This window comes from Rhinoderma darwinii (assembly GCF_050947455.1).
Source record: "Rhinoderma darwinii isolate aRhiDar2 chromosome 11 unlocalized genomic scaffold, aRhiDar2.hap1 SUPER_11_unloc_1, whole genome shotgun sequence".
Lineage (NCBI taxonomy): Eukaryota > Metazoa > Chordata > Amphibia > Anura > Rhinodermatidae > Rhinoderma > Rhinoderma darwinii.
In genome coordinates this window covers 174852-246940 of record NW_027461840.1, presented here as the reverse complement: position 1 = coordinate 246940, position 72089 = coordinate 174852, and the positions used below count along the sequence as shown (strand labels likewise).

General features: G+C 47.6%; 1 protein-coding gene across 3 annotated transcripts; it reads left to right on the top strand.

Moving 5' to 3' along the window:
- Nucleotides 1-23544: 23544 nt before the first annotated feature.
- TIAL1 (TIA1 cytotoxic granule associated RNA binding protein like 1) lies at nt 23545-60293 on the top strand. 3 transcript variants are annotated; one of them, XM_075847743.1, is made up of 12 exons: nt 23545-23754; nt 27774-27870; nt 38254-38403; nt 38737-38791; nt 39164-39251; nt 40470-40545; nt 40648-40756; nt 40829-40942; nt 44355-44439; nt 56634-56757; nt 59699-59838; nt 59905-60293. In XM_075847743.1, the coding sequence occupies exons 1-12, from the start codon at nt 23726-23728 to the stop codon at nt 59990-59992; spliced, it is 1155 nt and encodes a 384-aa protein (XP_075703858.1). In that variant the 5' UTR covers nt 23545-23725; the 3' UTR covers nt 59993-60293. The 3 variants fall into 3 exon arrangements, with proteins under 3 accessions (XP_075703858.1, XP_075703857.1, XP_075703856.1); XM_075847742.1 differs by having other exon boundaries at nt 23546-23754; nt 40847-40942; nt 59919-60293; XM_075847741.1 differs by having other exon boundaries at nt 23546-23754; nt 59919-60293.
- The last annotated feature ends 11796 nt before the right edge of the window (nt 60294-72089 follow it).

Below are 72089 nucleotides of genomic sequence, written 5' to 3'. Positions count from 1 at the left end.
CGCTACAGAGGAGGAGGAGGCTATAACGCTACAGAGGAGGAGGAGGCTATAACGCTACAGAGGAGGAGGAGGCTATAACGCTACAGAGGAGGAGGAGGCTATAACGCTACAGAGGAGGAGGAGGCTATAACGCTACAGAGGAGGAGGAGGCTATAACGCTACAGAGGAGGAGGAGGCTATAACGCTACAGAGGAGGAGGAGACTATAACGCTACAGAGGAGGAGGTGACTATAACGCTACAGAGGAGGAGGAGACTATAACGCTACAGAGGAGGAGGAGGCGGAGGATGAGAATATAATACAACAGAGGAGGAGGAGGATGAGAGGATAATACAACAGAGGAGGAGGAGACTATAACGCTACAGAGGAGGAGACTATAACGCTACAGAGGAGGAGACTATAACGCTACAGAGGAGGAGGAGACTATAACGCTACAGAGGAGGAGGAGACTATAACGCTACAGAGGAGGAGGAGGCGGAGGATGAGAATATAATACAACAGAGGAGGAGGAGGATGAGAGGATAATACAACAGAGGAGGAGGAGACTATAACGCTACAGAGGAGGAGACTATAACGCTACAGAGGAAGATATAATACTCCAGGCAATAATAAATGCCCCTCTCCAGGCAATAATTATTAATAACTGCCCCCCTCCGGGCTATAGTAATAATATATAACAACTGCATTTCTCCGGGCTATAAAGATATATAACTGCCCCTCTCCAGTCTATAATAATAATAATATATAACTGCCCCTCTCCAGTCTATAATAATAATAATATATAACTGCCCCTCTCCAGTCTATAATAATAATATAAAACTGCCCCTCTCCAGGCTATAATACTACATAAATAATAACTGCCCCTCTCCAGGGTATAAATAACAACTGCCCCTCTGGGTAATAATATATAATAACTGCCCCCCCAGGTAATAAGAATATATAGAAACTGCCCCCCTGCAGGCCATAGTATTAATATACAATAACTGCATTTCTCCAGGCAATAATAATAATAATAACTGCCCCCCTCCAGGTAATAATAATATTATATAACACCCGCCCCCCTCCGGATAATAATATTATATAAAACCCGCCCCCCTCCGGATAATAATATTATATAAAACCCGCCCCCCTCCGGATAATAATAATATATAACACCCGCCCCCCTCCGGGTAATAATAATATATAACACCCGCCCCCTCCGCATAATAATAATATATAACACCCCCCCCTCCGCATAATAATAATATATAACACCCGCCCCCCTCCGCATAATAATAATATATAACACCCGCCCCCTCCGCATAATAATAATATATAGCACCCGCCCCCCTCCGGGTAATAATATTATATAACACCCGCCCCCCTCCGCATAATAATAATATATAACACCCGCCCCCCTCCGGATAATAATATTATATAAAACCCGCCCCACTCCGGATAATAATATTATATAAAACCCGCCCCCCTCCGGGTAATAATATTATATAACACCCGCCCCCCTCCGGGTAATAATAATATATAACACCCGACCCCCTCCGGGTAATAATAATATATAACACCCGACCCCCTCCGGGTAATAATAATATATAACACCCGCCCCCCTCCGGGTAATAATAATATATAACACCCGCCCCCTCCGCATAATAATATATAACACCCGCCCCCTCCGCATAATAATAATATATAACACCCGCCCCCTCCGCATAATAATAATATATAACACCCGCCCCCCTCCGCATAATAATAATATATAACACCCGCCCCCCTCCGCATAATAATAATATATAACACCCGCCCCCCTCCGGGTAATAATAATATATAACACCCGACCCCCTCCGCATAATAATAATATATAACACCCGCCCCCCTCCGCATAATAATAATATATAACACCCGCCCCCCTCCGGGTAATAATATTATATAACACCCGCCCCCCTCCGCATAATAATAATATATAACACCCGCCCCCTCCGCATAATAATGATATATAACACCCGCCCCCCTCCGGGTAATAATAATATATAACACCCGCCCCCCTCCGCATAATAATATATAACACCCGCCCCCTCCGCATAATAATGATATATAACACCCGCCCCCCTCCGGGTAATAATAATATATAACACCCGCCCCCCTCCGCATAATAATATATAACACCCGCCCCCTCCGCATAATAATGATATATAACACCCGCCCCCCTCCGGGTAATAATAATATATAACACCCGCCCCCCTCCGCATAATAATATATAACACCCGCCCCCTCCGCATAATAATAATATATAACACCCGCCCCCTCCGCATAATAATAATATATAACACCCGCCCCCTCCGCATAATAATGATATATAACACCCGCCCCCCTCCGGGTAATAATAATATATAACACCCGCCCCCCTCCGCATAATAATATATAACACCCGCCCCCTCCGCATAATAATGATATATAACACCCGCCCCCCTCCGGGTAATAATAATATATAACACCCGCCCCTCGAGCTATAATGATATGTAACACCCGCCCCCCTCCGGGTAATATATAACACCCGCCCCTCGGGCTATAATGATATGTAACACCCGCCCCCCTCCGGGTAATATATAACACCCGCCCCTCGGGCTATAATGATATATAACACCCGCCCCCCTCCGCATAATAATAATATATAACACCCGCCCCCTCCGCATAATAATAATATATAACACCCGCCCCCCTCCGCATAATAATATATAACACCCGCCCCCTCCGCATAATAATATATAACACCCGCCCCCCTCCGCATAATAATATATAACACCCGCCCCCTCCGCATAATAATAATATATAACACCCGCCCCCTCCGCATAATAATAATATATAACACCCGCCCCCCTCTGCATAATAATATATAACACCCGCCCCCTCCGCATAATAATATATAACACCCGCCCCCCTCTGCATAATAATATATAACACCCGCCCCCCTCCGGGTAATAATAATATATAACACCCGCCCCTCGGGCTATAATGATATATAACACCCGCCCCTCGGGCTATAATGATATATAACACCCGCCCCTCGGGCTATAATGATATATAACACCCGCCCCCCTCCGCATAATAATATATAACACCCGCCCCCTCCGCATAATAATAATATATAACACCCGCCCCCCTCCGGGTAATAATATATAACACCCGCCCCCCTCCGGGTAATAATTTATAACACCCGCCCCTCGGGCTATAATGATATATAACACCAGCCCCTCGGGCTATAATGATATATAACACCCACCCCTCGGGCTATAATGATATATAACACCAGCCCCTCGGGCTATAATGATATATAACACCCGCCCCTCGGGCTATAATGATATATAACACCCGCCCCTCGGGCTATAATGATATATAACACCCGCCCCTCGGGCTATAATGATATATAACACCCGCCCCTCGGGCTATAATGATATATAACACCCGCCCCCCTCCGGGTAATAATAATATATAACACCCGCCCCTCGGGCTATAATGATATATAACACCCGCCCCCCTCCGCATAATAATAATATATAACACCCGCCCCTCGGGCTATAATGATATATAATAACCCTCCTACGGGGTAATCGCTGATACAATGTAACCACAGGAGACACGTGATGTTACACTTTAGATGACGTAACCCCGGTCTCGCCGTCATGGGCTCACGCTGTACCCGGCAGCCGCTAACCTTTTCCGGGATCCGGGGGTCGCTCCACGACGTAGTCCGGTTATTATGATCCACGAAGAATGGCCAGCCGGTGTGCGGGTCCAGCTTCATCTCCCAGCCCGGGGGCAGCGTGCTCTTCATGATGCTGCGTGGAGCAGAGAACTGAGCCATCAGCTCCGGCCACCGCCGCCTTATCTACCGGCCCCGCCGCACGGAGCAGCCTGGAAGTGTCTAGAAGAAGCCGGGGCGGGGACACTGCTGGGGGGCGGCATCAATGCAAGGGGCGGGAGGCTCATTAACAAAAGGGGTGGACACAAAAGCGCTTTATTTCAACATCAGACCTACATAGGCGGTGCTACAAAAGAAGGCGGTGCCAAGATGCTGACAGGTGGGGCTGCAGCTCAAGAGGAGGCGGGGTTACAGAAAAGGGAGGGCTTGAGCTACTGGGAGGCGGAGTTTCCGAAGATGGGCGGAATGTCGCGAAGGGGAAGGCGGGGTTATGAGGAGGGGGGGGGGGACTACAGGAGGAGGTCAAAGCTGCAAGAATCTGCTGGAAACTTCTGCACTTGGCACCAAACTCCTCATCCTGAGTCATCAGCCCCTCCCTGAACACGTGACCTATTATACCCTTATTATAGACATTCTGTCATCACGTTATACACCCACCTGTCACCTCTATATACTATATACACCCACCTGTCACCTCTATATACACCCACCTGTCACCTCTATATACTATATACACCCACCTGTCACCTCTATATACTATATACACCCACCTGTCACCTCTATATACTATATACACCCACCTGTCACCTCTATATACACCCACCTGTCACCTCTATATACTATATACACCCACCTGTCACCTCTATATACTATATACACCCACCTGTCACCTCTATATACTATATACACCCACCTGTCACCTCTATATACTATATACACCCACCTGTCACCTCTATATACTATATACACCCACCTGTCACCTCTATATACTATATACACCCACCTGTCACCTCTATATACTATATACACCCACCTGTCCACCTCTATATACTATATATACACCCACCTGTCACCTCTATATACACCCACCTGTCACCTCTATATACTATATACACCCACCTGCCACCTCTATATACTATATATACCCACCTGTCACCTCTATATACTATATACACCCACCTGTCACCTCTATATACTATATACACACCTGTCACCTCTATATACTATTTACACCCACCTGTCACCTCTATATACTATATACACCCACCTGTCACCTCTATATATACACACACACACCTGTCCCCTCTATATACACCCACCTGTCACCTCTATATACTATATACACCACCTGCCACCTCTATATACTATATACACACACCTGTCACCTCTATATACTATATACACCCACCTGCCACCTCTATATACTATATATACCCACCTGTCACCTCTATATACTATATACACCCACCTGTCACCTCTATATACTATATACACCCACCTGTCACCTCTATATACTATATACACCCACCTGCCACCTCTATATACTATATATACCCACCTGTCACCTCTATATACTATATACACCCACCTGTCACCTCTATATACTATATACACCCACCTGCCACCTCTATATACTATATACACCCACCTGTCACCTCTATATACACCCACCGGTCACCTCTATATACTATATACACCCACCTGTCACCTCTATATACTATATACACACCTGTCACCTCTATATACACCCACCTGTCACCTCTATATACTATATACACACACCTGTCACCTCTATATACTATATACACCCACCTGTCACCTCTATATACTATATACACCCACCTGCCACCTCTATATACTATATATACCCACCTGTCACCTCTATATACTATATACACACACCTGTCACCTCTATATACTATATATACACACACCTGTCACCTCTATATACTATATACACCCACCTGTCACCTCTATATACTATATACACCCACCTGTCACCTCTATATACACCCACCTGTCACCTCTATATACACCCACCTGTCACCTCTATATACTATATATACCCACCTGTCACCTCTATATACTATATACACCCACCTGCCACCTCTATATACTATATACACCCACCTGTCACCTCTATATACTATATACACCCACCTGTCACCTCTATATACTATATACACCCACCTGTCACCTCTATATACTATATACACCCACCTGTCACCTCTATATACTATATATACACACCTGTCACCTCTATATACTATATATACACACCTGTCACCTCTATATACACCAACCTCTCACCTCTATATACTATATACACCCACCTGTCACCTCTATATACACCCACCTGCCACCTCTATATACTATATACACCCACCTGTCACCTCTATATACTATATACACCCACCTGTCACCTCTATATACTATATACACCCACCTGTCACCTCTATATACTATATACACCCACCTGTCACCTCTATATACTATATACACCCACCTGTCACCCCTATATACAATATACACCCACCTGTCACCTCTAATATACTATATACACCCACCTGTCACCTCTATATACTATTTACACCCACCTGTCACCTCTATATACTATATACACCCACCTGTCACCTCTATATACACCCACCTGTCACCTCTATATACTATATACACCCACCTGTCACCTCTATATACTATTTACACCCACCTGTCACCTCTATATACTATTTACACCCACCTGTCACCTCTATATACTATATACACCCACCTGTCACCTCTATATACACCCACCTGTCACCTCTATATACACACACCTGCCACCTCTATATACACCCACCTGTCACCTCTATATACTATATACACCCACCTGCCACCTCTATATACTATTTACACCCACCTGTCACCTCTATATACTATATACACCCACCTGTCACCTCTATATACACCCACCTGCCACCTCTATATACTATATACACCCACCTGTCACCTCTATATACTATATACACCCACCTGCCACCTCTATATACTATATACACCCACCTGCCACCTCTATATACTATATACACCCACCTGCCACCTCTATATACACCCACCTGCCACCTCTATATACACCCACCTGTCACCTCTATATACTATTTACACTCACCTGTCACCTCTATATACTATATACACCCACCTGTCACCTCTATATACTATATACACCCACCTGTCACCTCTATATATTTATATACACCCACCTGTCACCTCTATATATACACACACACCTGTCACCACTATATACTATATACACCCACCTGTCACCTCTATATATTATATACACCCACCTGCCACCTCTATATACTATATACACCCACCTGTCACCTCTATATACTATATACACACACACCTGTCACCTCTATATACACCCACCTGTCACCTCTATATACTATATACACCCACCTGCCACCTCTATATACTATATACACCCACCTGTCACCTCTATATACTATATACACCCACCTGTCACCTCTATATATTTATATACACCCACCTGTCACCTCTATATATACACACACACACCTGTCACCACTATATACTATATACACCCACCTGTCACCTCTATATACTATATACACACACCTGTCACCTCTATATACTATATACACCCACCTGTCACCTCTATATACTATATACACCCACCTGTCACCTCTATATACTATATACACACACCTGTCACCTCTATATACACCCACCTGCCACCTCTATATACTATATACACCCACCTGTCACCTCTATATACTATATACACCCACCTGTCACCTCTATATACTATATACACACACCTGTCACCTCTATATACACCCACCTGCCACCTCTATATACTATATACACCCACCTGCCACCTCTATATACAGCCACCTGCCACCTCTATATACTATATATACCCACCTGTCACCTCTATATACTATATACACCCACCTGCCACCTCTATATACTATATACACCCACCTGTCACCTCTATATACTATTTACACTCACCTGTCACCTCTATATACTATATACACCCACCTGCCACCTCTATATACTATATACACCCACCTGTCACCTCTATATATTTATATACACCCACCTGTCACCTCTATATATACACACACACACACACCTGTCACCTCTATATACTATATACACCCACCTGTCACCTCTATATACTATATACACACACCTGTCACCTCTATATACTATATACACCCACCTGTCACCTCTATATACTATATACACCCACCTGCCACCTCTATATACACCCACCTGTCAACTCTATATACACCCACCTGTCACCTCTATATACTATATACACACACCTGTCACCTCTATATACTATATACACCCACCTGTCACCTCTATATACTATATACACCCACCTGCCACCTCTATATACTATATACACCCACCTGTCACCTCTATATACTATATACACCCACCTGTCACCTCTATATACTATATACACCCACCTGTCACCTCTATATACCATATACACCCACCTGTCACCTCTATATACTATTTACACCCACCTGTCACCTCTATATACTATATACACCCACCTGTCACCTCTATATACTATATACACCCACCTGTCACCTCTATATACTATATACACCCACCTGTCACCTCTATATACCATATACACCCACCTGTCACCTCTATATACTATTTACACCCACCTGCCACCTCTATATACACACACCTGTCACCTCTATATACACCCACCTGTCACCTCTATACACACACACCTGTCACCTCTATATACACACACCTGTCACCTCTATATACACCCACCTGTCACCTCTATATACTATATACACCCACCTGTCACCTCTATATACACCCACCTGTCACCTCTATATACACCAACCTGTCACCTCTATATACTATATACACACACCTGTCACCTCTATATACACCCACCTGTCACCTCTATATACACCCACCTGTCACCTCTATATACACCCACCTGTCACCTCTATATACTATATACACACACACCTGTCACCTCTATATATTATATACACCCACCTGTCACCTCTATATACACCCACCTGTTACCTCTATATACACCCACCTGTCACCTCTATATGCACCCACCTGTCACCTCTATATACACACACCTGTCACCTCTATATACACCCACCTGTCACCTCTATATACACCCACCTGTCACCTCTATATACTATATACACACACCTGTCACCTCTATATACATCCACCTGTCATCTCTATATACTATATACACACACACCTGTCACCTCTATATACACCCACCTGTCACCTCTATATACACACACCTGTCACCTCTATATACACACACCTGTCACCTCTATATACTATATACACACACACCTGTCACCTCTATATACTATATACACACACACACCTGTCACCTTTATATGCACCCACCTGTCACCTCTATATACACCCACCTGTCACCTCTATATACACACACCTGTCACCTCTATATACTATATACACACACACCTGTCACCTCTATATACTATATACACCCACCTGTCACCTCTATATACACCCACCTGTCACCTCTATATGCACCCACCGGTCACCTCTATATACTATATACACCCACCTGTCACCTCTATATACACACACCTGTCACCTCTATATACACCCACCTGTCACCTCTATATACTATATACACACACCTGTCACCTCTATATACTATATACACCCACCTGTCACCCCTATATACACCCACCTGTCACCTCTATATACACACACCCCTGTCATCTCTATATACACCCACCTGTCACCTCTATATACACACACCTGTCACCTCTATATACTATATACACACACCTGTCACCTCTATATACTCCCACCTGTCACCTCTATATACACACACCTGTCACCTCTATATACTATATACACACACCTGTCACCTCTATATACTGTATACACACACCTCTCACCTCTATATGCTATATACACCCACCTGTCACCTCTATATAATATATACACCCACCTGCCACCTCTATATACTATATACACCCACCTATCACCTCTATTTACTATATACACACACCTGTCACCTCTATATACTATATACACACACCTGTCACCTCTATATACTATATACACCCACCTGTCACCTCTATATACACACACCTGTCACCTCTATATACACACACCTGTCACCTCTATATACTATATACACACACACACACACACACACACACACACACACACACCTGTCACCTCTATATACTATATACACCCACCTGTTACCTCTATATACACCCACCTGTCACTTCTATATGCACCCACCTGTCACCTCTATATACACACACCTGTCACCTCTATATACACACACACCTGTCACCTCTATATACTATATACACACACCTGTCACCTCTATATACATCCACCTGTCACCTCTATATACTATATACACACACACCTGTCACCTCTATATGCACCCACCTGTCACCTCTATATACACCCACCTGTCACCTCTATATACACACACCTGTCACCTCTATATACACCCACCTCTATATACTATATACACACCCACCTGTCACCCCTATATACACCCACCTGTCACCTCTATATACTATATACACACACACCTGTCACCTCTATATACTATATACACCCACCTGTCACCTCTATATACTATATACACCCACCTGTCACCTCTATATACTATATACACCCACCTGTCACCTCTATATACTATATACACCCACACCTGTCACCTCTATATACTATATACACCCACCTGTTACCTCTATATACACCCACCTGTCACCTCTATATACTATATACACCCACCTGTCACCTCTATATACACCCACCTGTTACCTCTATATACACCCACCTGTCACCTCTATATACACACACCTGTCACCTCTATATACTATATACACACACCTGTCACCTCTATATACATCCACCTGTCACCTCTATATACTATATACACACACACCTGTCACCTCTATATGCACCCACCTGTCACCTCTATATACACCCACCTGTCACCTCTATATACACACACCTGTCACCTCTATATACTATATACACACACACCTGTCACCTCTATATACTATATACACCCACCTGTCACCTCTATATACTATATACACCCACCTGTCACCTCTATATACTATATACACCCACCTGTCACCTCTATATACTATATACACACACCTGTCACCTCTATATACTATATACACCCACCTGTCACCTCTATATACACCCACCTGTCACCTCTATATACACCCACCTGTCACCTCTATATACTATATACACACACCTGTCACCTCTATATACACACACCTGTCACCTCTATATACACACACCTGTCACCTCTATATACACACACACACACCTGTCACCTCTATATACTATATACACCCACCTGTCACCTCTATATACTATATACACCCACCTGTCACCTCTATATACTATATACACCCACCTGTCACCCTCTATATACTATATACACCCACCTGTCACTTCTATATACTATATACACCCACCTGTCACCTCTATATACACCCACCTGTCACCTCTATATACACACACCTGTCACCTCTATATACTATATACACACACACCTGTCACCTCTATATACTATATACACCCACCTGTCACCTCTATATACTATATACACCCACCTGTCACCTCTATATACTATATACACCCACACCTGTCACCTCTATATACTATATACACACACCTGTCACCTCTATATACACCCACCTGTTACCTCTATATACACCCACCTGTCACCTCTATATACACCCACCTGTCACCTCTATATACACCCACCTGTTACCTCTATATACACCCACCTGTCACCCCTATATACTATATACACCCACCTGTCACCTCTATATACTATATACACCCACCTGTCACCTCTATATACTATATACACCCACACCTGTCACCTCTATATACTATATACACCCACCTGTCACCTCTATATACACCCACCTGTTACCTCTATATACACACACCTGTCACCTCTATATACACCCACCTGTCACCTCTATATACACACACCTGTCACCTCTATATACTATATACACCCACCTGTCAACCCTATATACACCCACCTGTCACCTCTATATACTATATATACACACACCTGTCACCTCTATATACTATATACACACACCTGTCACCTCTATATACTCCCACCTGTCACCTCTATATACACACACCTGTCACCTCTATATACTATATACACCCACCTGTCACCTCTATATACTCCCACCTGTCACCTCTATATACACACACCTGTCACCTCTATATACTGTATACACACACCTGTCACCTCTATATGCTATATACACCCACCTGTCACCTCTATATACTATATACACCCACCTGCCACCTCTATATACTATATACACCCACCTGTCACCTCTATTTACTATATACACACACCTGTCACCTCTATATACTATATACACACACCTGTCACCTCTATATACACCCACCTGTCACCTCTATATACACCCACCTGTCACCTCTATATACACCCACCTGTCACCTCTATATACACCCACCTGTCACCTCTATATACACCCACCTGTCACCTCTATATACACACACCTGTCACCTCTATATACACCCACCTGTCACCTCTATATACACCCACCTGTCACCTCTATATAAACACACCTGTCACCTCTATATACTATATACACCCACCTGTCACCTCTATAAACTATATACACCCACCTGTCACCTCTATATACACCCACCTGTCACCTCTATATACTATATACACCCACCTGTCACCTCTATATACACCCACCTGTCACCGCTATATACTATATACACACACCTGTCACCTCTATATACTATATACACCCACCTGTCACCTGTATATACACACACCTGTCATCTCTATATACTATATACACCCACATGTCACCTCTATATATTATATACACCCACCTGTCACCTCTATATACACCCACCTGTCACCTCTATATACACCCACCTGTCACCTCTATATACTATATACACCCACCTGTCACCTCTATATACTATATACACACCCACCAGTCACCTCTATATACTATATACACCCACCTGTCACCTCTATATACACCCACCTGTCACCTCTATATACTATATACACACACACCTGTCACCTCTATATAAACCCACCTGTCACCTCTATATACTATATACACCCACCTGTCACCTCTATATACACCCACCTGTCACCTCTATATACTATATACACCCACCTGTCACCTCTATATACACCCACCTGTCACCTCTATATACACCCACCTGTCACCTCTATATACTATATACACCCACCTGCCACCTCTATATACACCCACCTGTCACCTCTATATACACACACCTGTCACCTCTATATACACACACCTGTCACCTCTATATACACCCACCTGTCACCTCTATATACTATATATACACACACACACACACACCTGTCACCCCTATATACACCCACCTGTCACCTCTATATACACCCACCTGTCACCTCTATATACACCCACCTGTCACCTCTATATACACCCACCTGTCACCTCTATATACTATATACACACCCACCTGTCACCCCTATATACACCCACCTGTCACCTCTATATACTATATACACCCACCTTTCACCCCTATATACACCCACCTGTCACATCTATATACACCCACCTGTCACCTCTATATACACCCACCTGTCACCTCTATATACTATATACACACACACACCTGTCACCTCTATATACACACCCACCGGTCACCTCTATATACACCCACCTGTCACCTCTATATACACCCACCTGTCACCTCTATATACACCCACCTGTCACCTCTATATACTATATACATACACACCTGTCACCTCTATATACACCCACCGGTCACCTCTATATACTATATACACACACACCTGTCACCTCTATATACTATATACACCCACCTGTCACCTCTATATACTATATACACCCACCTGTCACCTCTATATACTATATACACCCACCTGTCACCTCTATATACACCCACCTGTCACCTCTATATACTATATACACCCACCTGTCACCTCTATATACACACACCTGTCACCTCTATTTACACCCACCTGTCACCTCTATATACACACACACACCTGTCACCTCTATATACTATATACACACCTGTCACCTCTATATACACCCACCGGTCACCTCTATATACACACACCTGTCACCTCTATATACTATATACACCCACCTGTCACCTCTATATACTATATACACCCACCTGTCACCTCTATATACACCCACCTGTCACCTCTATATACACCCACCTGTCACCTCTATATACACACACATCTGTCACCTCTATATACACCCACCTGTCACCTCTATATACATCCACCTGTCACCTCTATTTACACCCACCTGCCACCTCTATATACTATATACACCCACCTGTCACCTCTATATGCTATATATACACACCTGTCACCTCTATATACACCCACCTGTCACCTCTATATACTATATACACACACACACACACACCTGTCACCTCTATATACTATATACACCCACCTGTCACCTCTATATACTATATACACACACACACACACCTGTCACCTCTATATACACACACCTGTCACCTCTATATACACCCACCTGTCACCTCTATATACTATACACACACACACACCTGTCACCTCTATATACTATATACACCCACCTGTCACCTCTATATACTATATACACCCACCTGTCACCTCTATATACTATATACACACACACCTGTCACCTCTATATACACACACACACACCTGTCACCTCTATATACACCCACCTGTCACCTCTATATACTATATACACCCACCTGTCACCTCTATATACTATATACACACACACCTGTCACCTCTATATACACACACACACACACACGTCACCTCTATATATATTATATACACCCACCTGTCACCTCTATATACACCCACCTGTCACCTCTATATACTATATACACCCACCTGTCACCTCTATATACACCCACCTGTCACCTCTATATACTATATACACCCACCTGTCACCCCTATATACACCCACCTGTCACCTCTATATACACCCACCTGTCACCTCTATATACTATATACACCCACCTGTCACCTCTATATACTATATACACACCCACCTGTCGCCCCTATATACTATATACACCCACCTGTCACCTCTATATACTATATACACACACACCTGTCACCTCCTATATACACACACCTGTCACCTCTATATACTATATACACACCCACCTGTCACCTCTATATACACCCACCTGTCACTCCTATATACTATATACACCCACCTGTCACCTCTATATACACCCACCTGTCACCTCTATATACACCCACCTGTCACCCTCTATATACTATATACACCCACCTGTCAAACCTATATACTATATACACCCACCTGTCACCCCTATATACACCCACCTGTCACTTCTCTATACACACACACCTGTCACCTCTATATACACACACACACACACACACACACACACACACACACACACACACACACACACACCTGTCACCCCTATATACACCCTCCTGTCACCTCTATATACACCCTCCTGTCACCTCTATATACACCCACCTGTCACCCCTATATACACCCACCTGTCACCTCTATATATACTATATACACCCACCTGTCACCCCTATATACACCCTCCTGTCACCTCTATATACACACACCCACCTGTCACTCCTATATACACCCACCTGTCACCTCTATATACTATATACACCCACCTGTCACCTCTATATACACCCACATGTCACCCCTATATACACCCACCTGTCACCTCTATATACACACCCACCTGTCACCTCTATATACTATATACACACCCACCTGTCACCCCTATATACTATATACACCCACCTGTTACCTCTATTTACTATATACACACCCACCTGTCACCCCTATATACTATATACACCCACCTGTCACCTCTAAATACTATATACACACACACCTGTCACCTCCTATATACACACACCTGTCACCTCTATATACTATATACACCCACCTGTCACCTCTATATAAACACACCTGTCACTCCTATATACACCCACCTGTCACCTCTATATACACCCACCTGTCACCTCTATATACTATATACACCCACCTGTCACCCTCTATATACTATATACACCCACCTGTCACCCCTATATACACCCACCTGTCACTTCTCAATACACACACCTGTCACCTCTATATACACACACCTGTCACCCCTATATACACCCTCCTGTCACCTCTATATACACCCACCTGTCACCCCTATATACACCCACCTGTCAGCCCTATATACACCCACCTGTCACCTCTATATACACCCACCTGTCACCCCTATATACACCCACCTGTCACCTCTATATATACTATATACACCCACCTGTCACCTCTATATACACACACCCACCGTTCACTCCTATATACACCCACCTATCACCTCTATATACTATATACACACACCTGTCACCTCCTATATACACCCACATGTCACCCCTATATACTATATACACCCACCTGTCACCCCTATATACTATATACACCCACCTGTCACCTCTATATACACCCACCTGTCACCTATATATACACCCACCTGTCACCTATATATACACCCAACTGTCACCTCTATATACTATATACACACACACACACACCTGTCACCTCTATATACTATATACACCCACCTGTCACCTCTATATACTATATACACCCACCTGTCACCTCTATATACTATATACACCCTCCTGTCACCTCTATATACACCCACCTGTCACCTCTATATACTATATACACCCTCCTGTCACCTCTATATACACCCACCTGTCACCTCTATATACACCCTCCTGTCACCTCTATATACACCCACCTGTCACCTCTATATACACACACCTGTCACCTCTATATACACACACCTGCTACCTCTATATACACCCACCTGTCACCCCTATATACACCCACCTGTCACCCATATATACACCCACCTGTCACCTCAATATACACCCACCTGTCACCCCTATATACACCCACCTGTCACCTCTATATACACCCACCTGTCACCTCTATATACATCCACCTGTCACCTCTATATACACCCACCTGTCACCTCTATATACTATATACACACACCTGTCACCTCTATATACTCCCACCTGTCACCTCTATATACACCCACCTGTCACCTCTATATACTATATACACACACACCTGTCACCTCTATATACACCCACCTGTCACCTCTATATACTATATACACCCACCTGTCACCTCTATATACTATATACACCCACCTGTCACCCAAATATACACCCACCTGTCAACTCTATATACTATATACACCCACCTGTCACCTCTATATACTATATACACACACACCTGTCACCTCTATATACACCCACCTGTCACCTCTATATACACACCCACCTGTCACCTCTATATATATACACACACACCTGTCACCTCTATATACACCCACCTGTCACCCCTATATACACCCACCTGTCACTTCTATATACACTGACCTGTCACCCCTATATACACCCACCTGTCCCCTCTATATACTATATACACCCACCTGTCACCTCTATATACTCCCACCTGTCACCTCTATATACTATATACACCCACCTGTCACCTCTATATACTATATACACCCACCTGTCACCTCTATATACTATATACACCCACCTGTAACCTCTATATACTCCCACCTGTCACCTCTATATACACCCACCTGTCCCCTCTATATACTATATACACCCACCTGTCACCCCTATATACTATATACACCCACCTGTCACCTCTATATACTATATACACCCACCTGTCATCTCTATATACTATATATATATATATACACACACACACACACACACACACACACACACACACACACACACACACACACACACACACACACCCTCCTGTCACCTCTATATACTATATACACACCCACCTGTCACCTCTATATACACCCACCTGTCACCTCTATATACTAACTACACCCACCTGTCACCCCTATATACTATATACACCCACCTGTCACCTCTATATACACACCTGTCACCTCTATATACACCCACCTGTCACCCCTATATACACCCACCTTTCACCCCTATATACACCCACCTGTCACCCCTATATACACCCACCTGTCACCTCTATATACACCCACCTGTCACCCCTATATACACCGACCTGTCACCCCTATATACTCCCACCTGTCACCTCTATATACTCCCACCTGTTAACCCTATATACACCCACAGGTCACCCCTATATACTATATACACCCACCTGTCACCTCTATATACACCCACCTGTCACCTCTATATACACCCTCCTGTCACCTCTATATACACCCACCTGTCACCTCTATATACACCCTCCTGTCACCTCTATATACACCCACCTGTCACCTCTATATACACCCACCCTTCACCCCTATATACACACCGACCTGTAACCCCTATATACACCCACCTGTCACCTCTATATACTCCTACCTGTCACCCCTATATACACCCACCGGTCACCCCTATGTACTATATACACCCACCTGTCACCTCTATATACTATATACAACCACCTGTCACCTCTATATACTATATACACCCACCTGTCACCTCTATATACTATATACACCCACCTGTCACCTCTATATACTATATACACACACACACACACACACACACCTGTCACCTCTATATACACACACCTGTCACCTCTATATACACCCACCTGTCACCTCTATATACTATACACACACACACCTGTCACCTCTATATACACACACACACACACCTGTCACCTCTATATACACCCACCTGTCACCTCTATATACACCCACCTGTCACCTCTATATACACCCACCTGTCACCTCTATATACTATATACACCCACCTGTCACCTCTATATACACCCACCAGCTGGGGACTGTACAGTCACATCACAGATAGTTGGGGGGGGGCAGTACAGTCACATCACTGATAGTTGGGGGCAGTACAGTCACATCACTGATAGTTGGGGGCAGTACAGTCACATCACTGATAGTTGGGGGGGCAGTACAGTCACATCACTGATAGTTGGGGGACAGTACAGTCACATCACAGATAGTTGGGGGACAGTACAGTCACATCACTGATAGTTGGGGGACAGTACAGTCACATCACTGATAGTTGGGGGGGCAGTACAGTCACATCACTGATAGTTGGGGGACAGTACAGTCAAATCACAGATAGTTGGGGGACAGTACAGTCACATCACTGATAGTTGGGGGACAGTACAGTCACATCACTGATAGTTGGGGGCAGTACAGTCACATCACTGATAGTTGGGGGGGGGCAGTACAGTCACATCACTGATAGTTGGGGGACAGTACAGTCACATCACAGATAGTTGGGGGGCAGTACAGTCACATCACTGATAGTTGGGGGCAGTACAGTCACATCACTGATAGTTGGGGGGCAGTACAGTCACATCACTGATAGTTGGGGGGCAGTACAGTCACATCACTGATAGTTGGGGGGCAGTACAGTCACATTACTGATAGTTGGGGGGCAGTACAGTCACATCACAGATAGTTGGGGGACAGTACAGTCACATCACTGATAGTTGGGGGCAGTACAGTCACATCACTGATAGTTGGGGGGCAGTACAGTCACATCACTGATAGTTGGGGGGCAGTACAGTCACATCACTGATAGTTGGGGGCAGTACAGTCACATCACTGATAGTTGGGGGACAGTACAGTCACATCACTGATAGTTGGGGGACAGTACAGTCACATCACTGATAGTTGGGGCACAGTACAGTCACATCACAGATAGTTGGGGGGGCAGTACAGTCACATCACTGATAGTTGGGGGGCAGTACAGTCACATCACTGATAGTTGGGGGACAGTACAGTCACATCACTGATAGTTTGGGGGCAGTACAGTCACATCACTGATAGTTGGGGGGCAGTACAGTCACATCACAGATAGTTGGGGGGCAGTAGTCACATCACTGATAGTTGGGGGCAGTACAGTCACATCACTGATAGTTGGGGGGCAGTAGTCACATCACTGATAGTTGGGGGGCAGTACAGTCACATCACTGATAGTTGGGGGGCAGTACAGTCACATCACAGATAGTTGGGGGGCAGTACAGTCACATCACTGATAGTTGGGGGGCAGTACAGTCACATCACAGATAGTTGGGGGGCAGTACAGTCACATCACAGATAGTTGGGGGGCAGTACAGTCACATCACAGATAGTTGGGGGGCAGTACAGTCACATCACTGATAGTTGGGGGGCAGTACAGTCACATCACTGATAGTTGGGGGGCAGTACAGTCACATCACTGATAGTTGGGGGGCAGTACAGTCACATCACTGATAGTTGGGGGCAGTACAGTCACATCACTGATAGTTGGGGGGCAGTACAGTCACATCACTGATAGTTGGGGGGCAGTACAGTCACATCACTGATAGTTGGGGGGCAGTACAGTCACATCACTGATAGTTGGGGGCAGTACAGTCACATCACTGATAGTTGGGGGGCAGTACAGTCACATCACAGATAGTTGGGGGCAGTACAGTCACATCACTGATAGTTGGGGGGCAGTACAGTCACATCACTGATAGTTGGGGGGCAGTACAGTCACATCACTGATAGTTGGGGGGCAGTACAGTCACATCACTGATAGTTGGGGGGCAGTAGTCACATCACTGATAGTTGGGGGCAGTACAGTCACATCACTGATAGTTGGGGGGGCAGTACAGTCACATCACTGATAGTTGGGGGGCAGTACAGTCACATCACTGATAGTTGGGGGGCAGTACAGTCACATCACTGATAGTTGGGGGCAGTACAGTCACATCACTGATAGTTGGGGGGCAGTAGTCACATCACAGATAGTTGGGGGGCAGTACAGTCACATCACTGATAGTTGGGGGGCAGTAGTCACATCACTGATAGTTGGGGGCAGTACAGTCACATCACAGATAGTTGGGGGCAGTACAGTCACATCACTGATAGTTGGGGGGCAGTACAGTCACATCACTGATAGTTGGGGGGGGCAGTACAGTCACATCACTGATAGTTGGGGGACAGTACAGTCACATCACTTATAGTTGGGGGGCAGTACAGTCACATCACTGATAGTTGGGGGGCAGTACAGTCACATCACTTATAGTTGGGGGGCAGTACAGTCACATCACTGATAGTTGGGGGCAGTACAGTCACATCACAGATAGTTGGGGGCAGTACAGTCACATCACTGATAGTTGGGGGGCAGTACAGTCACATCACTGATAGTTGGGGGGCAGTACAGTCACATCACTGATAGTTGGGGGGCAGTACAGTCACATCACTGATAGTTGGGGGGCAGTACAGTCACATCACTTATAGTTGGGGGGCAGTACAGTCACATCACTGATAGTTGGGGGCAGTACAGTCACATCACTGATAGTTGGGGGGCAGTACAGTCACATCACTGATAGTTGGGGGGCAGTACATTCACATCACTGATAGTTGGGGGGCAGTACAGTCACATCACTGATAGTTGGGGGGCAGTACAGTCACATCACTTATAGTTGGGGGGCAGTACAGTCACATCACTGATAGTTGGAGGGCAGTACATTCACATCACTGATAGTTGGGGGGCAGTACAGTCACATCACTTATAGTTGGGGGGCAGTACAGTCACATCACTGATAGTTGGGGGGCAGTACAGTCACATCACTGATAGTTGGGGGGCAGTACAGTCACATCACTGATAGTTGGGGGGCAGTACAGTCACATCACTGATAGTTGGGGGGCAGTACAGTCACATCACTGATAGTTGGGGGGCAGTAGTCACATCACTGATAGTTGGGGGGCAGTACAGTCACATCACTGATAGTTGGGGGCAGTAGTCACATCACTGATAGTTGGGGGGCAGTACAGTCACATCACTGATAGTTGGGGGGCAGTAGTCACATCACTGATAGTTGGGGGGCAGTACAGTCACATCACTGATAGTTGGGGGGCAGTAGTCACATCACTGATAGTTGGGGGCAGTAGTCACATCACTGATAGTTGGGGGGCAGTAGTCACATCACTGATAGTTGGGGGGCAGTAGTCACATCACTGATAGTTGGGGGGCAGTAGTCACATCACTGATAGTTGGGGGGCAGTAGTCACATCACTGATAGTTGGGGGGCAGTAGTCACATCACTGATAGTTGGGGGCAGTAGTCACATCACTGATAGTTGGGGGGCAGTAGTCACATCACAGATAGTTGGGGGCAGTAGTCACATCACTGATAGTTGGGGGGCAGTAGTCACATCACTGATAGTTGGGGGGCAGTAGTCACATCACAGATAGTTGGGGGCAGTAGTCACATCACTGATAGTTGGGGGCAGTACAGTCACATCACAGATAGTTGGGGGCAGTAGTCACATCACTGATAGTTGGGGGCAGTAGTCACATCACTGATAGTTGGGGGCAGTAGTCACATCACTGATAGTTGGGGGGCAGTAGTCACATCACTGATAGTTGGGGGACAGTACAGTCACATCACTGATAGTTGGGGGGCAGTACAGTCACATCACTGATAGTTGGGGGGCAGTACAGTCACATCACTGATAGTTGGGGGGCAGTACAGTCACATCACTGATAGTTGGGGGGCAGTACAGTCACATCACTGATAGTTGGGGGGCAGTACAGTCACATCACTGATAGTTGGGGGGCAGTAGTCACATCACTGATAGTTGGGGGGCAGTACAGTCACATCACTGATAGTTGGGGGCAGTAGTCACATCACTGATAGTTGGGGGGCAGTACAGTCACATCACTGATAGTTGGGGGGCAGTAGTCACATCACTGATAGTTGGGGGGCAGTACAGTCACATCACTGATAGTTGGGGGGCAGTAGTCACATCACTGATAGTTGGGGGCAGTAGTCACATCACTGATAGTTGGGGGGCAGTAGTCACATCACTGATAGTTGGGGGGCAGTAGTCACATCACTGATAGTTGGGGGGCAGTAGTCACATCACTGATAGTTGGGGGGCAGTAGTCACATCACTGATAGTTGGGGGGCAGTAGTCACATCACTGATAGTTGGGGGCAGTAGTCACATCACTGATAGTTGGGGGGCAGTAGTCACATCACAGATAGTTGGGGGCAGTAGTCACATCACTGATAGTTGGGGGGCAGTAGTCACATCACTGATAGTTGGGGGGCAGTAGTCACATCACAGATAGTTGGGGGCAGTAGTCACATCACTGATAGTTGGGGGCAGTACAGTCACATCACTGATAGTTGGGGGGCAGTAGTCACATCACAGATAGTTGGGGGCAGTAGTCACATCACTGATAGTTGGGGGCAGTAGTCACATCACTGATAGTTGGGGGCAGTAGTCACATCACTGATAGTTGGGGGGCAGTAGTCACATCACTGATAGTTGGGGGGCAGTAGTCACATCACTGATAGTTGGGGGCAGTACAGTCACATCACTGATAGTTGGGGGCAGTACAGTCACATCACTGATAGTTGGGGGGCAGTAGTCACATCACTGATAGTTGGGGGCAGTACAGTCACATCACAGATAGTTGGGGGCAGTACAGTCACATCACTGATAGTTGGGGGGCAGTAGTCACATCACTGATAGTTGGGGGGCAGTAGTCACATCACAGATAGTTGGGGGACACCTCAGGCCTCTGTGAGCGTTTCCTGCCTTTATAGTGAAACGTAGAATAGGAAAGTAACGTGATCGCGCATGCACAGAGGATGACGTAAAGTTGACGCGCGCTCCCTGTGGCTGCGCCTGCGCAGTGGGAGGCATCACTCTGGTTGCGGCCGCCATTTTGCAGGTAACCGGACGGAGCTTTACGAGGTTTGCCGCTGGCTCCGGTGTATCCGGGCTTCACTTCCGGGCCTCCGCTGCTTTTTTTTCAGCACAATTTTCTCACAGGGCGTAGCCGGGATTTTTCCCGGAGGAGCCATGGACGATGATGGACAGCCGCGGACCCTGTGAGTAGCCGGCAGCTGTGCGGGCCCCGCTGTGTCAGGAGGGTTATGAGGTGGGGGGCTCCTTCCTGTCATCTTCCTGTGTCTGGTGCGGCCGTGCAATGGTGGCGTCACCGCGTCAGTCTGTGCTGAGGGGTTTTACACGGGGCAATTATCGGGCAAAAGCTGGATCATCTGCCGATCATCTGCCGATCGTATCCTTCTAAAAAAGGGAAATCTTATCATGGTGGCAGCTCATCTTGTGAGGAAACCGGAGACGCGCTGCCGCCATGATAATAATGTATGGAGAGTAACGAGCGGCCGTCCCGGTGACCGGAGGAAGCCAGATGTTGCTGCAAGATCCCTCCCCCGCCGTGTTATGCACAAGATCCCTCCCCCGCCGTGTTATATACAAGATCCCTCCCCCGCCGTGTTATATACAAGATCCCTCCCCCGCCGTGTTATATAGAAGATCCCTCCCCCGCCGTGTTATATACAAGATCCCTCCCCCGCCGTGTTATGTACAAGATCCCTCCCCCGCCGTGTTATATACAAGATCCCTCCCCCGCCGTGTTATATACAAGATCCCTCCCCCGCCGTGTTATATACAAGATCCCTCCCCCGCCGTGTTATATAGAAGATCCCTCCCCCGCCGTGTTATATACAAGATCCCTCCCCCGCCGTGTTATGTACAAGATCCCTCCCCCGCCGTGTTATATAGAAGATCCCTCCCCCGCCGCGTTATATACAAGATCCCTCCCCCGCCGCGTTATATACAAGATCCCTCCCCCGCCGTGTTATGTACAAGATCCCTCCCCCGCCGTGTTATATACAAGATCCCTCCCCCGCCGTGTTATGTACAAGATCCCTCCCCCGCCGTGTTATGCACAAGATCCCTCCCCCGCCGTGTTATATACAAGATCCCTCCCCCGCCGTGTTATATACAAGATCCCTCCCCCGCCGTGTTATATACAAGATCCCTCCCCCGCCGTGTTATGTACAAGATCCCTCCCCCGCCGTGTTATGTACAAGATCCCTCCCCCGCCGTGTTATGTACAAGATCCCTCCCCCGCCGTGTTATGCACAAGATCCCTCCCCCGCCGTGTTATATAGAAGATCCCTCCCCCGCCGCGTTATATACAAGATCCCTCCCCCGCCGTGTTATGCACAAGATCCCTCCCCCGCCGTGTTATATACAAGATCCCTCCCCCGCCGTGTTATATACAAGATCCCTCCCCCGCCGTGTTATATACAAGATCCCTCCCCCGCCGTGTTATGCACAAGATCCCTCCCCCGCCGTGTTATATAGAAGATCCCTCCCCCGCCGTGTTATGCACAAGATCCCTCCCCCGCCGTGTTATGCACAAGATCCCTCCCCCGCCGTGTTATGCACAAGATCCCTCCCCCGCCGTGTTATGCACAAGATCCCTCCCCCGCCGTGTTATATAGAAGATCCCTCCCCCGCCGCGTTATATACAAGATCCCTCCCCCGCCGCGTTATGCACAAGATCCCTCCCCCGCCGTGTTATGCACAAGATCCCTCCCCCGCCGTGTTATATACAAGATCCCTCCCCCGCCGTGTTATATACAAGATCCCTCCCCCGCCGTGTTATATACAAGATCCCTCCCCCGCCGTGTTATATACAAGATCCCTCCCCCGCCGTGTTATGCACAAGATCCCTCCCCCGCCGTGTTATATAGAAGATCCCTCCCCCGCCGCGTTATATACAAGATCCCTCCCCCGCCGTGTTATGCACAAGATCCCTCCCCCGCCGTGTTATGCACAAGATCCCTCCCCCGCCGTGTTATATACAAGATCCCTCCCCCGCCGCGTTATATACAAGATCCCTCCCCCGCCGCGTTATGTACAAGATCCCTCCCCCGCCGTGTTATGTACAAGATCCCTCCCCCGCCGTGTTATATACAAGATCCCTCCCCCGCCGCGTTATATACAAGATCCCTCCCCCGCCGCGTTATGTACAAGATCCCTCCCCCGCCGTGTTATGTACAAGATCCCTCCCCCGCCGCGTTATGTACAAGATCTCTCCCCCGCCGCGTTATGTACAAGATCCCTCCCCCGCCGCGTTATGTACAAGATCCCTCCCCCGCCGCGTTATGTACAAGATCCCTCCCCTGCCGCGTTATGTACAAGATCCCTCCCCCGCCGCGTTATGTACAAGATCCCTCCCCCGCCGCGTTATGTACAAGATCCCTCCCCCGTCGCGTTATGTACAAGATCCCTCCCCCGCCGCGTTATGTACAAGATCCCTCCCCCGCCGCGTTATGTACAAGATCCCTCCCCCGCCGCGTTATGTACAAGATCCCTCCCCCGTCGCGTTATGTACAAGATCCCTCCCCCGCCGCGTTATGTACAAGATCCCTCCCCCGCCGTGTTATGTACAAGATCCCTCCCCCGCCGTGTTATGTACAAGATCCCTCCCCCGCCGTGTTATGTACAAGATCCCTCCCCCGCCGTGTTATGTACAAGATCCCTCCCCCGCCGTGTTATGTACAAGATCCCTCCCCCGCCGTGTTATGTACAAGATCCCTCCCCCGCCGTGTTATGTACAAGATCCCTCCCCCGCCGCGTTATGTACAAGATCCCTCCCCCGCCGTGTTATGTACAAGATCCCTCCCCCGCCGCGTTATGTACAAGATCCCTCCCCCGCCGCGTTATGTACAAGATCCCTCCCCCGCCGCGTTATGTACAAGATCCCTCCCCCGTCGCGTTATGTACAAGATCCCTCCCCCGCCGCGTTATGTACAAGATCCCTCCCCCGCCGCGTTATGTACAAGATCCCTCCGCCCCGGTGACCTCCGCCCCGGTGACCTAGGACCCGTGTACACCGCGGTGCTATATGTAGGCGCTGTATGAGCAGGTAATAAGCGCGGCCATCGCAGGACGTTTCTTACACTGGAGCGCGCGCTCTGACGTGGCGGTCGTGGTTTCTCCACGTTCTCCTTCAAATTCGCAGTAAAACTTCCGTGTGTTCCGTGTGGAATTTGCTGCGTGGATTTAACCCCTTGCGTTGCAGTGACATTTGTGATCGGTCACTTCCTCGGATCCAGGCGGGTTTCTTTCTACGGCGGTGATTGGGCTTTTCTAGAACATGGCGGCGGGCCGGCGTCGTGTCACTTAATGTAACGCCCACCCGATTGGGTGCTGATATTATAGGAAACGTCCCCAGATTCTTCTGGTTTTCGTAGGTAACAGTGTTGACCGCGGGGTTACTAGATCTGATGTCGGCCTCCGATTTTGGGGTCACTGGCTCATAATCTAGTCCCTACCTGTGTACCCCGGGGTACATGCCGTGCCTCTAGGGGGCACTTGTTCCTAATGTTGTATGATCACCGGTTTGGGGGTCACTTTGGCCTCTCAGCGCCTTTTTAAGGTCCATTTGCCCTTCAGAATTTGAGTTGACTGGCAGTAATGCCCCCCTGACCTCGCAGAGCGTGACCGCCAGCCGCTCTTCAGACCATCGCTGCGCTAGTAACGCAGATTAATAAGGAACGTCTGGACCGTTTACATTTCACTGTCAGGAGAATTGTGTGGGATTAACCGTAATGTGTTGGACTGGGCGGTGGGATCGGCGTCCTCCGTGATTCTGTATGTTCTGTCCACACACGGGGTGGAGGTGGCCGCTCGTCGCTCTGACACATCAAGAGGTGGTGAACGTAGTAAAACTGTCGCCTGACCTGCTGAACCGTCCAGAATTCAGCGTAAAGCCCCTGACTCCATGGGTCGTCCTACCTTGTGCCGGGGGGTGTAAAGGTAAAGCTTTTCTTAGCAGGTGTATCTGGCGGGATGTGACTCGGCTCCTCCACAATAAGCAGAGTACAGGACTGCGGCGCCCTGGCCAGCGCCTCGTCACCTATAGTTACCCCTGCACAGCGCCGTACATTTGGTTGTGGCTGTGCCCGGTACTGGAACTCCCTGACTGAGCTGCGATAACGGGCGCAGCCACGACCCCCGGCCCGGCCTCTGTAGCTGATGACGTGGTCTTTGTTCTGTGCGGAGCTGACGTTGTTCTCTTCTTTTTCAGGTACGTGGGAAACCTCTCTAGAGACGTCACCGAAGTCCTTATTCTCCAGTTATTCAGTCAGATCGGACCGTGTAAAAGCTGTAAAATGATCACCGAGGTAGGTCCAGCTGCAAAGGGGGATGGGAATGTCCAGTCACGTGTCTGGGGGGCCGTGGACCAGCGGATGATGTGCCCAGTGCCACTGATTGGTTTGGAGCTCTGATTGTGGTCCAGACCTTGTCCTGGCAGCGTCTGCACCTCCTGTCATGTAACGGCCACAGATCTCCGTCTGAGGAGCGGTCCCCTTACAGGGCCATCATCTCGTGTGCAGCCTGCCAGTGCTGTGGATGGGGATACAGGCTGAGCCTGCGGCTGACTAATAGACGTGGTCCTGATTACCCTGCCCGCACCTCGCCCTCCTATTATGTCTACGAGTGGTGGCGGCCGGATGTCTGTAATACACCCCTGTACCCCAACTTACAGCGATGCCCCAATATATTGTAATAACAGATAATGATTGTCAACGCACCGTCTTATAGATGAACCCCACGTAATTGGCGTCCCCATTGTATGTGCCACAAACATGTACAGGGTCACCTCGGCGAGGAACACCATGAAAAAATGGCAGAATAGTTTTGTTTTTTTAGACCCGCGTGCGTTCCCCGAAATGGTAGAAACTGCGACAAACGGAACGTTCTGATCCAAACGCTGAGAGAACAAATCTTTTGTGGTCCTTAAGGGGTTAAACTGCAGATATGTCCCTGTGTTAGGTGTCCGGTGCCATGGCGGTCTAAGGAGGTTTAACCCCTGACATTCTGCAGTCCATACAGCAATTTCTTTCCCTTACAAAATGCTTCATTGTGATAGAAATAAATCTACACGTAGTTGGTGTCGTCGTGTCCGGAACAAGCGGAACAATAAAACTGATATTTAATCCGCCCGGTGAACGCAGTGAGAGATAAATGGTCGTCCCGCCGTCCAAAAAATGCAATAAGGCAACAGCAATTTGTAAGTGCCCCAAAAATGGTACCAATAAAAACAACAAGTCTGCAAAAAAATAAGCCCTTCGGCTGGAGTCGCACGAACGGGTCAGGTTTGCGTCCGCAAAAAAACGCAACGGTTTCCCTGCGTTCCGTGTGTGATCAGTTTCTGATGTCATTGTTGGTGCACATTTTATTTTTTCTCTGCGTTTCTTTCGCAACTGGCGCGTGAATCACTGACGGCGCACGATGACCTCGCAAAAACTGACGTGAATAGGACGTGCGGTGTGTGAAATATCCCGTGTCGGAGTAGCCTCATCGCGTTGCGTAGGTCCCGGTGCTGGCCGTTGTTTTCACTGACCGCGCATAGAAAACGTTCCTGGGAATCTGCCCTAATACCGCTAAAATCGTCCAACTCTTAGAATGCGGCGGCACAAAAATAAATATGTTTATAAAAAAATGTTTATTGTGTAAAAGTGGGAAAACCTAAAAATAAAACAATCTAAATTTGGTATCTCCGTAATCGCAGCGACCCTCAGAATAACGTCCTTGTTATACCATGCGGCAGGCGCGGTACGTTTAGGACCCGGTTGTTTTTTCTTACATTGGCAGAGACTGCGGGTACCCACTGCTGCCACAAACAGACATGACACGAAGAATACAAGTGTGCGCCGCTCCTACAGGATCTCCCCGCCGGCCCGTCCGTCTCCGCTTCGTGTTCAGACGCCGCTCCTACAGGATCTCCCCGCCGGCCCGTCCGTCTCTGCTTCCTGTTCAGACGCCGCTTCTACAGGATCTCCCCGCCGGCCCGTCCATCTCCGCTTCGTGTTCAGACGCCGCTCCTACAGGATCTCACCGCCGGCCCGTCCGTCTCCGCTTCGTGTTCAGACGCCGCTCCTACAGGATCTTCCCGCCGGCCCGTCCGTCTCCGCTTCGTGTTCAGACGCCGCTCCTACAGGATCTCCCCACCGGCCCGTCCGTCTCCGCTTCGTGTTCAGACGCCGCTCCTACAGGATCTTCCCGCCGGCCTGTCCGTCTCCGCTTCGTGTTCAGGGGGCTATTTTTTATATATTTTTTCCCTCTTTTCTTCACACTGGGTAAGTGAGAGGGTAACTAGAACTCTCAGAAGTTTAGATTGGTGGGGGTCTGAGCACTGAGACCCCCACCTATCACTAGAATGAAGTGGGGTATGGACTCAATAGAAAGTCTATGGGCCCGTGCACAAGCGGCTCCGCGCTCACCTGAGTGCTTCTGCCACTTCACTCTAGCAGGAGGTGGGGGTCTCCGTGCTCGGACCCCAACTGATCACAACTTCTAACCTCTCACTGTGACAGTCAGCATTTTTCTGAAAGTTTAGTTTCCCTTGAAGAAAAGAGGGACAAAAGCTCCATCTCCTTGTCCCCCACAATAATTGCCGCCCCCTCGTGTTTCCCCGCAGCTGGCACGGAGAATCCCCTCCTAGTCTTACCTTCATGTACGTGGCACATTTTTGTCACACTTTACCCCCGTTCAGTAATAGACTCTGCTGACCTATGTAAAGGCAAAGAGAGACCACAAAACCGAGGCAGCGGCCTCAGGAGGACCTGGCAGAGTCAATGCTGCTCCGGAGGGTCACGCAATGAAGTCAATTCTGCCATAGAAGTGAGAAAATTCTAACAATCCTCGGCTCTACTCCATAAAATCTATCGAACCGGCGCAGGTAAAACAAGGTGAAGTCCTAACCCCCCCCCCCCGATCAGTATGCAATAACGCCTGGATTTTAGTGCTCAGACGGTTACTAAGAAAGCCGTCCAGAATATTTTCGTTGGGCTCCCCTCCCCCGGCCTGTGTGCAGATAGATAATTCAGAGTCACGCTTGTGATATCCGTTGTATTTCACCATCAGTGGTGCATCCTAGAGAACGCTGTCTTGGTGATTTGGATGTGGTCCGGGCCCCGCGGGGTCCACCTCTCGGCCGCTCCAACTACTTGTTAATGTTCCTGAAGGGTCAGAGGCAGAGCTTGGCGGGCTCTAAGGCTACAATGGCTCCATGACTGGCTATTAGCAAGGTTTTCCGGCTCGCCTGCTGGATCACGACCCATTCCACTTGGGAGGTTGGTGCCCGGGCCGTGTGCTCTCCGGCTCCTCCGCTCTGCAAGGCAACCAACTGCTGGTCTGCACATTCACCAGGCTCTACGGGCGCTTACATCGGGGCAAGGTGTTGCGGGCATCTTCAGTAGACTCTTACCTCCTTTCTTTTCGGGTCCCAGCCATGTGGACAGCTTTGGGACGTCCTAAGGTCTGTGAATGAGAAAATAGTATCTTTTGAGTACTCGCCCTAAAATTCTTTTGTCGTCCAGTCCGTTAGTGGGCACAGCCCCTGCCCTTTTATATTACGCCGTTCATAAGGTCGTCCATTGGACATTTGTCTTCTTTCTGATCTTGTTCTATTACCTGGTCTCTACTGGTGGGCACGCTGAATAACTCCGTATCTGGAGGTGGGGCCAGCGCTTATAATCCGCGTATCACGTCTCCTAGTGGCAGCAGCAGATATATGCACATAGTCTGTGTCCCCCGGAGGAAGGATTTCATGCTGAGTAATCAAAAAAAAATAAATCCTATATTTTATACCAAAAAAGATAATAAAAGTTAATTAACAAATGATTTCTATACCCCAAAATGGTTCCAATAAGAATGACCGCTCGTCCCGCAAAAAACAAGCCTCGTCCCGCAAAAAACAAGCCTCGTCCCGCAAAATACAAGCCTCGTCCCGCAAAAAACAAGCCTCGTCCCGCAAAAAACAAGCCTCGTCCCGCAAAAAACAAGCCTCGTCCCGCAAAAAACAAGCCTCGTCCCGCAAAAAACAAGCCTCGTACGGAAAAAGTCAAAAAAGTTCTGGTTTCTGAAATGCGACAGAAAAAAATCATTCGTCATTTGGGTCCAAAAGCTTTTCGGGTCACTAAAGGGTTAAGGGTCTGTCCCCATTTTATCTTGGATTTGTCTCCTGAGCTCCGCAGAACATGTGACCAGAGATTGCTGCCACCATGTCTACTGTGCCCCCCACCTTACCACAGCCCGGGCAGCCCTAGTGTAGACGAGGGCATCGTATCCCGCCGTCCTGAGACGCTGAGGAACCACAGGGGACTCGTGTACCAAATACAAGCGGCCATGTTACATGATAGCAGTCGTTTTCCTGCGTGACCCCCCCCCCCCTTCTGCGCCAAATGATGTCCTTGTATCTGTCAAACAAATGACGTCCGGTTCCCTGCGCTGGTTACTGGCGACAATTCACAGAGGATCCGGGGTCTGGGGAGCGGATGTGGAGGAATTGGGGGTTGTGGAAGATTACCAGATATTCATTGGAATCTCCAGTCCGTAAAATATGAAATGTTTCAGATTGTGAGAAGCGCTAAACGCCTACAAACCGCGTCCTGTTGAATTCATTGGGAAATAAACCGCTGTTCACATGAGATATTTACGCTTTTGAATTAAAGAAGCCCCTCATAAAAAGCAGCCGGTCACTTCCCGAGGAGTATTTGGAGCTGGTTTTCCTATTGACACTATAAAAAGAGACTTCTTTCCCTTAAAAAGCGCTCGTTCACTTTCAGCCACTTCTTGTTTTTGTCTGTGTGAACGTAGCCCTAAGATGTGAGGTTGTGAGAGACGTCACCTGCTGATGGGAACGTGATGTACTGACGGGCCCGGCCCTCATTCTCCTAGGAGGGGATCCTCTAGACCTGCTGATGGGAACGTGATGTACTGACGGGCCCGGCCCTCATTCTCCTAGGAGGGGATCCTCTAGACCTGCTGATGGGAACGTGATGTACTGACGGCCCGGCCCTCATTCTCCTAGGAGGGGATCCTCTAGACCTGCTGATGGGAACGTGATGTACTGACGGGCCCGGCCCTCATTCTCCTAGGAGGGGATCCTCTAGACCTGCTGATGGGAACGTGATGTACTGACGGCCCGGCCCTCATTCTCCTAGGAGGGGATCCTCTAGACCTGCTGATGGGAACGTGATGTACTGACGGGCCCGGCCCTCATTCTCCTAGGAGGGGATCCTCTAGACCTGCTGATGGGAACGTGATGTACTGACGGCCCGGCCCTCATTCTCCTAGGAGGGGATCCTCTAGACCTGCTGATGGGAACGTGATGTACTGACGGGCCCGGCCCTCATTCTCCTAGGAGGGGATCCTCTAGACCTGCTGATGGGAACGTGATGTACTGACGGCCCGGCCCTCATTCTCCTAGGAGGGGATCCTCTAGACCTGCTGATGGGAACGTGATGTACTGACGGGCCCGGCCCTCATTCTCCTAGGAGGGGATCCTCTAGACCTGCTGATGGGAACGTGATGTACTGACGGGCCCGGCCCTCATTCTCCTAGGAGAGGATCCTCTAGACCTGCTGATGGGAACGTGATGTACTGACGGGCCCGGCCCTCATTCTCCTAGGAGGGGATCCTCTAGACCTGCTGATGGGAACGTGATGTACTGACGGGCCCGGCCCTCATTCTCCTAGGAGGGGATCCTCTAGACCTGCTGATGGGAACGTGATGTACTGACGGGCCCGGCCCTCATTCTCCTAGGAGGGGATCCTCTAGACCTGCTGATGGGAACGTGATGTACTGACGGGCCCGGCCCTCATTCTCCTAGGAGGGGATCCTCTAGACCTGCTGATGGGAACGTGATGTACTGACGGGCCCGGCCCTCATTCTCCTAGGAGGGGATCCTCTAGACCTGCTGATGGGAACGTGATGTACTGACGGGCCCGGCCCTCATTCTCCTAGGAGGGGCTCCTCTAGACCTGCTGATGGGAACGTGATGTACTGACGGGCCCGGCCCTCATTCTCCTAGGAGGGGATCCTCTAGACCTGCTTGGGATCCATATTTCACAGGACCCGGTGTGGTCTTCTGCGTGGGGCTTTAGATGGAGACCCCTCACCTCATCGCTGTCCTCCATAGGCTTGTGCTGCAGATTCTCACTACTTGATTTTCATGCAACTGTTGTGTGACCTGAAGTTCAGGACCAGATGGGGAATCCCGTTCACACAAACCTCAAAAGTTGGATCTGTTGCACCTCAAGTATTGTGTGTTTCCCCGGCGTCTGTGCTTGTCTGGGGCTGTAGGATAATCACCGGATATCTGTACATACACTAACGTTCAAAAGTTTGGGGTCACCCAGACAATTTTGTGTTTTCCATGAAAACTCACACTTATATTTATCAAATGAGTTGCAAAATGACTAGAAAATACAGTCCAGACATTGACAAGGTTAGAAATAATGATTTTCTCCTTCAGACTTTGCTTTGGTCGCTCCATTTGCAGTAATTCCAGCATTGCAGACCTTTGGCATTCGAGCTGTTAATTTGCTGAGGTCATCGGGAGACATTTCCCCCCCATGCTTCCAGAAGCCCCTCCCACAAGTTGGATCGGCTTGATGGGCACTTCTTGCGTACCATACGGTCAAGCTCCTCCCACAACAGCTCTATGGGGTTGAGATCTGGTGACTGCGCTGGCCACTCCATTACAGATAGAATACCGGCTGCCGGCTTCTTCCCTAAATAGTTCTGGCATCATTTGGAGGTGGCTTTGTGTCATTGTCCTGTTGTGGGATGAAATTGGCTCCAATCAAGCGCTGTCCACAGGGTATGGCATGGCGTTGCGCAGTGATAGCCTTCCTTATTCACAATCCCTTTTACCTTGTACAAATCTCCCCCTTTACCCCAGACCATCACATGACCTCCCCCATGCTTGACAGATGGCGTCCGGCGCTCTTCCAGCATCTTTTCAGTCGTTCTGCGTCTCACAAATGTTCTTCTGTGTGATCCAAACACCTCAAACTTCGATTCGTCCGTCCATAACACATTTTTCCAATCTTCCTCTGTCCAATGTCTGAGCTTTTGCCCATATTAATCTTTTCCTTTTATTAGCCAGTCTCAGATATGGGTTTTTCTTTGCCACTCTGCCCTGAAGGCCGGCATCCCGGAGTCGCCTCTTCACTGTAGACGTTGACACTGGCGTTTTGCGGGTACTATGTAATGAAGCTGCCAGTTGAGGACCTGTGAGGCGTCTATTTCTCAAACTAGAGACTCTAATGTACTTGTCTTGTTGCTCAGTTGTGCAGCGGGGCCTCCCACTTCTCTTTCTACTCCGGTTAGAGCATGTGTGTGCTGTCCTCTGAAGGGAGTAGTACACACCGTTGTAGGAAATCTTCAGTTTCTTGGCAATTTCTGGCATGGAATAGCCTTCATTTCTAAGAACAAGAATAGACTGTCGAGTTTCACATGAAAGCTCACTTTTTCTAGCCATTTTGAGAGTTTAATCGAACCCACAAATGTAATGCTCCAGATTCTCAACTAGCTCAAAGGAAGGTCAGTTTTATAGCTCCTCTAAACAGCGAAACTGTTTACAGCGATGCTAACATAATTACACAAGGGTTTTCAAGTGTTTTCTAATCATCCATTAGCCTTCTAACACAGTCAGCAAACACAATGTACCATTAGAACACTGGAGTGATGGTTGCTGGAAATGGCCTCTATACACCTATGTAGATATTGCATTAACAACCAGACGTTTGCAGCTAGAATAGTCATTTACCACATTAACAATGTACAGAGTGGATTTCTGATTCATTTCATGTTATCTTCATTGAAAAAAACTGGGCTTTTCTTGCAAAAATAAGGAAATTTCTAAGTGACCCTAAACTTTTGAACGTTAGTGTGTGTATAGTGTGTATGTATTGTAGTGTGTAATGTATGTATTGTAGTGTGTAATGTATGTATTGTAGTGTGTAATGTGTGTATTGTAGTGTGGTATGTATGTATTGTAGTGTGGTATGTATGTATTGTAGTGTGTAATGTATGTATTGTAGTGTGTAATGTATGTATTGTAGTGTGTAATGTGTGTATGTATTGTAGTGTGTAATGTGTGTATGTATTGTAGTGTGTAATGTGTGTATGTATTGTAGTGTGTAATGTATGTATTGTAGTGTGTAATGTATGTATGTGTAGTGTGTAATGTAATGTATGTATTGTAGTGTGTAATGTATGTATTGTAGTGTGTAATGTATGTATTGTAGTGTGTAATGTATGTATTGTAGTGTGTAATGTGTGTATTGTAGTGTGTAATGTATGTATTGTAGTGTGTAATGTATGTATTGTAGTGTGTAATGTATGTATGTATTGTAGTGTGTAATGTATGTATTGTAGTGTGTAATGTATGTATTGTAGTGTGTAATGTATGTATTGTAGTGTGTAATGTATGTATTGTAGTGTGTAATGTATGTATTGTAGTGTGTAATGTATGTATTGTAGTGTGTAATGTATGTATTGTAGTGTGTAATGTATGTATTGTAGTGTGTAATGTATGTATTGTAGTGTGTAATGTATGTATTGTAGTGTGTAATGTATGTATTGTAGTGTGTAATGTATGTATTGTAGTGTGTAATGTGTGTATTGTAGTGTGTAATGTGTGTATTGTAGTGTGTAATGTATGTATTGTAGTGTGTAATGTATGTATTGTAGTGTGTAATGTATGTATTGTAGTGTGTAATGTATGTATTGTAGTGTGTAATGTGTGTATTGTAGTGTGGTATGTATGTATTGTAGTGTGTAATGTGTGTATTGTAGTGTGTAATGTATGTATTGTAGTGTGTAATGTAATGTATTGTAGTGTGTAATGTAATGTATGTATTGTAGTGTGTAATGTATGTATTGTAGTGTGTAATGTATGTATTGTAGTGTGTAATGTATGTATGTATTGTAGTGTGTAATGTGTGTATTGTAGTGTGTAATGTATGTATTGTAGTGTGTAATGTATGTATTGTAGTGTGTAATGTATGTATTGTAGTGTGTAATGTATGTATTGTAGTGTGTAATGTATGTATTGTAGTGTGTAGTGTGTAATGTATGTATTGTAGTGTGGTATGTATGTATTGTAGTGTGTAATGTATGTATTGTAGTGTGTAATGTATGTATTGTAGTGTAGTGTGTAATGTATGTATTGTAGTGTGTAATGTATGTATGTATTGTAGTGTGTAATGTGTGTATTGTAGTGTGGTATGTATGTATTGTAGTGTGTAGTGTAGTGTGTAATGTATGTATTGTAGTGTGTAATGTGTATGTATTGTGTAGTGTAGTGTAATGTGTGTGTAGTGTGTAATGTATGTATTGTAGTGTGTAATGTGTGTATGTATGTGTATGTGTAGTGTGTAATGTATGTGTAGTGTGTAATGTATGTGTGTAGTGTAGTGTGTAATGTATGTAGTGTATGTATTGTAGTGTGTAATGTATGTAGTGTATGTGTAGTGTGTAATGTATGTGTAGTGTGTAATGTGTATTGTAGTGTGTAATGTATGTATGTATTGTAGTGTGTAATGTATGTATTGTAGTGTGTAATGTATGTATTGTAGTGTGTAATGTATGTATTGTAGTGTGTAGTGTGTAATGTATGTATTGTAGTGTGTAGTGTATGTATTGTAGTGTGTAGTGTATGTATTGTAGTGTGTAATGTATGTATTGTAGTGTGTAATGTATGTATTGTAGTGTGTAATGTATGTATGTATTGTAGTGTGTAATGTATGTATTGTAGTGTGTAATGTATGTATGTATTGTAGTGTGTAATGTGTGTAATGTATGTATTGTAGTGTGTAATGTATGTATTGTAGTGTGTAATGTATGTATTGTAGTGTGTAATGTATGTATTGTAGTGTGTAATGTATGTATTGTAGTGTGTAATGTATGTATGTATTGTAGTGTGTAATGTGTGTATGTATTGTAGTGTGTAATGTATGTATTGTAGTGTGTAATGTAATGTGTGTAATGTAATGTATGTATTGTAGTGTGTAATGTATGTATTGTAGTGTGTAATGTATGTATTGTAGTGTGTAATGTATGTATTGTAGTGTGTAATGTGTGTATTGTAGTGTGTAATGTGTGTATTGTAGTGTGGTATGTATGTATTGTAGTGTGGTATGTATGTATTGTAGTGTGTAATGTATGTATTGTAGTGTGTAATGTATGTATTGTAGTGTGTAATGTATGTATTGTAGTGTGTAATGTATGTATTGTAGTGTGTAATGTGTGTATTGTAGTATGTATGTATTGTAGTGTGTAATGTATGTATTGTAGTGTGTAGTGTAGTGTGTAATGTATGTATTGTAGTGTGTAATGTGTATGTATTGTAGTGTAGTGTGTAATGTGTGTGTAGTGTGTAATGTATGTATTGTAGTGTGTAATGTGTGTATGTATTGTAGTGTGTATGTGTAGTGTGTAGTGTGTAATGTATGTGTAGTGTGTAATGTATGTGTGTAGTGTAGTGTGTAATGTATGTGTAATGTATGTAGTGTATGTATTGTAGTGTGTAATGTATGTGTATGTGTAGTGTGTAGTGTGTAATGTATGTAGTGTATGTGTAGTGTGTAATGTATGTGTAGTGTGTAATGTATGTATTGTAGTGTGTGTATTGTAGTGTGTAATGTATGTAGTGTATGTGTAGTGTGTAATGTATGTATGAGGGATAACTCTCCATTCTTCATCCACAGCAAACAGACAGCCGCAGAGTGGCGGCATCCGTGGGGTTCTCCGTCCTGCCGAACGCCAGCAATGATCCCTACTGCTTTGTGGAGTTCTTTGAACATAGAGATGCTGCAGCTGCATTGGCGGCCATGAACGGACGGAAGATTCTGGGGAAGGTAAGGAGTTAAATCTCCCGTTTCCAGCTCTTCCCGCTACTGGTGGAGTTGTGCGGGGGACCCGGTGTGCCCACCTTCTCCCACATACTCCGCAGCTCCCACAATTTGTTGCATTGCAGAGATTGTCAGGTAGGCGAGGGCTGCACGGAGGACCTACTGAGTATCGCTGCAGTGAGATGTTCAAGATGTTTTTCCAAGATCTAGTTAGGATGTCATGTGACCCCCCCCATAAATTGACATAATATAATTGCTCCCAAATCGCATGATCTTGTCACTCACGTCTCCCCTTTGCTGCATTTCTAACCACTTTGTCTCCAACTCTTGTTCCTGCAGGAGGTGAAAGTAAATTGGGCAACGACTCCGAGCAGCCAGAAGAAGGACACCTCCAGTAAGTAGCGCCTCCCTGTGGCTGCCTCCCGCGCCGTCTGGTGGATCATGTGACTGTATGATGCTGCTATTAACCCCTTTTTGTTGCAGGCCCCTCCAGCAGGCTCTGGCGGTAGCATTTACCCGTTTAGGCGCCTCTCTTGGTATTCTCTCTCGTTTATCTGAATTCTCAGCGCTTCTCTTTGTTACTGGTTGAAGTCGTTTCTGCGGGTGCTGGAGCTTCGCTCCGGTCTCTTCGTCCTCCTCCTAGATGGCATTAAGCACCTGTGCGTGTCCCGTAGCCCCCCGTCCTGTGTAGACCCCACGTTGTGCTGGACGCCTCGGTGAAGTCGCTGTGCCTCCCGCTGGTTAACGTGAAGCCCTTTCTTTACAGATCACTTTCATGTGTTTGTTGGAGATTTGAGCCCAGAAATCACCACAGAAGACATAAAATCTGCTTTTGCTCCGTTTGGTAAAATATCGTAAGTATTTTGGCGCTCCGGCACTGGCTGGGCTCCCGTCTGCTCTGCATGTCCCCTTTTAGTTTATAATATTACAATTTGCTTTGGTTTATTGTGAGATTTTTGTTGTCACCTAATGCGATCTGACCCCCTGTTGTGCGCCCGGTGTGGTTGTCGAGCTCCTCCTCCCTCGTAGAGCTGGGCCACAGTGAGTGCGTTCTGGGTGCCAGACTCGGGCCCGTTTTTTCCCACCACCGTTTGTGTTCTATCCGTAGCACATGGTAGTCCTGTAAGTGTGTGGGGGGGGGGGGGGGGTGGTCGTTTGTTACTCCTCCATTATTTTGTGTATAGATTGTGAGACTTTGCTGTCTGTGGGGCCTGAGTTGCGGCGCGCTCCACCTTATGACTGACTGGTCACCCGGGCACAGGAGCCGCCGTTCAGTCATAAAGCGGTGGTCTGCGCCCGGTGTCCCCCTGGGACAGGTCTGTTTGCGCTGCTCTTGGGTAAGTCGGGCTGCTTGGCCGGGTGTAAGTCTTTCCTCGCTCCCACTCGCTGATTATTTGACAGAATTGCTGGACACGATCTTTCAGGCTTTCAGCAAGGATCTGGGCACACTGGACTCAGTTGTAGATTTTTTTATTCTCCTTTATTCTTCTTTTATCTCCGTCTCTCTATTCAGTGCAGATTGATATTACACAATACATCTCGGTGTAAGTTTTGTTGTTTTGTACTGGTGTGCTGAAGTTATTGTTCTTTAGTATTATTCTCCTTTCTTAAATTTTCTGAAAATGTCAATTTTTCAAAATTTACAGCTGCCCAAACTCCAAAATGGTGGTAAAGAATTGACCAAGAAAAATAAAGAAATCTGTTAACAGGCCATGTATGCCTTTTAATTCCTACTTTTTCCTCTTTTTTCAATTTTGCTATTTGATATATTCTGAAGCGGTTGATTTTAGTGCGTGCATGGTGACCAGGACTGTTCAGTGCTTAGACTAATGTGTAGAGTAACTGTAGGTTGCATGTCTATTCCATGTTAATGCTAGAGCTGCAGATAGAATGTACTTGCGGCAGGGCCACGGACAGTCATCTTAGCGCTAGTGGCAGTGTTAGGACAGATGACGCAGGAGGACTGTCTCCGATACCGTGTGTGTGGTTCCTTCTTAGATTTGTATTGATGAGTTACACGGTTGTTTCCTTCTGATTTCATCATCTCATCTGTCTGGGCTCTCTTCTTACAGTGACGCCAGGGTCGTGAAGGATATGGCGACGGGAAAATCCAAGGGCTACGGCTTTGTGTCCTTCTATAACAAACTAGTAAGTGGAGGTTTGTGTTGTGCTCTTCACGCTGCTCCACTACTCATTTCTGCTGTGTGATTTATATTTTATTCTCTTGACTCGTCTATTCTCTCCTCTCAGGACGCAGAGAACGCCATTGTGCACATGGGAGGTCAGTGGTTGGGTGGACGGCAAATTAGAACTAACTGGGCTACACGCAAGCCTCCTGCACCGAAAAGCACACAGGAAAGTGAGTGTCACGATCCCTCCTCCCGGAGCTCTATTACTGAGAGCGACTGTAAAGCTGACCGTTAATGTGCAGGCTTTTCTCTCACATCAGGTAACTCTAAACAGCTGAGGTTTGAAGATGTCGTCAATCAGTCCAGTCCAAAGAACTGCACCGTATATTGTGGTGGCATTGGCTGTGGTTTAACAGGTCAGTCGTGTAGAACCGTGCCCTCGGGGTGTGTACATAGATCTACTACTAATATCTGATACTCCTAGATGATGTCATACTGGGATGTATACATAGATCTACTAATATCTGATACTCCTAGATGATGTCATACTGAGATGTGTACATAGATCTACTAATATCTGATACTCCTAGATGATGTCATACTGAGATGTGTACATAGAGCTACTACTAATATCTGATACTCCTAGATGATGTCATACTGAGATGTGTACATAGATCTACTAATATCTGATACTCCTAGATGATGTCATACTGGGATGTGTACATAGAGCTACTACTAATATCTGATACTCCTAGATGATGTCATACTGGGATGTGTACATAGATCTACTACTAATATCTGATACTCCTAGATGATGTCATACTGGGATGTGTACATAGATCTACTACTAATATCTGATACTCCTAGATGATGTCATACTGAGATGTGTACATAGATCTACTAATATCTGATACTCCTAGATGTCATACTGTGATGTGTACATAGATCTACTACTAATATCTGATACTCATAGATGTCATACTGGGATGTGTACATAGATCTACTACTAATATCTGATACTCCTAGATGATGACATACTGAGATGTGTACATAGATCTACTACTAATATCTGATACTCCTAGATGATGTCATACTGAGATGTGTACATAGATCTACTAATATCTGATACTCCTAGATGATGTCATACTGAGATGTGTACATAGATCTACTAATATCTGATACTCCTAGATGATGTCATACTGAGATGTGTACATAGAGCTACTACTAATATCTGATACTCCTAGATGATGTCATACTGGGATGTGTACATAGATCTGCTACTAATATCTGATACTCCTAGATGATGTCATACTGAGATGTGTACATAGAGCTACTACTAATATCTGATACTCCTAGATGATGTCATACTGGGGTGTGTACATAGATCAACTACGAATATCTGATACTCCTAGATGATGTCATACTGGGATGTGTACATAGATCTACTAATATCTGATACTCCTAGATGATGTCATACTGGGATGTGTACATAGATCTACTACTAATATCTGATACTCCTAGATGTTGTCATACTGGGATGTGTACATAGATCTACTAATATCTGATACTCCTAGATGATGTCATACTGGGATGTGTACATAGATCTACTACTAATATCTGATACTCCTAGATGATGTCATACTGGGATGTGTACATAGATCTACTACTAATATCTGATACTCCTAGATGATGTCATACTGGGATGTGTACATAGATCTACTAATATCTGATACTCCTAGATGATGTCATACTGGGGTGTGTACATAGATCTACTACTAATATCTGATACTCCTAGATGATGTCATACTGAGATGTGTACATAGATCTACTAATATCTGATACTCCTAGATGATGTCATACTGAGATGTGTACATAGAGCTACTACTAATATCTGATGCTCCTAGATGATGTCATACTGGGATGTGTACATAGATCTACTACTAATATCTGATACTCCTAGATGTCATACTGGGATGTGTACATAGATCTGCTACTAATATCTGATACTCCTAGATGATGTCATACTGGGATGTGTACATAGATCTACTACTAATATCTGATGCTCCTAGATGATGTCATACTGGGATGTGTACATAGATCTACTACTAATATCTGAAACTCCTAGATGATGTCATACTGGGATGTGTACATAGATCTACTACTAATATCTGATACTCCTAGATGATGTCATACTGAGATGTGTACATAGATCTACTAATATCTGATACTCCTAGATGATGTCATACTGGGGTGTGTACATAGATCTACTAATATCTGATACTCCTAGATGATGTCATACTGGGATGTGTACATAGATCTACTACTAATATCTGAAACTCCTAGATGATGTCATACTGGGATGTGTACATAGATCTACTACTAATATCTGAAACTCCTAGATGATGTCATACTGAGATGTGTACATAGATCTACTAATATCTGATACTCCTAGATGATGTCATACTGGGGTGTGTACATAGATCTACTAATATCTGATACTCCTAGATGATGTCATACTGGGATGTGTACATAGATCTGCTACTAATATCTGATACTCCTAGATGATGTCATACTGGGATGTGTACATAGATCTACTACTAATATCTGATACTCCTAGATGATGTCATACTGGGATGTGTACATAGATCTACTACTAATATCTGATACTCCTAGATGATGTCATACTGGGATGTGTACATAGATCTACTACTAATATCTGATACTCCTAGATGATGTCATACTGGGATGTGTACATAGATCTACTACTAATATCTGATACTCCTAGATGATGTCATACTGGGATGTGTACATAGATCTGCTACTAATATCTGATACTCCTAGATGATGTCATACTGGGATGTGTACATAGATCTACTAATAATATCTGATACTCCTAGATGATGTCATACTGGGATGTGTACATAGATCTACTACTAATATCTGATACTCCTAGATGATGTCATACTGGGATGTGTACATAGATCTGCTACTAATATCTGATACTCCTAGATGATGTCATACTGAGGTGTGTACATAGATCTACTACTAATATCTGATGCTCCTAGATGATGTCATACTGGGATGTGTACATAGATCTACTACTAATATCTGATACTCCTAGATGATGTCATACTGGGATGTGTACATAGATCTACTACTAATATCTGATACTCCTAGATGATGTCATACTGGGATGTGTACATAGATCTGCTACTAATATCTGATACTCCTAGATGATGTCATACTGGGATGTGTACATAGATCTACTAATAATATCTGATACTCCTAGATGATGTCATACTGGGATGTGTACATAGATCTACTACTAATATCTGATACTCCTAGATGATGTCATACTGGGATGTGTACATAGATCTGCTACTAATATCTGATACTCCTAGATGATGTCATACTGAGGTGTGTACATAGATCTACTACTAATATCTGATGCTCCTAGATGATGTCATACTGGGATGTGTACATAGATCTACTACTAATATCTGATACTCCTAGATGATGTCATACTGGGATGTGTACATAGATCTACTACTAATATCTGATACTCCTAGATGATGTCATACTGGGATGTGTACATAGATCTACTACTAATATCTGATACTCCTAGATGATGTCATACTGAGGTGTGTACATAGATCTACTACTAATATCTGATACTCCTAGATGATGTCATACTGAGATGTGTACATAGATCTACTACTAATATCTGATACTCCTAGATGATGTCATACTGAGACGTCCATGTTCATGTGTGTCTTTCCATGCTCTCTGGAGTAGTTTGGTTTATATTTTTTCACACTTGTTTTACAGATCAACTGATGCGACAGACGTTTGGGGTGTTTGGCCAGATTATGGAGATTCGGGTGTTTCCTGAGAAGGGCTATTCTTTTGTCAGGTGAGTAGATTGGGGGCAGTTCTTGCTGTGCTGCAATTATTTACTTAGTGCAGGGGTTTCTTAACCAGTTAGTGACCAGTGATCTGCCTTCTCACGGCGGTCAATAACGGGCCTGAAGCCCCCAACTTTCCCATCGGCAGATATACGTGCGATTTGTGGGTTGCCATGGCAACAAATGCCCCCAGGCCTGCCCTAGCTATGTGCCTATTATGCTGGCCTAATAGATGCCTGTCAGTTTTACACTATACTAAGTACACTTAAGAATTGTAGAAGTGATCAGAGGATCGTGTAGTGAAGTCCTGTAATGGGACTAGAAAAACTAATGTGAAATAAAAACTAAGGTCCACCGAAAAAGTGTAAAAAGTAAATGGAAATGCACATATGTGGCTGCGATCGTAATGACTCAAAATCTAAAGTTAACGTGTTATTTAACCCCTTCCCGCCATTTCACGTACAGTTACGTCAAGGGAAATGGCCTTTTCCCGCATCTCCATGTAACTGTACGTGATGGAGATGAAGCTGGCTCAGGAGCTGAGCCAGCGACATCCCCGCCGGGTGACAGCGCTATGTTAGGGCTGTCACCCTGAGGTATCGGCTAGGACTGGAGCTAGCCTCCGATCCGACCGATTAACCCCTCACATGCTGCATTCAATAGAGATCGCAGCATGTGAGGAGTTTATACCCACCGGCACCCCAGCAACGTGATCGCTGGGTTGCCGGTGGCTGCAAAGGTGATCGGAGGGCTAATACTTACCTCCCGGTCCGCCAGTAACGGAATCCTCCTATGCCCTGTCGTCGGCGGGGCCCAGGAGGCTTCCGGTACCATCGTCAAGATGGCGCCGGCTCAGCTTCCGGCTCAGATGCTGAGCCGGCGTCGTCAGCAGTGGGTGTCCGCTGTATGTTACAGCGGACACCCCGATCTATCGCCAGGAACCGGAGCTAGCTCCGATTCCTGCCATTAACCCCTTCAATGCAGCGATTCAATGCAATCGCTGCATCAAAGTGGTTTGTATGCAATCGGCAGCCCTGCCATGCGATGGCAAGGCTGGCGACTGCTACTATGGCAACAGGAGCCCTAACAATGGCCTCCTGTCTGCTATTATGTAATCTGATTAGGCCCCGCCCAGAGGCGGAGCCTGATCGGCTTGCTGTCAGTGAACAACTGACAGTTCTAATACATTGCACTACATAGGTAGTGCAATGTATTAGAACATCAAACAAACTGCTGGACCTTCAAGTCCCCTACTGGGACTAAAGAAGTGTCAAAAAAAAAAGTTGTAAAAAATACAATAAAAGTTTCAAATAATAACACAAAACGCAATCGCCCTTTTTCCCTTATCAAGTCATTTATTATTGAAAAAAATAATAAGCCATACATGTTTGGTATCGCAGCGACCGGAACGACCTGAACTATAAAAATATGATGTTATTTATTCCGCACAGTGAACGCCGTAAAGAAAAAAACTAATAAATACTGACATAATTGCTATTTTTTGGTCACTTTGTCTTCCAAAAATTGAAATAAAAAGTGATCAAAAAGTCGCATGTACCTAAAAATGGTTCCTATAAAAACTATAACTCGTCTCACTAAATACAAGCCCTCGAGCAGCTCCGTCAACGAAAAATGTAAAACCGTTATGGCTCTCACAACATCGCGACAGAAAAAAATACATTCTCTTTACAAAAGTTATTTTATTGTGCAAAAAGTTGTAAAACATAAAGTTCTATAAATGTGGTAGCGCCGGAATCGGACGGACCCGCAGAATAAAGGTAACATGTCATTTATAACGCATGGCGAACCCTGCATAAAAAGAACTAAAAAAACTATGCCAGAATTGCTGTTTTTTTGTCACCTTGCCTCCCAAAAAAAAAGGATAACAAGTGATCAAAAAGTCGCATGTACCCAAAATGCTACCAATAAAAACTACAGCTAGTCCCGCAAAAAAAACCAGCCCTCATACCACTACGTCTATGAAAAAATAAAATGAGTCAAGGCACCAATAAGCCAGGAAATAAAAATATGCAGTTGTGCCGGCCCGAGGGGAACATTTCTTCTGTTTCAAGTGGCGAATTATCAAGGCCCCTAAAATTAGGGAACCAGGAAGGGGAGGACCCAAGCATATCTTCTGGAAGCGAGGACTCCCGTATTATACCAGGAAGGGGAAGGCCCAAATATATCTGCTGGAAGCGAGGGCGCCCGTATTATACCAGGAAGGGGAGGGCCCAAATATCTGCTGGAAGCGAGGGCGCCCGTATTATACCAGGAAGGGGAGGACCCAAACATATCTGCTGGAAGCGAGGGCGCCCGTATTATACCAGGAAGGGGAGGACCCAAACATATCTGCTGGGAGCGAGGGAGCCCGTATTATACCAGGAAGGGGAGGACCCAAACATATCCGCTGGAAGCGAGGGCACCTGTATTATACCAGGAAGGGGAGGACCCAAACATATCCACTGGAAGCGAGGGCGCCCGTATTATACCAGGAAGGGGAGGACCCAAACATATCTGCTGGGAGTGAGGGTGCCCGTATTATACCAGGAAGGGGAGGCCCCAAATATCTGCTGCAAGCGAGGTCGCCCGTATTATACCAGGAAGGAGAGGACCCAAACATATCTGCTGGAAGCGAGGGCACCCGTATTATACTAGGAAGGGGAGGACCCAAACATATCCACTGGAAGCGAGGGCGCCCGTATTATACCAGGAAGGGGAGGACCTAAACATATCTGCTGGAAGCGAGGGCGCCCGTATTACACCAGGAAGGGGAGGACCCAAACATATCCGCTGGGAGCGAGGGTGCCCGTATTACACCAGGAAGGGGATGACCCAAACATATCTGCTCGAAGCGAGAACGCCCGTATTATACCAGGAAGGCGAGGACCCAAACATATCTGCTGGAAGCGAGGGTGCCCGTATTATACCAGGAAGGGGAGGACCCAAACATATCTTCTGGAAGCGAGGGTGCACGTATTATACCAGGAAGGGGAGGACCCAAGCATATCTGCTTGAAGCTAGGACGCCCGTATTATACCAGGAAGGGGAGGACCCAAACATATCTGCTGGGAGCGAGGGCGCCCGTATTATACCAGGAAGGGGAGGACCCAAACATATCTGCTGGGAGCGAGGGCGCCCGTATTATACCAGGAAGGGGAGGACCCAAACATATCTTCTGGGAGCGAGGGCACCCGTATTATACCAGGAAGGGCCCAAACATATCCGCTGGAAGCGAGGGCGACCGTATTATACCAGGAAGGGGAGGACCCAAACATATCTTCTGGGAGCGAGGGCACCCGTATTATACCAGGAAGGGCCCAAACATCCGCTGGAAGCGAGGGCGCCCGTATTATACCAGGAAGGGGAGGACCCAAACATATCTGCTGGGAGCGAGGGCGCCCGTATTATACCAGGAAGGGGAGGACCCAAACATATCTGCTGGGAGCGAGGGCGCCCGTATTATACCAGGAAGGGGAGGACCCAAACATATCTTCTGGGAGCGAGGGCACCCGTATTATACCAGGAAGGGCCCAAACATATCCGCTGGAAGCGAGGGCGACCGTATTATACCAGGAAGGGGAGGACCCAAACATATCTGCTGGGAGCGAGGGCGCCTGTATTATACCAGTAAGGGTAGGACCCAAACATCTGCTGGGAGCGAGGGTGCCCGTATTATACCAGGAAGGGGAGGACCCAAACATATCTGCTGGAAGCGAGTGCGCCCGTATTACAGCAGGAAGGGGAGGGTCCAAACATCTGCTGGGAGCGAGGGCGCCCGTATTACACCAGGAAGGGGAGGACCCAAACATATCTGCTCGAAGCGAGGGTGCCCGTATTATACCAGGAAGGGGAGGACCCAAACATATCTGCTGGGAGCGAGGGCGCCCGTATTATACCAGGAAGGGGAGGACCCAAACATATCTTCTGGGAGCGAGGGCACCCGTATTATACCAGGAAGGGCCCAAACATATCCGCTGGAAGCGAGGGCGACCGTATTATACCAGGAAGGGGAGGACCCAAACATATCTTCTGGGAGCGAGGGCACCCGTATTATACCAGGAAGGGCCCAAACATATCCGCTGGAAGCGAGGGCGACCGTATTATACCAGGAAGGGGAGGACCCAAACATATCTGCTGGGAGCGAGGGCGCCTGTATTATACCAGTAAGGGTAGGACCCAAACATCTGCTGGGAGCGAGGGTGCCCGTATTATACCAGGAAGGGGAGGACCCAAACATATCTGCTGGAAGCGAGTGCGCCCGTATTACAGCAGGAAGGGGAGGGTCCAAACATCTGCTGGGAGCGAGGGCGCCCGTATTACACCAGGAAGGGGAGGACCCAAACATATCTGCTCGAAGCGAGGACGCCCGTATTATACCAGGAAGGGGAGGACCCAAACATATCTGCTGGGAGCGAGGGTGCCCGTATTATACCAGGAAGGGGAGGACCCAAACATATCTGCTGGAAGGGGAGGACCCAAACATATCTGCTGGAAGCGAGGGTGTCCGTATTACACCAGGAAGGGGAGGACCCAAACATATCTGCTGGGAGCGAGGGCGCCCGTATTACACCAGGAAGGGGAGGGTCCAAACATATCTGCTGGGAGAGAGGGCGCCCGTATTACACCAGGAAGGGGAGGCCCCAAACATATCCGCTGGAAGCGAGGGCGCCCGTATTACACCAGGAAGGGGAGGCCCCAAACATATCTGCTGGGAGCGAGGGCGCCCGTATTATACCAGGAAGGGGAGGACCCAAACATATCTGCTGGGAGTGAGGGTGCCCGTATTATACCAGGAAGGGGATGACCCAAACATATCTGCTCGAAGCGAGGACGCCCGTATTATACCAGGAAGGGGAGGACCCAAACATATCTGCTGGGAGCGAGGGTGCCCGTATTATACCAGGAAGGGGAGGACCCAAACATATCTGCTGGAAGGGGAGGACCCAAACATATCTGCTGGAAGCGAGGGTGTCCGTATTACACCAGGAAGGGGAGGACCCAAACATATCTGCTGGGAGCGAGGGCGCCCGTATTACACCAGGAAGGGGAGGGTCCAAACATATCTGCTGGGAGAGAGGGCGCCCGTATTACACCAGGAAGGGGAGGCCCCAAACATATCCGCTGGAAGCGAGGGCGCCCGTATTACACCAGGAAGGGGAGGCCCCAAACATATCTGCTGGGAGCGAGGGCGCCTGTATTATACCAGGAAGGGGAGGACCCAAACATATCTGCTGGGAGTGAGGGTGCCCGTATTATACCAGGAAGGGGATGACCCAAACATATCTGCTCGAAGCGAGGACGCCCGTATTATACCAGGAAGGGGAGGACCCAAACATATCTGCTGGGAGCGAGGGTGCCCGTATTATACCAGGACAACACTTTCCCAGCAAAATTCCCCAAACTTCAAAGGTGCCGAGTGTGGACCAAAAGGGGAATAAGTAAAGACCATTTATTAGTGCGACACCGGCCTGTGCAGAAAGGTTTGTGTCACAGCATAACACGTCTATGGATTATTTTATTGTTTTTTTTTACCCCACTATACCACCTGACTATGCCCCTTATTTACTCCGCCTGCCTTACATGTACCCCCACATTATAAACGGAAACACCAGTAAGACTCCAAACAAAACTACTACAAGCAAAATCCACGCTCCAAAAGTCAAATGGCGCTACCTCCCTTCTGAACCCTACAGTGTGCCCAAACAGCAGTTTACTTCCACATATATGGCATCGGCATACCCGGGAGAACCCTTCTAACAATTTTTGGGGTGTTTGTCTCCAGTGGCATAAGCTGGGCGCCACATATTGGCATATCTATTGAAAAACCATTTTCACTCTGGCAGAAATTGGTGTGCACTCGATGTTGCTATCACCTGTGGGGTTAATATGCTCACTACACCCCTAGGTGAATACCTTGAGGGGTGTAGTTTCCAAAATGGGGTCACTTCTGGGGGGATCCACTGTTTTGGTTCCACAGGGACTTTGCAAATGCGACATAGCGACCAGAAACCAATCCAGCAAAATCCGTGATCCAAAAGCCAAATGTCGCTCCTTCCCTTCTGAGCCCTACTCTGTGCCCAAACAGCAGTTTATGACCACATATGTGGTATTGCCGTACACAGGAGAAGTTGCTTTACAAGTGTTGGGTTCTTTTTTTCATTTATTTGTTGAGAATATGAAACATTTTCAGCTAAAACGACGTCTTATTGAAGAAAAAGGATTTTTTTAATTTTCACTGCCCAATTCTAATAAAATCTATGAAACCCCTGTGGGTTAAAAATGCTCACTACACCCCTAGATGGATTCTTCAAGGGGTGTAGTTTCCAAAATGGAGTAACTTTTTTGGTGTTTTCACTGTTTTGTCCCCTCAGGGGCTTAGCAAACCATTCCTGCTAAATTTGAGCTCCAAAAGCCAAATGGCGCTCTTTCCATTCTAAGCCCTGCCGTGTGACCAAACAGCCGTTTATTACCACATGTGGGGTATTGTTTTACTCGGGAGACATTGCTTTACAAATGTAGTGGTGCATTTTCTCCTTTTAGTCCTTGTGGAAATTAGAAAAAATAGCTAAACTTACATTTTCTTTGAAAGAATGTAGATTTTCATTTTCACAGCCTACTTCCAATAATTTCTGCAATAAACCTGCGGGGTCAAAATGCTCACTACACCCCTAGATAATTTCCTCAAGGGGTGTAGTTTCCAAAATGGGGTCACTTTTGGGGGATTTTCAATGTTTTGGTGCCGCAAGACCTCTTCAAACCGGACATGGAGCCTAAAATATTTTCTAATAAAAAGGAGGCCCCAAAATCCTCCAGCTGCTCCTCTCATTCTGCGGCCGGTGCTTCAGTCAATAAGTGCACTAGGGGCACATGTGGGGTATTTCTAAAAAGTGCAGAATCTGGGCAATAGATATTGAGTTGCGTTTCTCTGGTAAAACTTTCTGTGTTACAAAAAAAATAGATGAAAAATGAATTTCTGCAAAAAAAAAATTTGTAATTTTCACATCTACTTTGCCTTAATTCCTGTGAAAAGTCTAAAGGGTTAAGAAACTTTCTGAATGTGGTTTTGAATACTTTGAGGGGTAAAGTTTTTAAAATGGGGTGACTTATCGAGGGTTTCTAATATATAAGGCCCTAAAATCCACTTCACATCTGAACTGGCCCCTGTAATAAAAGCCTTTTGAAATTTTCTTGAAAATGTGAGAAATTGCTGCTAAAGTTCAAAAAACGATGTCCATCTAAAGTAGACATATGGGTGATGTTAATTAGCAACAATTTTGTGTGGTATAACGGCCTCTCTTACAAGCAGATACATATAAATTTAGAAAAATGCTAATTTTTGCAATGTTTCGCTAAATGATGGTGTTTTTCACAATTAAATACTTAATGTATCCAGCAAATTTTGCCAGTAACATAAAGTCCAATGTGTCACAAGAAAACAATCTCAGAATCGCTTGGATAGGTAAAAGCGTTCCGAAGTTATTACCACATAAAGTGAAACATGTCAGATTTGAAAAAATTGGCTGTGTCCTGAAGGGGTTAAACCGCAAGTTGAACGGTATAAAAAAAAAGCTAAAAATGGCGGAATTGCGGTTCTTTTTTTTTTTCTGTTTTTTTTTTTTTCTTCATTCTATCCCCAAAAAAGTTCATCTTTAAAGGGAAGGTGTCGCTAGAATTATTTTTTTCAGTTAAACATTTAGTATTTGAGGGATTACACACTGTTTTATTTTTTCACAAGTCAGGAAATATTATAAATTAGATTCTAATGTATAACATTTCCATGTGCTGGCCACTAGAGGGAGAAGTTCCCAAAATTGCAGCATTGGCATGTGGTAAAGCAACCTCCTTGATTTATGCTGCAAATTTGGGGTTGACACACTCGCTCTAGTGTCCTGACAGAATCCCCCCTCCTTTATCCTGGCTAGTGCCAGGAGAAGGAGGGAGTTGAATCTTCAAACCTCCTACACTGTGTGCAGCCATCTTCTGAGCGAATGCACAGTGTAGGAGGATTAGATACAGTGATCAGTAGACCGTATCACACAAACATAATACACACATCACATACACACACAACACACACACATACATAATACACACATCACACACACATCACATACACAAACATAAATGACCTGCTCCTGCCGCCTCCGCTCCTGTTCCTCGCGCCTTCGCTTCCTTGAACATATGGCCGGAAGTCGTCATCTTACTGTCCGGCAGCAGCTTCCGGTCCACATGAAAATGGCGCCGGATTTCGCTCTGCTAACCAGCTTCCTTTTGACCTGTGTGTGAGCGGCGCACGCTGCAGTGAATAGAACGGCTCCCGTTGTTGTATGTGTCGTATTCCATCTCTGTGTGTCGTTAATCGACACCTACAGGAAATGAAGAAAAACATGGCAGCCCCAAGTAAAAGAAAGAACACCGTAAAATGTTTAGTCACAACACCAATAAATGTAATAGCGATATGATAGAAAAAATAATCAATTCCTGACCCCTTCCCTTTAAGTCTTATGTGCCCCAAAATGGTACCAATGAAAACGGTCTCGTCCGTCACGTGGCGACATCGAAAGTTACGGCTCTTGGAAAGCGGTGATTCAAAAACTAATTATTTTAGTTCAAATGTGTTTTCATTGTGCAAAAGTAGTAAAAACATTAAACCCCTCCATATTTCGTGTCGCCGTAATCGTACCGACCCTTAGAATAGAGGGAACCTGGTATTTGCACCACAGGAAATGTAAAACTCCTAGAACAATGGCGCAGTTACTAAAAAAGGTTTTCCATCCGAGACATTTGACGTCCTCAGGATGTGTCATAAATGTCAGACCGATGCGGGTCCCACCTCTGACATCCGCACCTTTCTCTAGGACGGAGCCCCCTAAACCTCGTTCTACCTCTGTGTGTTGTGGCTGAATCGTGTCCAACCGTGAATTACGGCAACGGCGCGGCTCGCATAGTACATGTCTGTTACGGAAGCAGCGGAGCATGTGAGGAAGGTGCGGATGCCAGGGGTGCGACCCCCATCTATCTGACACAGCCTGTGCACATGTCATAAATGTCTCTGGTGGGAAAACACCTTTAATAAAAATGAATTCACTATTTACCCCAAAATGGTGCCATCGAAAAATACAACTCACCCCGCAAAAAGCAAGCAGACGGGAAAATAAAAAGATTACAGCTCTGAATACCACCATGAAAAAACAGAAAAAATAATGCATGGGGGGGGGGGGTATGAGCGCGCAAATCAGAGGGTAAACAGGAGCCAGTCACGCGGTCAGCCCCCCCCCCGGCCGGCCGTGCTATCAGAGGATTCATCTCCAGTCACGCGGTCAGCGCCCCCCCCCCCCCCCCCGTGTTATCAGGGGGGATTCATCTCTAGTCACGCGGTCAGCGCCCCCCCCCCCTCCTGTCCGGCCGTGTTATCAGGGGGGATTCGTCTCTAGTCACGCGGTCAGCGAGACCCCCCCCCCCCCCCGTCCGGCCGTGTTATCAGGGGGGATTCGTCTCTAGTCACGCGGTCAGCGAGACCCCCCCCCCCCCCCCCCGTCCGGCCGTGTTATCAGGGGGGATTCATCTCCAGTCACGCGGTCAGCGCCCCCCCGTGTTATCAGGGGGGATTCGTCTCTAGTCACGCGGTCAGCGCCCCCCCCCCTCCTGTCCGGCCGTGTTATCAGGGGGGATTCGTCTATAGTCACGCGGTCAGCGAGACCCCCCCCCCCGTCCGGCCGTGTTATCAGGGGGGATTCATCTCCAGTCACGCGGTCAGCGCCCCCCCGTGTTATCAGGGGGGATTCATCTCTAGTCACGCGGTCAGCGCCCCCCCCCCCCTCCTGTCCGGCCGTGTTATCAGGGGGGATTCGTCTCTAGTCACGCGGTCAGCGAGACCCCCCCCCCCCGTCCGGCCGTGTTATCAGGGAGGATTCATCTCCAGTCATGTGGTCGTCATCGTCCCCCGTCCGGCCGTGCTATCGGTGGATTCATCTCCAGTCACGCGGTCAGCGCCCCCCCTCCCGTCCGGCCGTGTTATCAGCAGGGGGGATTCATCTCCAGTCACACGGTCAGCGCCCCCCCCCCCCCCCCCGTCCGGCTGTGTTATCGGGGAGGATTCATCTCCAGGCACGCGGTCAGCGCCCCCCCGTCCCGCCGTGTTATCAGGGGGGATTCATCTCCAGTCACTCGGTCAGCGCCCCCCGTCCCGCCGTGTTATCAGGGGGGATTCATCTCCAGTCACTCGGTCAGCGCCCCCCCCCCGTCCCGCCGTGTTATCAGGGGGGATTCATCTCCAGTCACTCGGTCAGCGCCCCCCCCCCCCCCCCCCCCGTCCCGCCGTGTTATCAGGGGGGATTCATCTCCAGTCACTCGGTCATCGCCCCCCCCCCGTCCCGCCGTGTTATCAGGGGGGATTCATCTCCAGTCACGCGGTCAGCGCCCCCCCCCCCCCCCGTCCGGCCGTGTTATCAGCAGGGGGATTCATCTCCAGTCACACGGTCAGCGCCCCCCCCCCGTCCCGCCGTGTTATCAGGGGGGATTCATCTCCAGTCACGCGGTCAGCGCCCCCCCTCCCGTCCGGCCGTGTTATCAGCAGGGGGGATTCATCTCCAGTCACACGGTCAGCGCCCCCCCCCCCCGTCCGGCTGTGTTATCGGGGAGGATTCATCTCCAGTCACACGGTCAGCGCCCCCCCGTCCCGCCGTGTTATCAGGGGGGATTCATCTCCAGTCACTCGGTCAGCGCCCCCCCGTCCCGCCGTGTTATCAGGGGGGATTCATCTCCAGTCACACGGTCAGCGCCCCCCCCCCCCCCCCCCGTCCGGCTGTGTTATCGGGGAGGATTCATCTCCAGGCACGCGGTCAGCGCCCCCCCTCCCGTCCGGCCGTGTTATCAGCAGGGGGGATTCATCTCCAGTCACACGGTCAGCGCCCCCCCTCCCGTCCGGCCGTGTTATCAGCAGGGGGGATTCATCTCCAGTCACACGGTCAGCGCCCCCCCCGTCCCGCCGTGTTATCAGGGGGGATTCATCTCCAGTCACTCGGTCAGCGCCCCCCCGTCCCGCCGTGTTATCAGGGGGGATTCATCTCCAGTCACACGGTCAGCGCCCCCCCCCCCCCCGTCCCGCCGTGTTATCAGGGGGATTCATCTCCAGTCACTCGGTCAGCGCCCCCCCCCCCGTCCCGCCGTGTTATCGGGGGGGATTCATCTCCAGGCACGCGGTCAGCGCCCCCCCGTCCCGCCGTGTTATCAGGGGGGATTCATCTCCAGTCACTCGGTCAGCGCCCCCCCCCCCGTCCCGCCGTGTTATCAGGGGGGATTCATCTCCAGTCACTCGGTCAGCGCCCCCCCGTCCCGCCGTGTTATCAGGGGGGATTCATCTCCAGTCACTCGGTCAGCGCCCCCCCCCCCCGTCCCGCCGTGTTATCAGGGGGGATTCATCTCCAGTCACTCGGTCAGCGCCCCCCCCCCGTCCCGCCGTGTTATCAGGGGGGATTCATCTCCAGTCACTCGGTCAGCGCCCCCCCCCCCGTCCCGCCGTGTTATCAGGGGGTTCATCTCCAGTCACACGGTCAGCGCCCCCCCCCCCCCCGTCCGGCTGTGTTATCGGGGAGGATTCATCTCCAGGCACGCGGTCAGCGCCCCCCCCCCCCGTCCGGCTGTGTTATCGGGGAGGATTCATCTCCAGGCACGCGGTCAGCGCCCCCCCGTCCCGCCGTGTTATCAGGGGGGATTCATCTCCAGTCACTCGGTCAGCGCCCCCCCGTCCCGCCGTGTTATCAGGGGGGATTCATCTCCAGTCACTCGGTCAGCGCCCCCCCCCCGTCCCGCCGTGTTATCAGTGGGGATTCATCTCCAGTCACTCGGTCAGCGCCCCCCCCCCCGTCCCGCCGTGTTATCAGGGGGGATTCATCTCCAGTCACTCGGTCAGCGCCCCCCCCCCGTCCCCGTGTTATCAGGGGGATTCATCTCCAGTCACACGGCCAGCACCCCCCCCCCGGCCGTGCTATCGGAGGATTCATCTCCAGTCACACGGCCAGCACCCCCCCCCCCCGGCCGTGTTATCGGTGGATTCATCTCCAGTCACGCGGTCAGCGCCCCCCCCCCGCCGTGTTATCGGTGGATTCATCTCCAGTCACGCGGTCAGCGCCCCCCCCCCCGGCCGTGCTATCGGAGGATTCATCTCCAGTAACTTGTCGTTTCCGCTTTGTCTCTGCTTTAGGTTTTCCAGCCATGACAGTGCCGCACATGCCATTGTGTCAGTGAATGGAACCACCGTAGAGGGTCACATGGTGAAATGTTATTGGGGCAAAGAGACGCCAGACATGACGAAAAATTTCCAACAAGTAAGGGAGAGACTGGTGCTGATGTTATGGGGCCACTTTTCCCCTTGAATATAATGACTCGTGCCCGGCACATACGAGGTGTAGTTGTGGACGGGACCCTGAGTAGAGATCAGGAGAAGGGGGAAAGCATGTGGTCTGTCAGAAAATGAATATATAACTTTTATTGTTTTTACATTAAAAGGAACAATGTGATTAGAAGGTCCAGGGGTGCAGTTTGGTATGTGTGGGTGACCCCTCCGCTCACACACCCTTGGGCCATGGATCATATGATAAGGTGGTATATAATATTGCTGTCAGTATGCTCCGTTATAGCACTTGGTGAATAGACTGTAACTGACACAGATTGCATTGCCAATGATTGAAGCTGATAAATAGACTGTACTGGAGCATAGACGGCTAGGGCCAAGTAGTGCACCAGTGGATTGTTAAAATTGTTGCTCCAGTACAGTCTATTTACTAGCTCTACGATCCTCATTTGTGCGCTCACGGCTGCCCGCTGGTTGCCTGTGTTCGTGGCTGCAGTGCGCCCCATTGCTGCTGTCTAATCAGCTGGGTGTTTGAATTCTGTCTGGCCCCTGTGCCGACTCCCGTTGGTGACCTACATTCACCTGCGGGTATTCACAGCAGCCCCGCCGTACATTAACAGTCGTCCTCGGGGTGAGGTTCGCCCTCATAGCAGAGTCATTCCAGTGAACGACTCCTTTCTATTGTCTCTTGGCTGACAGCGGAGAGGATTGTCACTTTCATACACGGCCGTTCCCCACGCTGCTGCTCTGATCTGCAGGGACACCAGCGTGAGGGTACGGTTAAGTGACTGTTCACATTGTTACACTAACGCAGGGGAGTTGAGTTTGCGGTGCTTCACCTCGCTCAGCAGGGCATATCAGTTGGCCCAGCTGCGGTGTTTTCTGCACAGTGTAACAGTTATAATCCCAACCTTAGTAACACAGCAAGTCTTTATTAAAGACAGAGTGATCGGCGCAGCTTCAATCATTGGCAATGCAATCTGTGTCAGTTACAGTCTATTCACCAAGTACTATAACGGAGCATACTGACAGCAATATTATATACCACCTTATCATATGATTCATGGCCAAGGGTGTGTGAGCGGAGGGGTCACCCACACATACCAAACTGCACCCCTGGACCTTCTAATCACATTGTTCCTTTTAATGTAAAAACAATAAAAGTTATATATTCATTTTCTGACAGACCACATGCTTTTCCCCTTCTCCTTTTCCTGATCCAATTCAGTTTAGTTTGGTGGTGTCAGTTTAGTTTGGTGGTGTCAGTTTAGGTTGGTGGTGTCAGTTTAGGTTGGTGGTGTCAGTTTAGTTTGGTGGTGTCAGTTTAGGTTGGTGGTGTCAGTTTAGGTTGGTGGTGTCAGTTTAGGTTGGTGGTGTCAGTTTAGTTTGGTGGTGTCAGTTTAGGTTGGTGGTGTCAGTTTAGTTTGGTGGTGTCAGTTTAGGTTGGTGGTGTCAGTTTAGTTTGGTGGTGTCAGTTTAGTTTGGTGGTGTCAGTTTAGGTTGGTGGTGTCAGTTTAGTTTGGTGGTGTCAGTTTAGTTTGGTGGTGTCAGTTTAGTTTGGTGGTGTCAGTTTAGGTTGGTGGTGTCAGTTTAGTTTGGTGGTGTCAGTTTAGTTTGGTGGTGTCAGTTTAGGTTGGTGGTGTCAGTTTAGTTTGGTGGTGTCAGTTTAGTTTGGTGGTGTCAGTTTAGTTTGGTGGTGTCAGTTTAGGTTGGTGGTGTCAGTTTAGTTTGGTGGTGTCAGTTTAGGTTGGTGGTGTCAGTTTAGTTTGGTGGTGTCAGTTTAGTTTGGTGGTGTCAGTTTAGTTTGGTGGTGTCAGTTTAGGTTGGTGGTGTCAGTTTAGTTTGGTGGTGTCAGTTTAGTTTGGTGGTGTCAGTTTAGGTTGGTGGTGTCAGTTTAGGTTGGTGGTGTCAGTTTAGGTTGGTGGAGTCAGTTTAGGTTGGTGGTGTCAGTTTAGGTTGGTGGTGTCAGTTTAGTTTGGTGGTGTCAGTTTAGTTTGGTGGTGTCAGTTTAGTTTGGTGGTGTCAGTTTAGTTTGGTGGTGTCAGTTTAGTTTGGTGGTGTCAGTTTAGGTTGGTGGTGTCAGTTTAGGTTGGTGGTGTCAGTTTAGGTTGGTGGAGTCAGTTTAGGTTGGTGGAGTCAGTTTAGGTTGGTGGTGTCAGTTTAGGTTGGTGGTGTCAGTTTAGTTTGGTGGTGTCAGTTTAGTTTGGTGGTGTCAGTTTAGTTTGGTGGTGTCAGTTTAGTTTGGTGGTGTCAGTTTAGTTTGGTGGTGTCAGTTTAGTTTGGTGGTGTCAGTTTAGTTTGGTGGTGTCAGTTTAGGTTGGTGGTGTCAGTTTAGGTTGGTGGTGTCAGTTTAGGTTGGTGGTGTCAGTTTAGGTTGGTGGTGTCAGTTTAGGTTGGTGGTGTCAGTTTAGGTTGGTGGTGTCAGTTTAGTTTGGTGGTGTCAGTTTAGTTTGGTGGTGTCAGTTTAGTTTGGTGGTGTCAGTTTAGTTTGGTGGTGTCAGTTTAGGTTGGTGGAGTCAGTTTAGGTTGGTGGAGTCAGTTTAGGTTGGTGGTGTCAGTTTAGGTTGGTGGTGTCAGTTTAGGTTGGTGGTGTCAGTTTAGGTTGGTGGTGTCAGTTTAGGTTGGTGGTGTCAGTTTAGGTTGGTGGTGTACACCAATGTGGTCTCCTTGACACGATATAATGTTGTGTAATAGGTGATCTTCACTAATCTTTGGAGATTTCTGGCCGGTCCTGGAAGGCTTTGTTGCCCCCTCACTACAGACGGCTCAGAGAATTTTGGTTTCCTACGTTGTTTAAATTGATGATAATTCCACCATTTTGCCTGATTTGTGCGCGGCGGTCGCTCCTGGACTGATCTGATCTGTGGTTGAGCACAGACAATGGCTTGCTGCATAATTGCTTCCATGTCTTCCAGGTGGATTATAGCCAGTGGGGTCAGTGGAGCCCCATGTACAGCAGCCCTCAGCAGTACGGCCAATATGTCACCAACGGCTGGCAAGTGCCATCCTACGGCATGTACGGACAAGCCTGGAACCAGCAGAGCTTTGGAGTAGAGTAAGTGCCGCGGTGCATGATGGGGATTGGCGGTACTGAAGAGGTTTTGTCATTTCTCATTCCCAGTTGTTGTATTGCAGACCGTCACAATCTGCGACATGGATGGGAGGCTTCAGTGCCCAACCCCCGCCTCCAGCACAGGGGCCGCCAGTGATACAAAGTCCCCCCGGGTACAGTATGGCCAGTTACCAAACGCAGTGAGAACTTTTCCAAATATCCATGATGCACAGTGACTCGTTACCTGGGTGATCCGAACTGGGGTGTGACGGAAGATGGAAGAAAAAGGGGGAGACCCATAGACATTATTTATTTCCCGGTTGTGGAGCCGCCGGCACCGCTCACATGTAATGGACTCATCAGGTTTATTTGCTTTTTAAGAAACCTTTTTTCCCCTGAAGTTCAGGACTGCTCTTAAATTCAGTTTTCCTTCTGTACTCAATAAAAGCCATTTTGGAGATCTGGGAAGCCAAGTCTCGGGTGCGGCGGCCTCGTCCTGGAGGGCGGCGGGCTCCCTCACTACGATGAATGAAGCTGTGGTGGGTGAGCGGTCCCGGCGTGGCTTGTGTATATAACGGCCAGCTTTTCTAGCTCTGTACAGTGTCCACATCTGAAGTCTCGGGTGCGGCGGCCTCGTCCTGGAGGGCGGCGGGATCCCTCACTACGATGAAGCTGTGGTGGGTGAGCGGTCCCGGCGTGGCTTGTGTATATAACGGGCAGGTTTTCTAGCTCTGTACAGTGTCCACATCTGAAGTCTCGGGTGCGGCGGCGGCCTCGTCCTGGAGGGCGCTGGGATCCCTCACTGCGAGGTCTGGATGAAGCTGTGGTGGGTGAGCGGTCCCGGCGTGGCTTGTGTATATAACGGGCAGGTTTTCTAGCTCTGTACAGTGTCCACATCTGAAGTCTCGGGTGCGGCGGCGGCCTCGTCCTGGAGGGCGGCGGGATCCCTCACTGCGAGGTCTGGATGAAGCTGTGGTGGGTGAGCGGTCCCGGCGTGGCTTGTGTATATAACGGGCAGGTTTTCTAGCTCTGTACAGTCCACACGTCCACGTCTCTGTATTTTTCTTCCTGTTGGATATTTTCTGTGTATATAGATGTTCCCCGCATGCCGCTCTACAGCCCGTTTCTTGTCCTCCTCCGCGATATGGAATGAAAGTCCTTGTCAGGGAAGTCCCTTCTCCCAGAAGCCTTTGTTTCAGTTTATTTGTGCCCTCCCCATTATGTAAATTCATTGTTTGTTTATTTGAAGGTGAGTTTTTGGGGTTAATTACCGGAGATTTTCTCAATCTCTGCCATTCCCCAGTTTTTGTTTTTTAACCAGATGTGGGTGTTTTAAAATTTTTGGTGACGGCTGATTGGTGGGATTCCATGTTATGACACGGTCATGTTGTGGAGACACTACATCACTGAACCAAATTTTATTTGCGGATTCTCTTTTTTGACCCACTATTGACTTGACAATAAATTTTTAATGATGGAGTTAAACAAATGGTGCCGTCCTTCAATAGAACCAAATTGTCCAATGTCAGAGGGGACCGGTAGGATCTCTGTATGTGTCGTCCTCCTCCTGTCTCTACAGCCTGACACCAGGACTAGACGATGCATCCAAATATCAGACAAGTGCAAACCCCTTTATTACCGTGAACTCCTGGGCTTCAATACTAACCCGCCGGCCGCACATCCTCGTATTGTAATATATGAATTTAGTCACTACAGGAAACCTGGTGCACGGCGACCGCCATCTTCTGGATTTAGTTCCTGCCGCTCATTAGTGCGACACCGTCCACATCATCGGCTCCTCGCACAATAAGGAGCGGGGCAACGGCTGTAATACTCTGATCTCCACAGTCAATGCAATCAAAGCTGATCGTGGCAATCTCTTGTCAGACGTCTCTGAAGTGTTTCTACCCGTCACGTCAATGTGTCCTCAGGTGGTCACCAAAATGGCTGCCGGAATTGTCTCCCTGTCCTCTACCTCTAGGGTGCACCGTGTTCATTCATGGGTGGGGGTTGTTGGTTTTTTATAGGGGACGTGATCTTACTTTGCCTTATTCCTCATTTAGACACGTGATCTCCATGGGAGTTGTAGTTTCACAAAAGCTGGAGAGGAACAAGTTAGAGATCAGCGCTTTACCGTGCAAACATACGGCCGTACCTGTGGCTCCGGCTGCCGGAGACTCCACTATGATGTATAACATGAGGTGGACCTTCTGAGTGTCTGTTACAGGCAAGTGCCCAATATTAGACTGCATTGTGGACGGTACACAGCTGGACATGGAGCAGTGAGCGGATCACGCGTCCGCCTGCCCACACCTCATCTGGGATGGGAACCTTCTGAGTGTCTGTTACAGGCAAGTGCCCAATATTAGACTGCATTGTGGACGGTACACAGCTGGACATGGAGCAGTGAGCGGATCACGCCTCCGCCTGCCCACACCTCATCTGGGATGGGAACCTTCTGAGTGTCTGTTACAGGCAAGTGCCCAATATTAGACTGCATTGTGGACGGTACACAGCTGGACATGGAGCAGTGAGCGGATCACGCGTCCGCCTGCCCACACCTCATCTGGGATGGGAACCTTCTGAGTGTCTGTTACAGGCAAGTGCCCAATATTAGACTGCATTGTGGACGGTACACAGCTGGACATGGAGCAGTGAGCGGATCACGCGTCCGCCTGCCCACACCTCATCTGGGATGGGAACCTTCTGAGTGTCTGTTACAGGCAAGTGCCCAATATTAGACTGCATTGTGGACGGTACACAGCTGGACATGGAGCAGTGAGCGGATCACGCGTCCGCCTGCCCACACCTCATCTGGGATGGGAACCTTCTGAGTGTCTGTTACAGGCAAGTGCCCAATATTAGACTGCATTGTGGACGGTACACAGCTGGACATGGAGCAGTGAGCGGATCACGCGTCCGCCTGCCCACACCTCATCTGGGATGGGAACCTTTTTCTTTTTTGGTTAGGATCCTATGAGAGGAAAAGTTAGAAGCGCTCATTCATTTTATCATAGTTTCCACAAGGAGTCCAATATGGCAGAGTCCTGAGCTTGGTCCCGCAGACCAAGACTAAGCCTTTACCAGGTGATGCGTATGAGGAGTTGTACACTTGCTTTTCAAGTGAATACACTCGATTGTTTCCTGTTATCAGCCATTTCAGACTGACCGCAGGAGAATACAATCTTTGTTTCAATTTTTATTGAAGATTTCCAAGAAAAGATCAACTTTACAGCAAACAATGCAATCCTCACCATCAGGGGGTCAAACCCCATAAATTGACTCATGACAATCCATATATTCTGAATATTTCAACAGTACAAAAAAAGGAAAGAATAAAATGGAGAGAAAAGGGAAAAGATGGGTGAGGGGGGGGGGGGGTATGGGAACGTGGGTCAAACGGCCTCTAGGCAAATTAACCTAAGAGTTCATCCCGAGATATCTGAGCCATGGCTGCCAAACTTGAAGGAAGAGTTCCTCCTTATCTGAGAGCGTGCAGTGTAACCGGTCATTCACCACAATCCAATTCCGTTTAGTCTTAACCAGATGAAGAGGAATTACTGGGCTTTTCCAGGACGTAGCTAAAGCGCTTCCAGGAAGAGAGGATAGAAATTTGAGAGGCCTTAGATAATCCTGGTCTCCTTAAGTAACGCCTGTGACGGGGAAAGCTTCCAGTTAATCTGAGTTATGGAACATAACGTGCTAAAGATTCGTCTCCAAAACCGGCACACCTTTGGACAATCCTGCCATATATGCAGCGTCTTCCCCACATCCAGTGGATGAAGATGAAGTAGAACGGAACCTCTTGGCCAATCCAGAGGGAAGTAAATACTTTATAATTGGCTTCAACCAGCGAAGTGTTAATGGTTTGCCGTGCGTTGTGCCATATCCTGCCATTCCCGAACAGTAAATGACGTGTGTAAGTCCCTCGCCCACATAGACATTGTCCCATGGAGAGACTGAATATTACACGAGATGATGACCACGAGAGCGGTTTAGGCATAGAGGCTCAAATATTGAAGTCGCTTTAAATGTGGACCTAAAATGATGCATCTGGTGAAAGCGAAAAATCCGGCATGTGATGTATAGACTGATAAAAATGACCGAGTTTTATGCCTAGTCTATCACAGAGGTGTCCAATACGGTAAAGATTTTTATCCATCCACCATTGGAGCGCTGACGGCTGCAAACCAGGAGCAAAAGTAGGATTAGCAAATAACCTGGCTGCAGGTGCGTGTGTAGAACGGAGCCGGAACCAGTGATTCAACCTGTCCCGCCGCGCCAAGGAAGAAGAGCGGAGCGAGCAGAACACAGGTGGTCATTGGGTGTCAACCGGAAAATCAGGAGCAGCTGCCTGTGCAATAGGAATCCAACGTGTTTGGCCACTTACACTGTGGAGCGAGACTAAGGGTGTCAGGCGAGCAACATAATAGTATTTAGTGAGATTCGGTAAAACCAACCCCCCCCCCCCCTCCGAGACTTTAGGAGCATACAGAGTACTTTGTGGGACTCTACAACGTTTAGGACCCCAAATGAAGGACAATGTGAGCTTCTGAAGGTCTTTTATATAGGGGGAAGGAATATCTATTGGTGAAGTGCGGAAGAAGCCTAGAGTTCTGGAAAGAACCGTCATTTTAAGGCTGGGGTCACACGACCTATTTTCAGGTGTAATGGAGGTGTTTTACGCCTGAAAACACGGCTCTAATACGTCGGCAAACATCTGCCCATTACTTCAAATGGGTTTGCCGATTTTCTGTGCCGACGACCTGTAATTTTACACGTCGCTGTCAAAAGACGGCGCGTAAAATTACAGCCTCGTTAAAAGTGCAGGTCAATTCTTGGGATGTAATTGGAGCCGTTTTTCATTGAATCCAATGAAGAACCGCTCCAAATGACGTCCGTAATGGACGCCCCGCAAAACGCGAGTACGAGCAATTCCGTCTGACATTCAGGAGCGGTTTTCTCCTGATAACAGCTCTGTATTGTCAGACGTAGATGCCGTTCTCGTGTGCACAGGCCCTGATAGCTGCTGTTCCTAGAAGCCCAGGGCAGCAGGTCTGTCTTCAGTTTTTGTTTTAAAGGAAGGAAATTTGTGCAGAAGAGGGTGGAGTAGCAAGGGGTGAGGTGGAGCCCCGGATAGGAGATTGTGTCTTCCCTCCGTCTCCGCTCAATGTTCAGTTGTCTCCTCTTGGCCATGGAATGTGGGACGCTGATGATCAAGGCCTCAGACTTGTCGTGGTTGACTTTCAATCCCGACACCTGGGAAACTGGTCTAAGACGAGATAAAGATTCAGGAGGGAAGTAAAGGGGGGGGGGGGACAACACCAATAAGACGTCGTCCGCATATAGTGCACACCTATGTGTCTGACCCCCAACCTCAACTTTTTATTTTTTTTAATTTTATTCTTGAATTTTCCTTTTTATTTTATCCTTCCAACAAAATATTAATACAAATAACAAAACGTCAACAATCCCAGCCCCTCCCCCAATACAATGGAATACATATACCTTACTTCTACAGAACAAATATATTTTAAGCGTATACATATGTAGTATAAAAATAATGCACAAAAAAACCCACTTCTCTCTCTCCCGCACCTCTCCCACTAATCTCACATCTCTACCCAATTGCGATCCTAGAACTTCACATCGGTCATACTCTTGATCCGCGGTTCTCATAGTTGTTCACATTTAAAGTGTTTATTTTTACTATTATAATATCCAAACCCCATATTTATATAGTAACCAAGTTCCTCCGGAAACTTAAATCCCAAACTTGGTTGTGTGCGTGCCGGAGCTTTTACTTGGACTTGGTGAACCGCAGGACGACTCCAATACAAGTGCGGAAACTGCCTCTGACATCCCACGTCTCACATTTCACAGAACTTTTTTGGGAAACCTTTTCATTTTCTTTAAAGAGGCTCTGTCACCAGATTTTGCCACTCCTATCTGCTATTGCCTGTGATCGGCGCTGCAATGTAGATTACAGTAACGTTTTTATTTTTAAAAAACGAGCATTTTTGGCCAAGTTATGACCATTTTTATATTTATGCAAATGAGGCTTGCAAAAGTACAACTGGGCGTGTTTACAGTAAAAGTCCAAGTGGGCGTGTATTATGTGCGTACATCGGGGCGTGTATTATGTGCGTACATCGGGGCGTGTATTATGTGTGCGTACATCGGGGCGTGTATTATGTGCGTACATCGGGGCGTGTATTATGTGTGCGTACATCGGGGCGTGTATTATGTGCGTACATCGGGGCGTGTATTATGTGCGTACATCGGGGCGTGTATTGTGTGCGTACATCGGGGCGTGTATTATGTGCGTACATCGGGGCGTGTATTATGTGCGTACATCGGGGCGTGTATTATGTGCGTACATCGGGGCGTGTATTATGTGCGTACATCGGGGCGTGTATTATGTGCGTACATCGGGGCGTGTATTATGTGCGTACATCGGGGCGTGTATTATGTGCGTACATCGGGGCGTGTATTATGTGCGTACATCGGGGCGTGTATTATGTGCGTACATCGGGGCGTGTATTATGTGCGTACATCGGGGGGTGTATTATGTGCGTACATCGGGGCGTGTATTATGTGCGTACATCGGGGCGTGTATTGTGTGCGTACATCTGGGCGTGTATTGTGTATGTACATCGGGGCGTGTATTGTGTGCGTACATCGGGGCGTGTATTGTGTGCGTACATCGGGGCGTGTATTGTGTGCGTACATCGGGGCGTGTATTGTGTGCGTACATCGGGGCGTGTATTGTGTGCGTACATCGGGGCGTGTATTGTGTGCGTACATCGGGGCGTGTATTGTGTGCGTACATCGGGGCGTGTATTGTGTGCGTACATCGGGGGGTGTATTGTGTGCGTACATCGGGGCGTGTATTGTGTGCGTACATCGGGGCGTGTATTGTGTGCGTACATCGGGGCGTGTATTGTGTGCGTACATCGGGGCGTGTATTGTGTGCGTACATCGGGGCGTGTATTGTGTGCGTACATCGGGGCGTGTATTGTGTGCGTACATCGGGGCGTGTATTGTGTGTGTTACATCGGGGCGTGTATTGTGTGCGTACATCGGCGCGTGTATTGTGTGCGTACATCGGGGCGTGTATTGTGTGCGTACATCGGGGCGTGTATTTTGTGCGTACATCGGGGCGTGTATTTTGTGCGTACATCGGGGCGTGTATTTTGTGCGTACATCGGGGCGTGTATTGTGTGCGTACATCGGGGCGTACATCGGGGCGTGTATTGTGTGCGTACATCGGGGCGTGTATTGTGTGCGTACATCGGGGCGTGTATTGTGTGCGTACATCGGGGCGTGTATTGTGTGCGTACATCGGGGCGTGTATTGTGTGCGTACATCGGGGCGTGTATTATGTGCGTACATCGGGGCGTGTATTATGTGCGTACATCGGGGCGTGTATTATGTGCGTACATCGGGGCGTGTATTATGTGCGTACATCTGGGCGTGTATTATGTGCGTACATCGGGGCGTGTATTATGTGCGTACATCGGGGCGTGTATTATGTGCGTACATCGGGGCGTGTATTATGTGCGTACATCGGGGCGTGTATTATGTGCGTACATCGGGGCGTGTATTATGTGCGTACATCTGGGCGTGTATTATGTGCGTACATCGGGGCGTGTATTATGTGCGTACATCGGGGCGTGTTTACTACTTTTACTAGCTGGGCGTTCTGATGAGAAGTATCATCCACTTCTCTTCACAACGCCCAGCTTCTGGCAGATCACGCTGTGACGTCACTCACAGGTCTTGCATCGTGTCGGACGAGCGAGGACACATCGGCACCAGAGGCTTCAGATGATTCTGCAGCAGCATCGGCGTTTGCAGGTAAGTCCATGTAGCCTCTGGTGCCGATGTGTCCTCGCTCGTCCGACACGATGCAAGACCTGTGGCAGGAAGTGACGTCACAGCGTGATCTGCCAGAAGCTGGGCGTTGTGAAGAGAAGTGGATGATACTTCTCATCAGAACGCCCAGCTAGTAAAAGTAGTAAACACGCCCCGATGTACACACATAATACACGCCCCGATGTACGCACATAATACACGCCCAGATGTACGCACATAATACACGCCCAGATGTACGCACATAATACACGCCCAGATGTACGCACATAATACACGCCCAGATGTACACACATAATACACGCCCAGATGTACATACACAATACACGCCCCGATGTACACACACAATACACGCCCAGATGTACACACACAATACACGCCCAGATGTAACACACAATACACGCCCAGATGTACACACACACACAATACACGCCCAGATGTACACACACACACAATACACGCCCAGATGTAACACACACAATACACGCCCAGATGTAACACACACAATACACGCCCAGATGTAACACACACAATACACGCCCAGATGTACACACACATAATACACGCCCAGATGTAACACACATAATACATGCCCAGATGTAACACACACAATACACGCCCAGATGTACACACACAATACACGCCCAGATGTACACACACAATACACGCCCCGATGTACATACACATAATACACGCCCAGATGTACACACACATAATACACGCCCAGATGTACACACACATAATACACGCCCAGATGTACACACACATAATACACGCCCAGATGTACATACACATAATACATGCCCAGATGTAACACACATAATACACGCCCAGATGTGCACACATAATACACGCCCAGATGTAACACACATAATACACGCCCAGATGTAACACACAATACACGCCCAGATGTAACACACACAATAGACGCCCAGATGTACATACACAATACACGCCCAGATGTACACACACATAATACACGCCCAGATGTACACACACACACAATACACGCCCAGATGTACACACATAATACACGCCCAGATGTACACACACATAATACACGCCCAGATGTACACACACAATACACGCCCAGATGTGTACACACACAATACACGCCCAGATGTACGCACACAATACACCCCCAGATGTACGCACACAATACACGCTCAGATGTACGCACACAATACACGCCCAGATGTACATACACACAATACACGCCCAGATGTACATACACACAATACACGCCCAGATGTACACACACAATACACGCCCAGATGTACACACACATAATACACGCCCAGATGTACACACACAATACACCCCCAGATGTGCATACACAATACACCCCCAGATGTGTACACACACAATACACCCCCAGATGTACGCACACAATACACGCTCAGATGTACGCACACAATACACGCCCAGATGTACATACACACAATACACGCCCAGATGCACATACACACAATACACGCCCAGATGTACACACACAATACACGCCCAGATGTACATACACAATACACGCCCAGATGTACATACACAATACACGCCCAGATCTGCTGCAATACGAGATACGGGTTGCAAAATCTGGTGACAGAACCTCTTTAAAGTGAAGTACAAACCGAGTATAATATATTGTCCTTCTAAGTCCCCTAGTTTACCGGTACACCTGCTGATCTTTCTCCATTCATGATCTAGTATCTGAAAAAGATCTCCCCATGATTCCCCTCCCCTCTGTACTCGCTGTCTAGTTTCTTATAATCCGTGATGGTAAACCCTTTCCCCTCCCTAATTGACAGACGTTCCACAACGAGTCACAAGACTCCACCTGAAATAGTTTTATCCTTAGTCCGTCCCCGCGTGATGGAATTGCAAGTACTTAAATCTCATGTGAAGGAATATTAAATTCTGTACTCCGTCTATCCCAATCTTTCAGATTACCATTAGAAAAGTCCATCCTCCAATCCGTTATTTTATTAACCTCCTAATATATTAAGATTGCCAAATAATGGCGTGAAGCTCAATGCTCCATTCAAATGATGCATTTTTCTTAGTTTAACCCCAATTTCATGCGTCATATATATTGTTGGATACTCCTTACAACGTCTCAATTGCCCGGACTCCATCCCCTGGAGCATATTCTGAGGGCGGCCCCCACTGGACTATATACAACGTCTCAATTGCCCGGACTCCATCCCCTGGAGCATATTCTGAGGGCGGCCCCTTCTGGACTATATACAACGTCTCAATTGCCCGGACTCCATCCCCTGGAGTATATTCTGAGGGCGGCCCCCACTGGACTATATACAACGTCTCAATTGCCCGGACTCCATCCCCTGGAGTATATTCTGAGGGCAGCCCCTACTGGACTATATACGACGTCTCAATTGCCCGGACTCCATCCCCTGGAGTATATTCTGAGGGCGGCCCCTACTGGACTATATACAACTTCTCAATTGCCCGGACTCCGTCCCCTGGAGTATATTCTGAGGGCGGCCCCTACTGGACTATATACAACTTCTCAATTGCCTGGACTCCGTCCCCTGGAGTATATTCTGAGAGCGGCCCCTACTGGACTATATACAACGTCTCAATTGCCCGGACTCCATCCCCTGGAGTATATTCTGAGAGCGGCCCCTACTGGACTATATACAACTTCTCAATTGCCCGGACTCCGTCCCCTGGAGCATATTCTGAGGGTGGCCCCTACTGGACTATATACAACGTCTCAATTGCCCGGACTCCATCCCCTGGAGCATATTCTGAGGGCGGCCCCTACTGGACTATATACAACGTCTCAATTGCCCGGACTCCGTCCCCTGGAGTATATTCTGAGAGCGGCCCCTACTGGACTATATACAACGTCTCAATTGCCCGGACTCCGTCCCCTGGAGCATATTCTGAGGGCGGCCCCTACTGGACTATATACAACTTCTCAATTGCCCGGACTCCATCCCCTGGAGCATATTCTGAGGGTGGCCCCTACTGGACTATATACAACGTCTCAATTGCCCGGACTCCATCCCCTGGAGCATATTCTGAGGGCGGCCCCTACTGGACTATATACAACGTCTCAATTGCCCGGACTCCGTCCCCTGGAGTATATTCTGAGGGCGGCCCCTACTGGACTATATACAACGTCTCAATTGCCCGGACTCCGTCCCCTGGAGTATATTCTGAGGGCGGCCCCTACTGGACTATATACAACGTCTCAATTGCCCGGACTCCGTCCCCTGAAGCATATTCTGAGGGTGGCCCCTACTGGACTATATACAACGTCTCAATTGCCCAGACTCCATCCCCTGGAGTATATTCTGAGGGCGGCCCCTACTGGACTATATACAACTTCTCAATTGCCCGGACTCCATCCCCTGGAGTATATTCTGAGGGTGGCCCCTACTGGACTGTATACAACGTCTCAATTGCCCAGACTCCATCCCCTGGAGTATATTCTGAGGGTGGCCCCTACTGGACTATATACGACGTCTCAATTGCCCGGACTCCATCCGCTGGAGTATATTCTGAGGGTGGCCCCTACTGGACTATATACGACGTCTCAATTGCCCGGACTCCATCCCCTTGAGCATATTCTGAGGGCGGCCCCTACTGGACTATATACAACGTCTCAATTGCCCAGACTCCATCCCCTGGAGTATATTCTGAGGGCGGCCCCTACTGGACTATATACAACGTCTCAATTGCCCGGACTCCATCCCCTGGAGCATATTCTGAGGGTGGCCCCTACTGGACTATATACAACGTCTCAATTGCCCGGACTCCATCCCCTGGAGCATATTCTGAGGGTGGCCCCTACTGGACTATATACAACGTCTCAATTGCCCGGACTCCATCCCCTTGAGCATATTCTGAGGGCGGCCCCTACTGGACTATATACAACGTCTCAATTGCCCGGACTCCATCCCCTGGAGTATATTCTGAGGGCGGCCCCTACTGGACTATATACAACGTCTCAATTGCCCGGACTCCGTCCCCTGGAGCATATTCTGAGGGTGGCCCCTACTGGACTATATACAACGTCTCAATTGCCCGGACTCCGTCCCCTGGAGCATATTCTGAGGGTGGCCCCTACTGGACTATATACAACGTCTCAATTGCCCGGACTCCATCCCCTGGAGCATATTCTGAGGGTGGCCCCTACTGGACTATATACAACGTCTCAATTGCCCGGACTCCATCCCCTTGAGCATATTCTGAGGGCGGCCCCTACTGGACTATATACAACGTCTCAATTGCCCGGACTCCATCCCCTGGAGTATATTCTGAGGGCGGCCCCTACTGGACTATATACAACGTCTCAATTGCCCGGACTCCGTCCCCTGGAGCATATTCTGAGGGTGGCCCCTACTGGACTATAT

What these genes read in the sequence shown, in the direction of transcription:
- TIAL1 (XM_075847741.1), top strand. Translation starts at nt 23,726, where the DNA reads ATGGACGATGATGGACAGCCGCGGACCCT. An exon ending in CATTGGCTGTGGTTTAACAG is followed by an intron (nt 40,943 to 44,354) that starts GTCAGTCGTGTA and finishes CTTGTTTTACAG; the next exon opens with ATCAACTGATGCGACAGACG. An exon ending in TGACGAAAAATTTCCAACAA is followed by an intron (nt 56,758 to 59,698) that starts GTAAGGGAGAGA and finishes CATGTCTTCCAG; the next exon opens with GTGGATTATAGCCAGTGGGG.